Here is a 72,089-nt window from a genome sequence, read left to right as displayed (position 1 = left end):
ATTGTGACTGAAAATTCCAATGGACCAGAGACTGATGTCAATGATTAAAAATTCTCTGTAAAGTAATGCATAATATGGTGGTGTTAAATAAATAAGCAATACTGCTCAATTTAAATGCAAACATCTTTAAAAATGTGGCATTTTTAAAACTGTTAAAATTATTTATTAGGATTTTTAATATGTACATACACAACACAAGTGGCAATAATGTATCTGTGTCATAATGTAACAGTGAACAAGTATGCATCTATCTCTAAATACCTACATCTCTTGACACACACACCTGTGGTGCAATTTATCATTATTTAAGTATTGATATATTGAAGATTTTGAAAAAATTATCAACATTGCAGATTTTATGTGGCAGGTAGGCTATTTATTTGCTGTGTCTAATAAATGTGTATATCTTTATAGTATAAAGCTTTATTTATTTTTAAATTATTCTGTATAAGGTGACCTGTAATCGTAATATAAGGTGATTTTAAAACACGTTAATGTTATAAGCTGCAGAGATGTCACACATATTTGTGAATTATGTTTATATTCACTTGTTTAAAAACACATAACACATGGTGAATTATTAAGTGATAATGATGAAGCATGTATAAAAAATAAGTTCCTTTCATTAACGTGAGCTTATGTTCACATTTTGTATTTACTGAATGTCAAGTATTCTTTCAGAATTGTCATGAATAATATCCATGAATAACATCATTACTCTCATAGATAGTCTACACCTAAGTCTCTCTGGGATATATGACACAGAGGTGATATGACAGGTCAGACTATGTCTCCATAGAAATTCACATTGTGCTGAAAAACCTTGTGACCTTAATGAGCACCTGCACAGCAATACAATGGCTACTAGACTGAAGATGTCCGAGTCATTCCAGAACACAGTAGCTGTGGCATCAGGAATGTCTGCTATTAGTCAAGTACTGAAGTAGGTCATATGTGCATTCCTACCATGCATAAAAGAGTTTATACAACTGCCATTGGATGAGGACTCCATTATGTAGACAAAAGAGCACTTTTACCACACTGCTCATTTTCTGCATATCATAAATGTAGTGAATGCTAAACATATAACTGTTATAGCACCTGTGCAGCATTCAGGGAAGGCTGGGGGCCAGGGGAGCCATCTGCCACCCGGGCTGGTCTCATAGTGGGCTACCTTGGGCTGGGTCACTGGGCCGCCTGCATTTTTCCGTTAAAATAGGCTGCTCAGTCGAGTCTTGCTAGCTATATGGGCTGTGACTTTCCTCATCTGTAGACTGAAATATATATCCTGGGAGAACCCATGACTTAATGAGGAGATGAGGAATATGTCAAAAAGTATCCGAAGGGTATAAAGTGACCAAAAGTGGTTATTAGATTAGATATTTGTTCCTGTTGTATGTATGTACTGTATACAGAGCACCATTGGTACAATATTGATCCATGTATGTTATCAAATTTTCCTCCCTTATGACAATGGTGTTCTATTAGGATGGGTGGTGAAGTGGTACAAAATAACAACACACACAAACCTCTATGCCAGTATTCCCAGCAAACAGAAAGCATACAAGTTTTATATATATATATATGTGTGTGTGTATATATATATATATATATATATATATATATATATATATATATATATATTGTAACAAAGGGGGCATTTGGCTGGCAATATGCAGAGAAAATATGAAAGCAGAGTAAAACATTTGTGCAGTAATGCACCTAGATTGAAGATAAAACAGGTAAAGACTGATGTGTGACAAACAATAGTTTAAAGTTTGGTTAACTTTCATGGTTTGAAATGTCCTACCTCACAGCAAACAGACAAGGTGTGTCTGTGTCAGTGCAAACAGAACCATTAATGGGAGTTTCCACTTAAAGGGAAGGTGGGTGTGTCACATACCCATCAAGCTAGGGCTGTGGAAGGAGTGTCATGTATAAAACCTTGCTTGTTTGATTGTTCAGGGAGACCAACGCTGGGGAAGCTGGCTGGTCTTTAGTAGAGATGCTCACTGACCCTCGAGAAGTGGTTTTCGTTTTGGATCTGGATTAGCTTCGTGTTTTGGTAAAACCACCCTCGTGTGTTTTGGTTTTGATTTTGGATCTGTATTTTTTTGGACAAACTGCTAAAATCACATAATTTTGCTCTTTTTTTTTGATCCTACATTATTATTACCTCACTAACACTAATTTAAAGTCATTTGCAGTCAATTTTGACCACCTCACAGGTCACAATATTATTTCCATACACTTTAAAACAAAGATTGCAGCACTTCTTGCCAGTGAAAAGAAAAAGGCCATTGTCATGCATGGGCCTAAGACCAAAAATCCACCTCTTATGTGTGCAATTATTTTTACACAAATCCTGACAACAGTTGTCTAGCCATTTGTAAAGCCACATTCAGTAGGTGTAGTGACCTTAACCATCTAGGATCCTCATCCGTGTTACGGCATTTGAAATTCGAGTTCATGGAAAGCTATTGGGAAAATCAGAAACTCATGTTAAAAAAATAACAACAAAATAACAACAAGCAGTCCAGCATCATCTACCTTCCTTATACCTTATAAAAAAAGTATAAAAAAATTAGTACTGCAATATCTAACTACGTTCATTGTTCCTGCAGTAAAAAGGAATTTCTACTGCAATATCTAACTATGTTCACTGTTCCTGCAGTATAAAAAAAATACTACTGCAATATTAAACTACGTTCACTGTTCCTGCAGTAAAGAAAAATTAGTACTGCAATATTAAACTACGTTCACTGTTCCTGCAGTCAAGAAAAATTAGTACTGCAATATTTAACTATGTTCACTGTTCATGCAGTCCAAAAAAATTAGTACTGCAATATTAAACTACATTCACTGTTCCTGCAGTCCAGAAATATTAGTACTGCAATATTTAACTACGTTCATTGTTCCTGCAGGCCAGAAATATTAGTACTGCAATATTTAACTACGCTCACTGTTCCTGCAGTCAAGAAAAAATAGTACTGTAATATTAAACTACGTTCACTGTTCCTGCAGTCAAGAAAAATTAGTACTGCAATATTTAACAACGTTCACTGTTCCTGCAGTAAAGAAAAATTAGTACTGCAATATTTAACTACGTTCACTGTTCCTGCAGTCCAGAAATATTAGTACTGCAATATTTAACTACGTTCACTGTTCCTGCAGTCCAGAAATATTAGTACTGCAATATTTAACTACGTTCACTGTTCCTGCAGTCCAGAAATATTAGTACTGCAATATTTAACTACGTTCACTGTGCCTGCAGTCCAGAAATATTAGTACTGCAATATTTAACTACGTTCACTGTGCCTGCAGTCCAGAAATATTAGTACTGCAATATTTAACTACTTTCACTGTTCCTGCAGTCCAGAAAAATTAGTACTGCAATATTTAACTACGTTCACTGTTCCTGCAGTCCAGAAATATTAGTACTGCAATATTTAACTACGTTCACTGTTCCTGCAGTCCAGAAATATTAGTACTGCAATATTTAACTACGTTCACTGTTCCTGCAGTCCAGAAATATTAGTACTGCAATATTTAACTACGTTCACTGTTCCTGCAGTCCAGAAATATTAGTACTGCAATATTTAACTACGTTCACTGTTCCTGCAGTCCAGAAAAATTAGTACTGCAATTTTAAACTACGTTCACTGTTCCTGCAGTAAAGAAAAATTAGCACTGCAATATTAAACTACGTTCACTGTTCCTGCAGTATAAAGGAATTTGTACTGCTGTATAACTCCAGTCCAGTGGTACTGTCCTGTGCCGCATATAATTTTGTGGTGGTTTAGGGGTACGCTCTCTTATGCTGCATATAATGGAATACAAAAATTTGGAGGATAAAGTAGGGAAAGATCAAGAACCACTTCCTCCTAATGCTGAAGCTGTTGCCACTAGTCATGACATAGACGATGAAATGCCATCAACGTCGTCTGCCAAGGCCGGTGCCCAATCTCCTAGTAGAGGGCATGTAAAATCCAAAAAGCCAAAGTTCACTAAAATTAGCAAAAAAAGACAATTAAAATCATCTGAGGAGAAACGTAAACTTGCCAATATGCCATTTACGACACGGAGTGGCAAGGAACGGCTTAGGCCCTGGTCCGTGTTCAGGACTAGTGGTTCAGCTTCACCCAAGGATCTAAGCCCTCCTCCTCCCCCCCTCTAAAAAATTTAAGAGAGTTAAGCTGTCATCAACAACACAGCAAACAACTCTGCCTTCAAAAGAGATGGCATCACAAATCCTCAAGGTGAGTCCAAGGGTGTTGGTGGTTGCGAAGCCTGACCTTCCCATCACTGTACGGGAAGAGGTGGCTCCTTCCACCATTTGCAGCACGCCCTCTGCATATGCTGGAAGGATCACCCACAGTGCAGTTACAGATTTGGCTAATGAAGGTGTCAATGTTGTACACCAGGAGGAGGATATTGATGTAGCTGGCGCGGAGGAGGAACTTGACGAGGAGGTTGCTGATGTGGTTATCTTAAATGAGGCACCAGGGGGGGAAACAGTTGTTGTCCATGGGATAAAAAAGCCCATCGTCATGCCAGAAGACCAAGAAATCCACCTCTTCGGTCTGGAATTATTTCTATCCCAATCCGGACAACAAATGTATGGCCATATGTACCTTATGTAAAGCTCAAATAAGCAGGGGTAAGGATCTTGGCTACCTAGGGACATCCTACCTTATACGTCACCTGAATATCCTTCATAATTCAGTGTTTAGTTCAGGAACTGTGGCTAGGACCGTCAGCAGTCCAGGGACACCTAAATCCCTTGGTCCTGTTGTATCCACACCAGCAACACCCTCCTCGTCAATTTCCTCCGCGATCTCGATTGTAGATAGTCCTGCAGGCCATGTCACCGGCATGCCTGAGTCCTCTTCAATCCGGGATTCTTCCGGAGGATTCTGCAGCGATACGCCTACTACTGCTGCTGCTGCTGTTGCTGCTGGTAGTCGGTCATCTTCCCAGAGGGGAAGTCGTAAGACCGCTACGTCTTTCACTAAACAATTGACCGTACAACAGTCGTTTGCCATGAGCACCAAGTACGACAGTAGTCATCCTATGGCAAAGCGGATAACTGCGTCAATAACAGCTATGCTGGTGTTAGACGTGCATCCGGTGTCCGCCATCAGTGGAGTGGGATTTAGACGGTTGATGGAGGTATTGTGTCAACGGTGGCAAATCCCATCGAGATTCCACTTCACTAGGCAGGCGATACCCGGGATGTACAGAGAAGTACGAGAAAGTGTCCTCAGTGCTCTGAAAAATGCGGTTGTACCCACTGTCCACTTAACCACTGACATGTTGACAAGTGGTTCAGGGCAAACTAAGGACTATATGACTGTGACAGCCCACTGGGTAGATGCATCGATTTTCGAAGCAACAGCAGCAGCTGCATCAGTAGCAGCATCTCCCAAACGCCTGCTTGTTCCAAGGCAGGCAACGTTTTGTATCATTGGTTTCAGTAAGAGGCACAACGCTAACAACCTCTTAGAGAAACTGAGAGAAATCATTTTGCAGTGGCTTACCCCACTTACACTCTCCTGGGGATTTTTGGTGTCGGACAACACCAGTAACATTGTGCGGGCATTACATATGGGCAATTTCCAGCACGTGCCATGTTTTGCCCACACAATAAATTTGATGGTGCAGCATTACCTAAAGAGTGACAGGGGTGTGCAGGATATGCTTGCGGTGGCCCGCAAAATTGCTGGACACTTTCAGCATTCTGCCACTGCCTACCGCAGACTCGAGCAACATCAGAAAAGCCTGAACCTGCCCTGCCATCACCTCAAACAAGAGGTTGTGACGCGCTGGAACTCCACCCTCTATATGCTGCAGAGGATGGAGGAGCAGCAAAAGGCCATTCAAGCCTACACAGCCACCTACGACATAGGAAAAGGAGTGGGGATGTGCCAGAGTCAAGCGCAGTGGAGACTGATTTCCGTGTTGTGCAAGGTTCTCCAGCCGTTTGAACTTGCCACATGAGAAGTCAGTTCCGACACTGCCAGCTTGAGTCAGGTGATTCCCCTGATCAGGCTGTTGCAGAAGCAGCTGGAGAAAATGAGGGAGGAGCTGGTAAACCATTGCGATTCCACAAAGCATGTAGCTCTTGTGGATGAAGCCCTTCGTACGCTTTGCCAGGATCCGAGGGTGGTCACTCTTTTAAAGTCAGAGGAATACATTCTGGCTACCGTGCTTGATCCTCGGTTTAAAGCGTATGTTGTGTCTCTGTTTCCGGCGGACACAAGTCTACAACGGTGCAAAGACCTGCTGGTCAGGAGATTGTCCTCTGAAGAGGACCGTGATATGCCAACAGCTCCTCCTTCATTTTCTTCCACACCTGTGGCTGCGAGGAAACAGCTGAGATTTCCAAAACGACCCACTAGCGGGGATGCAGACAACATCTGGTCCGAACTGAAGGACCTGCCAACCATTGCTGACATGTCTACTGTCGCTGCATTGGATTATGTCACCATTGAAAAAATGGTGGAGGATTACTTTGCTGACACCATCCAAGTAGACATGTCAGACAGTCCTTACTTGTACTGGCAGGAAAAAAAGGCAGTTTGGAAGCCCCTGTACAAACTGGCTCTATTTTACCTGAGTTGTCCCCCCTCCGGTGTGTACTCCAAAAGAGTTTTTTTAGTGCAGCGGGGAACCTGGTCAGTGAGCAGCGAAGGAGGTTGCTTCCGCAAAATGTTGAGAAGATGATGTTCATAAAAATGAATTATCAATTCTTCAATCAAGACCAGCAATGGCCTCCAGAGACTACAGAGGGACCGGTGATTGTGGAGTCCAGCATTGACGAATTGATAATGTGTGAGGATGAGGAAGTACACACTGAAGGGGGCGAGGAATCAGAGGATGAGGATGACATCTTGCCTCAGTAGAGCCAGTTTAGTTTGTATAGGGAGATATGAATAGCTTTTTTTGTATGGGGGCCCAAAGAAACCAATCATTTCAGCCACAGTAGTTTAGTAGGCCCTGTCGCTGAAACGATTGGTTTGTTAAAGTGTGCATGTCTTTTTTCCAAAAACTAAAGGGTGGGTGGGAGGGCCCAAGGACAATTCCATCTTGCACCTATTTTTTTTCTTTGCCAGCTCGTTTTGTGGGGGTCCAAACAAACCAATCATTTCATCCACAGTTTTGTAGGACCTGTGGCTGAAATGATTGGTTTGCTAAAGTGCGCATGTCCTATTTCAACAACATAATTCCAAGGACAATTCCATCTTGCACCTCTTTTTTTGGCATTATGTGCTCTTTGGGGCCTAGTTTTTCAAACTGCCATCCTGTCTGCCACTGTAGTGCCACTACTAGATGGGCCACGTGTTTGTGCCGCCCACTTGTGTCGCTTAGCTTAGACATCCAGCTACCTCGGTGCAACCTTTTAGCCTAAAAACAATATTGTGAGGTGTGAGGTGTTCAGAATAGACTGGAAATTAGTGGAAATGATTGTTATTGAATGTTATTGAGGTTAATAATAGTGTAGGAGTGAAGAAAAAAAAAAAAAAAACCTGGATTTTAGCACTTTTTATGCTTTTTTAAAAAAAAATCAGAACCCAAAACCCTAAATCAGACCCAAAACCTTGAGTGGGGTGTTTTGGCAAAACCAATCAGAACACAAAACCTCAAGCTAATCAGAACCCAAAACACGAAAAGTGGCCGGTGCACACCCCTAGTATTATAGATTGCAGTTCCTATTTTTTGGGACTGCAGAAACAGTGAACGTAGTAATATAGATTGCAGTACCTATTTTTTGGGACTGCAGAAACAGTGAACGTAGTAATATAGATTGCAGTTCCTATTTTTTGGGACTGCAGAAACAGTGAACGTAGTAATATAGATTGCAGTTCCTATTTTTTGGGACTGCAGAAACAGTGAACGTAGTAATATAGATTGCAGTTCCTATTTTTTGGGACTGCAGATACAGTGAACGTATTAATATAGATAGCAGTTCCTATTTTTTGGGACTGCAGAAACAGTGAACATAGTAATATAGATTGCAGTTCCTATTTTTTGGGACTGCAGAAACAATGAACGTAGTAATATAGATTGCAGTGCCTATTTTTTGGGACTGCAAGAATATATTGCTCTAGAATATTTTTTATACTTTTTAAATTATTTTTGTATTATTTTGTTTTTTATTTTTTTTAAAAAAAATTAAGATTTTTTTATAATTATAAAATTACTATGGACTTAGCAGAAAAAAACACAGGACAGAAGCACCACTGGACTCAGCAAGACAGACACTGGCCAAAGCACCACTGGAATCAGCAGGACAGAGCACTGGACAAAGTACTACTGGACTCAGTAGGACAGAGCACTGGACAAAGCACCACTTGACTAAACTAATCAGCACGACAGAGCACAGGATCTCAACAACCTCCCTCTTCAGCGATCGCAGGGAGAATGAAGATGGCGGCGCGAGACTTGGATGTCATAGCCTCGTTTTGGTTTCCTTAGGCGGCCGGAAGTACCCGAACAGTGCTCGGATCCCGTCGGATCCGCACCGTTTGGGTGGGCTCGGATTAGCGAAATCCGAGCCCGCTCATCTTTACAGTACAAACACTAGCAGATCCATGGCTGCCAGGGCATGCTGACACTTGGGGAACTGCAAGTTCCACCATGCACTGACACCTGTAGTGAACCAAGACAAAATGTAAATAAAACACATACCCCTGTTTTAAAAACAACTTTATTTGAAATAAATAAAAACAACCTATGTAGTACACACCTACATCCAGCGTCTTCATTTGTAATACATCCAATTATTGAAGCTTGTCAGAGAAATTAAACCAATATACATCCAGGGACTTCCTGCTTTTCAAAACAAAAAAAAAAAAAAGTTCTAGTTAATTCTGGCTTTTCCAAGAAAGAAATAAAAAAATACCTTCCTGTACTTCAAAACAAAAAGTCCAAACAACCACAGGATCCTTGCTTGTCAAAAAACAAAACCATTTATAATTATGCTAAATTTGCTCTTCACATGAAGAGCTCCCGCTGCATAATGAGCTAATTATGCCGCTAGGGCTATTTATAATATGGGGATTTCCCACAACCTCAACACTGAGGGGAGGGAGGGCAGTGCACCTCACTCAGGGAACAGGAATAAAAAGTAAGTCATTTACAAAAAAAGAGGATGGGCCTAATGAATCATTAGTTATATGATCTAGTTTATATGATTAAAATTTATTTAAAAACTTATTTTCAGCGTTAGAATAATTTAGCCAGGGAAGCCATGTTTTATCTAATGTTTTATAGGAGTTTCAAGACCTAAAGATAACCAGCTTAGTACAACTCCAACAGATATGAGCAAAATTAGCCATTTAGGAACATTGTTGTCAACAATGATGAGATGGTGAAGGAGAAAAGACATGAATCCAGGAGGGAACAAGACACTATCTTTAATATAACTTATGTGAACACACTCTGATTTTAGTGCATATTGAAGTTTTAGGTAATTTCTTAAATATTAAAGACCAGTCATCACACGTAAGTGTGACCCCCATCTCCTGTTCCCATGTTGATGGGGCAGTCATTTTTTTGTATGTAGTTGAATTCAAACATTTAGAAGTTCAGTGAAACAACCACAATGGTTGAAATGAGGAGTCTTTTGAAAATTAAGATTAATGAAAAAAATGCTATTTTTGTATTTGCAATTTATAAGATATTTAACTGCACTGCACATGTGCATGATTATTCTATGCACTTGTATTTAAACAATGTACTGGTCAAAATTTAGAAATTATTGAGCACTCCCACAAAATGTGGAGAAATGTAATTACATACCCACAATTTCTCCATAACAAATTTGAAGACTGAGAGAAAAAATTATGGATTTGGATTTTGTCCATAACCACATAACACCTGGGGATAAATATCAAGCAGCGGATCCATCAAATCGCTGATATTCTGCGAATTGTGACGGCCACATTTAAATCAGCAATTTTAGTAAAGGCAAAACTCATCGGGTTTTGCCTTTAATAGAATTGCCATTTTAAATATGTCACAGTCCCCGAATATCGGCGATTTGATGGATCTGCTACCTAATACATTCATGCCCTGGAGAATATCTCGTACATATTCTCCCAGATAGCTACGTCAGTAGGTATCAAAGCAAATTCCTCTGCAATATGGAAAAAGTGATTATCTCCCTTATTCCATCATGTCTATGTAAAGTTAATAGCATATCCTGACAGAAATAGAGAATGTCTCCATAGATGATGAAGGGGGAAGGTGTATTCAGAAGGTTTCAAATAATATTAATTTTGTTCCAAACTGAAAGTGTGAACTGAATGGTGTGCGTTGTATAGGCCAAGACTGCCTTGTGAAACTTTAGTAACCATGGGGGTAAGCTTAAACTATCATCTTGTAGAAAATGCATCTTCAATACCAACCCATTTTTTGAGTCCTAATTTAGAATGTCAATATATAATGTAATTTAGTTGTACAACTTGTAAGTAGTTCTGAAATATAGATGCCTAGCTCCCCTGGGAAAATAGTTTTTTGCCAAGCCTGAGGATCATCTGTCTAGACTGGGTTGTGTCTTTGGAGCTAAGCTGGTGACTACATACACAAATCTGGGTGGCCTGATTATGTTCCTAAATTAAAGGATTTGTACAGATGGGGATTAGACTATCAGAGGAGACCAGACTGGAACCGGATTGCTGGACCAGACTGGAACCGGATTGCTGGATCGGACTGCAACCAGAATGCTGAACCAGACTTCAACCGGAATGCTGGACCAGACTTCAACCGGAATGCTGGACTGGAATGGAACCGGAATTCTGGACCGGACATGGACCGGAGTACTGGGACCAGACTAGAACCAGAGTACTGGTACCGGACTGGAACCAGAATACAGACTGCACTGTCTGAGCTGGAACAATAGAAAAGACTGTACACTGCTGGGAGCCAGGTTGGCATTTTAAGATTCAACGTTAACCTGGCAACAGGTTAGGACTCCAAGAAATCCTTTTCTACTAATTGTTGATAGCCGATTGGAGACTGCGTTCAGCTGGGCTGGAGCAGCACTCTGACTGGCTGAGATGGGTCAGGAGACTAGATCCAAAATGGCAGCGCCCAGGAACTGGTTTTGGAGGGAACCCTGGAGTGGAGACAGACTGTGGACCGCAGAGACATCTTAGAAAGACAACAATGGGTAAGTAACAGCACCTCAGAGTCTGCTGCGTGACAGTATGCCCCCTTTTGTGGGTGGACCGTGGACACCTCTTGGGCTTCAAATTAAATTTTGCATGGAAGATACGGACCGAGCATAGAGCATGACCATAACCCCTCCAATCAATAAGATACTGGAGATGACCATGACAAATTGATGACTCAACTATCCTTTCTACTTCATACTCAATTTTTCATTGAGTTTGGATCTTAGGAGTGTTCGGGAGTGCAGATTGAAACCAATTCAAGACCAAAGGCTTCAACAAGGATATGTGTAAGGAGGAGTTTGGAATTCGTAGGTATGAAGGAAGTTTGAGTTTGTAAGCCACTGGGATGATGACTCGCTCCATAGGAAATGGACCAATGTAGCGAGGGGCAAACTTGTACCTTAAGCTTCAGGTTGTGAGTAGAAAGCCAGACTCAATCCTCTGGTTTGACACTGGCTTTGAGACCTCCTTTCATATTTTAGTGAACTGACAAAGTAATCAGCAGCAGGTACATAGGCAGAAGGAAGAGGCTGGAACTCTAGGATGAAGACCATATACTGTAAAAAAGGGTCTAGACCCAGAGGAGGAGTGGTACTGTTTATTGTGGGAGAATACTGCCCGGGGTAAAAGTTCTTTCCATTTGTCTTGTGAAGATGAGACAAATACGCAAGAAGTCCTGATTCACCCTTTTGACCCCACGATTATTTCTGAAGGCAAGCAATGGAGTCTACAATCTCCTGAATAAACAATTGAGCCAATTTTGTAGTGGAGGGTAATCCAGTAGGGGAATAATATAAGTCATCTTGAAAAAGCTGTCAACTACAACCCAGATGGTGTTTAACCCATTTGAAACTGGTAGATCAGTAATGAAGTCCATAGACTGATAAGTCCAGTGTAGATGAGGAGTAGACAATGGTTGAAGTTGGCTGGCAGGTGTCTGACAAAATATTTTACACTGGGCACAACTGGAACAGGAAGCTATGAATTCCTGGATGTCCTTGTTGAGAGTAGGCCACCAGTAAGATCTTTGAAAAAATTTGAGAGTCTTTAGAACTCCAGAATGTCAGGAGAATCGGAAGACATTAGCCCATCAAAGTAATTTCTTGCAAAGTGCTGGAGCTGAGAAAATTTTCCCCAGAGGCGGGGTAGGAACAATATTGGTTGTAGAAAAGGACACAGGACCAATGATGGGCCTTTTTTTTAGTGAGGTAAAGATCCTTATCTTGATCTATAGAACGAGAAAGGGCATTGGACTTGCAATTCTGGGATCCTAGCAGTTAGGTTACCTTGATGTCAAACCTGGAAAAGAACAAGGCCCATCTAGCTTGTCTTGGATTGAGACAATGGACTGACTTTAGATACAGAAGGCTTTTAAGATTTATGACGTTATAGATGAGATATTTGACATCTTCCAACAAATGTCTCCATTCCTCTAAAGTCAACTTAATGGTTAATAATTCTTGATCTCCTATAGAGTAGTTTTTGTCTGCCAGCAGAAATTGTGTAAGAGAAATAGCCACGGCTGCTGTATAGTACAGTGCTGCCAAAATGGATGCGCAGCAGCTCTCTCACTTTTTTTTTTTTTTTGGGGTGGGGGGAGAAACCCCCCCCTTAAAAATCCTGCATGCGCCCCTGGGATGGTACTTCATAGGTGCATTTCTCCAGCTTGCAAAAGAGCCAGTCGGTAAGGAGTCAAGAAAGAACCTCCTTGACGTGGGCGTGATTCCAGATTGTTGGAGAAGATAAGAATGTCATCCAAGTAGAGGACAACTGGTTTAGAGGTGGTCACGGAAGAGGTCATTAACATAATGCTGGAATACCGCTGGGGTATTACTCAGTCTAAATGTCATGACAAGGTACTCGTAGTGCCCGTCCTGAGTGTTAAAAGCTGTCTTCCATTCGTCCCCTTCACATTCGATTTAAAATCTAGGTCCCTCTCAAATCTAGTTTGGTAAAGATTTTGGCACCTCAAACAGTTCTGTGATGAGGGGCAAGGGATAACAAAATTTAATGGAGATATAATCAATGCAGGGGCGGAGACCACCTTCTTTTTACAAGATGCACCCCAAGATGTAATCTGAGCTGTAGTCCAATTAATCTATGGATTATATAACCGGAGCCAAGGTAAACCTAGAACTAAGAAACGTGAAGCTTTGGAAATGATGATAAGCTTAAGCAATTCTGAGTACAGAGCCCCCTCTCTAATCTTGAGAGGGTGAGTCTGGTGGGTGATAATACTGTTGGAGATGCGACTTCCATCCACTGCCTTTATGTAGAAAGGTCGGGGTAAAGGCTTTGTGGGTTATAACTATCACCCCTTTGGGTACACCTTTGGCGGTATTTGACAAATGGAGTCGAAAAGATGTAAAAATGTTTTGTATAAAAAATCATATATGGGGTGCAACGCTTCGGTCCCGCAGGTAGTACCTGTCCCGTTACCCGCATTTCATTTATCTGGAAACTGCCATGTTCCAGCATCAGACAAACTTCATTCATTCATTCAGCTATACTCAGTTCAGCACAGGTGCAAGTCTATTGCACTTCTGGACCTCCCTCCTCTTGTCATTGGCTGAGCATTTCTGGAGCACTATTTAAACCTCCTGGACTTACCTGTCTGATGTCTGTTCTTCAAACTCACTTCCTGTAGCCTGTGGTTCTGGTCCTGTCCTCCTTGTGGATCTCTGCTACTCCAGCCTGCTCTCAGAGCCGCTATTACACCTGTGACTTTTCAGCTGTTATTCCGAGTTGCCTCCGCTATTCCAGCCTGCTCTCAGTTTGTGGCCTCTGTTGAACCATTGCTGCTCCAGTACTACTATTACCATCTCCAGTGTACTTCATCGTGACAGCTCCGGTTTTCTCATTGCTACCACTCAGAGCCGCTACTACTACTGTGTCTCATCAGTTGTTGCTACGAGTTACCTCTGCCACTTCAGTTTGCTCTCAGTCTCCTGCTGTATTGAACTATTGCTGCTCCAGTACCACTATACTATCTTTGATGTACTTTATTGTGACAGCTCCAGTTCTCTGCCCGCTACCGCTGTGAACCACAACTGCCTTGGTGACTCATTGCCTGTTCTCCACAGTTACCTCTGCTTCCCGTGTGCTCAGCATAACTCTAGTGCTGTACTCCAGCTGTTCCAGTATCTCCACCTATCACCATTGGATACACCATTGTGACAGCCTCGGTCATCACGCTGTAAGGTCCAAAATAAGAACTCCACATAACATAGATGTGTTACGAAACTCCCCTGAGGAATCCTGTTATCAGTTTTTTAGTGAGAGATATTCCAACTTCATACAATGTAAACATTGTAAACGAATCCTATTCTTCACATACACAAAGAGAGTATACACACTTGTCCATCCAGTGTTATTGTCCCTGGAGAAAATTACACTCAGACCTCTCCTCGTTCCATTAGGCTAGTTAATAATCCATCCAGATTAGAGAAAAAATAAATAAACATATTTGTTACCGGTTTAAAATCATTGTCTAACCTCCAGAGGGACTGACAGCCATTGCACACTAAGTCTGTACTTCTCAGTAATGTCTCTGACACGTGGATGTAATTGGTGGTACTCATATCCCCGATAATGGACAGCCCAACATGTGTTACCCCGACATTTTCATTGTGAAGCGTGGGATCCCCAACATATTGTGCATATCGACTATTTATAAAAATGACTTCTAATAATTCTGAGGCTTTAACATGCAGGTAGCAGGGAATGACATTACTTTAAATGCCAACACTAATGTTCCTGCACTTAAAGGAGCAATGGAAACAGGTGCCACCTCTACAATGTTTGGTAGGAAGGCTTCCGTTAGAGGCGGTGCCTGTATCCATTGCGCCTTTAAGTGCAGGAAGATTAGTGTCGGCGTTGAAAGTAACATCATCCCTGCTAGCTGCGTGTTATAGCCTCGGAATGATTATAAGTCATATGGACACTATGGGGTAAATGTATCAATCTGCGGGTTCTTGAACACCCGCGTGTTCAGCCTCTTCCGCGATTAAATTTCAAGTGGCGCTGCATTGTAAAGGGTTAACTTCCCTTTACAATGCAGCGCCGCTTGAAATTTAATCGCGGAAGAGGCTGAACACGGGGGTGTTCAAGAACCCGCAGATTGATACATTTACCCCTATGTTGGGTAGTTCCACTATGTCCCTCGCTTCGCACTGAAAATGTCGGAGTAACTCATGTCGGTCTGTCCGTCATCGGGTTTTAGTACCCAATCCAATGTAATGTTGTCTTATCGCTCGCAGTCGCATACAATGGGTGTCACCTCTTTAAGACTTTGGTGGAAACGAGGAAAGTGTGCAATAGTTTCATAGAAAGAAGGTGCTTGTAATGCTGAACGTGGAAGCGCACAACTCTGATAAACACCTGGCGCATTTCGTCTTGGCAGTCTTAGGACTTTCTCAAAGCTGATCTAGTTGAGGACACAGCCCCTATTTAAAGGACCTATGGGTGTGGTGTATTCAAGCTCTAATGCTAAATTAAAGAGACCATCCTCTTAAAAATAAAAATAGTTAAATATAGTCTGTAACAGACTCTGATACATAAATCAAAAATAAATACTGATTAAAAACAATTAATATAAAATCACATTACTAAAACCTTATCCAGAAATAAATTAATATCCTGTAAATACATACATATCTTTATATATGCATATTAATAAAAAAGAGTTATCATCACATGACAAACTAATACTAGCTAACTATATCTCCTTAATGATTTGGCGTGCTAATTAATTTAAACTCAGGAACAAAATATGTTCATTCATGCATATACTAATAACTACAACTCTCTCCAGTCATCTAGATTGTCTAATGATGACCCAAATAACAACCTAAACAATATACAATATGTTAAATATATCTACAAGATCTCAAATTTACATATTGCAAAAATAAAAAATATATAAATAAACGTGTATATGCAAACTTTCATATGCACACATAGATCCCTACTGGAATAATAAAATCTATGTTGGCTACCATTCCTTCATTATCACATTAATCTAAACGGTTAAACTCCAGGGCCTCATTCAGTCCTCTTGGGGACAAGGTTCCAAGCTGTAGAATCCAGGCAGATTCTTTAAACATAATTTTGTGAACCTAACCCCTCTCCTTATTGTGGTATTGATATGTTCTAGTCCCAGTAGAGTCAAACATTCCGGATTCCCTGCGTGTACATTAGAGAAATGTTTAGACACTGTGTGTTTCTAATCTATTTAAAATATTGTGCCTATGTTCAGGAAATCAGGTTTGCCCTAGTGGTCCTACCCACATATTGCAAATTACAGCTGCATTCTAATGCATAAACCACGTACATAGTATCACAATTAATAAAACGTTTTATTGTTCAAATGACGCTTGCAAGTAATATATACAGACTTATTACATCGGAAGCAGCCAGTAGGTCTCTTGGGGAGCCACGAATCACCTACAGATTTCCCATCAGATTTTAACACACTTGGAGACAGAATTCTTTTTAGATCTAGATTCTTCTTAAAAATAACTAAAGGTCTATCTTCCAAATAATCACCCAAAATATTATCCTGCTTCAGTATCCCAAAATTCTTCCTTATAATATTTTTAATCTGTCTCGACTTACTTAAAAATAGAGACAAATGCTGGAATATCTCTATTATTATGTTTCCTTTGCTTCTTGCCCACAGGATTCAACTTATTCCTGTCTAAAGTGGATGCATACTTTTCTACCTCCAATAGTAAGGTTTCTGGGTAATCTATCCCTTTAAATTTTTCTAACATATTCTGTGTTTGTATCAGAAAATCAGCATCATCTGAGCAATTACGTCTCAATCTGCCCACCTGACTCCTCGGAATATTGTTAATCTAGGGACGATGATGTCCACTGGTTTATTATAGTTGGAAGTTACTATTCTATTTTCATGGACAGAGAGGGCGATATCCAGAAAACTCAGTGTGATAGTCAAAGGTGTGGGTAAACTTAAGATAAGTGTTAACATTTAAAAAGGAACAAATTCAAGTGCCATGGCTCTGTGGGTAGCCGCAAATCTTGAACCACAGTGGCGGTAATGAAGTTTCCAGCTGCACCAGAATCAAGAAGAACTGAGAGGTTCTTGGTTCACTGAGCATGATCAAGAGTGATTGTTAGTACACAATCAGATTTTTGTGGAGAAGAATTGACTACTCCTAACCTACTTTCTCCATCACCACTTTGGAGCGGGAGTTTCCTGGATGCTTGGAGCAGGTATTAAGTAAGTGTCCCAGAGCTGCACAGAAAAGGCATAAGTTCACCAGTCAGAGTCTCTGATGTTCCTCATGGGTTAAGCGAGAGAGGTGCACCTGCATAGGTTTATTGCTTGGTGGTGAGGACTGTTGGGCCCGGAGGTGGTGATGCGGCTTAACCCCTTCACCCCTTTCATTCTCCAGGGCACGATCCCAAAAGTCAACTTTGATACACAGAGAAATAAGCTAATCAAGTGTAGAAGGCGGATCACGAGTGGATAATTCATCTATATATATGTATTCAGATGATTGACCGATACGCCAATAGGGACTGTAATGGCATTGTATTCAAATACATATCCTTTAATATGGAGTTGGTCCCCCTTTTGCAGCGATAACAGATTCCACTTTTCTTGGAAAGCTTTCCACAAGATGTTGGAGTGTTTCTGTGAGAAATTGTGCCCATTCATTCTGTAGAGCATTTATGAGGTTAGGCACTGATGCTGGACGAGAAGGCCTGGCACGCAATCTCTGTTCCAGTTCATCCCAAAGGTGTTCAATGGTGTTGAGGTCAGGGCTCTGTGCAGGCCAGTCAAGTTCTTCCATGCCGAACTCACCGAACCATTTCTTGCTTTGTGCATTGGGGTACACAGTCAGGTTGGAATAGAAAAGGTCCTTCTCCAAACTGTTGCCACAAAGTTGGGAGCATAGTATTGTCCAAAATGACTTGGTGTTTTGAAGCATTAAGATTGCCCTTCACTGGAGATAAGGGGTCTAGTCCAAATCTTGAAAAACAGACCCATGCCATTATCCCTCTTCCACCAAACTTCACAGTTGGCATAATGCAGTCAGGCAGATAACGTTCTCCTTGCATCCTCCAAACCCAGACTCGCCAATCTTACTGCCAAACAGAGAAACGTGATTCATCACTCCACAAAACATGTTTCAACTACTCCACAGTCCAATATCTGGGTCGCGGGTGTCAACCATGGCATTGGTGGGGGCGGGGATGCAGTGTGACCTGCTATCAAACCATGACATGTCACAGTGCTCCATTCTCCAGATAGTGGGTCTCTAAAGCATTGCTTTGCTGGAGGTGCGTTTAGAGGAGCTGTAAAGTAAGTTGCCAATTTACTATTGTTGCACCTGTTTGTACATATCCCCATTGTTTACAGTGCAGAAAAACAGGAGGCTTGTGTAAATTATGTTTCGCTACAGTCTGTCACACAGAGCTATGGAAAGACTCCTTCTCCAACTGTCAGTAAGATCACCTCCTGTGTAATGGAATAAGTGAATATGTCATTAAATTATCCTTTAGTGGCAGTTCAGTGTCATTTAAAAAGTACATATGTCCACAGGTATTATAATTATTGTGTGCATCAAAAACTGGAATAGAGTGTAATCCTTATCCAAGCTGTTGTGATATTTCTCCCTCTCGGATGGGGCCACATTATGGACATGGACTGTAATAAGGCATGGGCTGGGCTGTAATTATGGACATTATGCCATGTTTGTAATAAGGCATGACATTTGGAAACATTACAAGCAATTGTTAGAAGTCATGTATCCTGTTATATTTTAATGTTAAAACACTGGACTGGCCTGTAAATATGAATGTAACTGAATGTGAGCGATCTTTCAACATTATGAATGACATTCTGACAAATATAAAAAATTAATTATCCATGGAAACAACATCCAAGCTTATATTCATAAAAGCTTTAGGAGCCCCACTTGAGCTTTTTAAACCAGAAGCCTAAGTTTGCTTTTGGCTGGGAAAAGGACGACAAGATGCGGACTTCAATGGCTGTTGCTAACGACGGAGTAACAAGGCATCAGATGTCACAGCAGGCATGAAATTTGTGTGGGAGCTGCTAGGTTGATAAACATAGTGACTAAAATGGTGAAATTGAGGCAACTAGGAGGCTACGACCTTAAACCATAATCTTTATTGCATTAAAATGTAAATAATTTTACCTATCAAGTGTGAGAAAGTACAGGATTTACAGGAATCTGACATAGGCATGCTGAACCATTTAACTGTTTATTGGCAGTTGTCAGGATGGTAAAACAGTTCCAACACTGGCTCAGCAATCATATCAGAAACAGTACACAAAAATACTCACCACCTACATCTGGCTAGACATTACTTCCCTGTCTGCAAGCCGGCCACTTACTGGCATTGGTGATCCCACCCACACATACAGATAGTGTATTTATCCTCCACCCCAAGCACTACAACAAATCACAGCAAACCAATCACACCCATGTGGAACACGTGTGTGTGTGTGTGTGTGTGTGTGTGTGCTAAAAGAGGATCCCAGGGAACCTTTAACCCTGCTGCAGCCTGCTGCTGCAGACTAGCTGTCTTTTTATCAGTTCCCTTATAGGGGAACTGTGGCAAAGAGGTATATTTGCCACATACCCCTCTGCTTAGCGACACCAACCTTCGTGACACTGACACTGCAGAGAGTGCATCCCGACGGGAAAGGGCATCTGCATTTGTGTGCAGACTCCCTGGCCTATGCTCCACTGTGAAGTGGTAGGGCTGCAGCGCCAGGAACCACCTTGTTACCCGGGCATTCACCTCCTTGTTCCTGTGCATCCACTTCAGTGGAGCATGGTCAGTTACCAAGGTGAATTCCCTACCCAGGAAGTAGTACCTGAGAGCTTCAGTGGCCCATTTGATGGCTAGGCACTCCTGTTCCATCGTAGAGTATTTCTTCTCCCTGGGCAGAAGTTTTCGGCTCAGATAAAGGATGGGTCTCTCTGTCCCATCAAATCTCTGCGACAGCGCGGCACCCAAACTAACTCCAGAGGCATCCGTTTGGAGATAAAATCTCTTGCTGAAATCCGTTGCTTGGAGTATTGGTGCCGAACACAGAGCCCCCCAAAGACCCCACCCAGGCCACCTCCGCTGCTTCCGACCAGACCAACTTGTCTGGACGAGTTTTTTTTAGGAGCTCTGTAAGAGGAGCAGCCCTAATGGAAACATTAGCCATAAACCGGTGATAGTAGCCAGCTAGGCCCAGAAAGGTTCTTAGCTGGGTCTTCTGCACAGGCTTGGGCCAATCTTTGACAGCCTTTACTTTATCAAATTAGGGTTTGACCTGCCCTTCTCCCACAACATACACCAAGTATTTGGCGCATTTCTCCAGATTAGCGGTTATATCCGCCTCCCTAAGAGAGGATAATACTGCCTCCACTTTTGGTAGATGTGTCTCCCAGTCCTGGGATTGGATGACTATATCATCTAGGTATGCAGCTGCATACTCCTGGTGTGGTTTTCCTGCACAACTGCGTGTACCAATGCACCTTGTGGATCCTCCCTATCGTGCCAAGGTTTCAGCAAGTTGACATGATATGTCTGAATAGGTTTTCTCCTGCCTTCCTACCTGACTTTATAATTAACAGGCCCCATGGCCTCAATCACCTCATATGGCCCCTGCCAATGGGTGAAGAGCTTACTCTCTTTTGTGGGTACCAGGACCAGAACTTTGTCACCTGGTTGGAAAGCACTAACTAAAGCTGACTTATCATACTTTCTTTTTTGTCTCGCCTGTGCCTCATGCATATGTTGCACCAAAGTGGTGATCTTCCCCATCCTGTCATATAACTGGGACACAAACTGGATCACATTGGGTTCTTTTGGACTCTGTTGCTCCCAGCCCTCCCTGAGAACATCCAGAATGCCCCTTGGCTGCCTGCCTTACAACAATTTGAAGGGGCTGAACCCGGGAGATGCTTGAGGCACCTCCCTCACTGCAAACATTAAATAGGGTAATAGCACATCCCAATCCCATTTTTCCTGTGCCACTGCCTTCTTCACCATATTTTGAGTGTTCTATTAAAACGTTCCACTAACTGTTATGGCAACCAGGGCGGCATTAACTTATAGAACTTAGTAGAAGAGGTCTTCACCTTTAGCAGCCGCCTTTCCCATAGAGACTGGTTATGTTCACTGGTATTCAGATGCCCCCAGGACTTATGCTCAGTGTAGTACAAGTTTATGCTCACACGGCGACGCACAGGTACAAGAGGTAATACACTGAGTGGAGACAGACCAGAGATCTGCAGACTGGACAGAGCACCGGAGGAGATGTCAGGTACCAGCAGGGGCAGGGTCACAAGCAATGGTTAGTAGTCCGGGTACAGGTAGAAGGTCAGGGTCATAGGCAATGGTTCAGAATCCAAGAACAGGCAGAGGTCATACACGGAGAAAGCAATCCAAGGTTACAACACCAAGGAGCAGGCAGCAGTACTGGGACAGAATGCTATAAACGGCAGTGAGGCTCAGTCCTCAATGCCTTAAATAATGCAAAGGGCCAATCAGGGCAAAGCCCAGTAAGTGCTTGCATAATTAATTACTGGCATGCAGCCAGTAAAAGTGTAGAGAGACCAGGAGAGTTCTACTCTAATCAGTCACCAATGGCTGAGACTGAATAGTCCTACGCACTCGGCTGTTAGACAGCTGACTGGGCACAGCAGCAGTTAGGTGCAGGCGTCCAGGTTGTTGCCTAGGCATCCTGGACACAGAGACCGGAAGTGACGTCCCAGTCGTCATAGCAACAGCCGGGACGCCAGAGACCAGGGAGGGGAGTCGCGGCGGTGCCCGCGACCCCCGCGGCTCCTGACATTAACCAGTCAGTCTGCGGGTGATATACTGATGTGTGTAACGTTTCTACTCTTAGCAACCGGTACAGCTCTTTCATTAGACGGGACATAAAGGGAATACACTGATCAGTCAAGATCTATTTGGGAAACCCAACCTGGTACAATACAGAAGGAGTTCTTTTGCTATTGTACTGTACTTTATATTGCGCAAAGGTATAGCCTCGGGATACCTGGTGACATAGTCCACTATGACCAATGCATACTAACTTCTCTAATGGCCTACCAAATCCATACCAATACGCTCAAACGGGGTCTGCACCACAGGGATGAGAACTAGCGGGGCCCGATAGTGTGGCTTCGGACATGCTTTCTGACATACTGGACACGTCCAGCAAATCTTTTTTATTGCCTCGTACACTACTGGCCAATAGAACTTGAGGAAAATCCGCTCATGTGTTTTATCTTCCCTCAAGTGCCCTCCACACAGATGTGTATGTGCAGCTTTGAGAACAAGTGATGTATGGATCTGTGGCACTAACAATTGCTCTACAGTTCTACCCTGTACACTAGCATCTCTATACAACAGATCATTCTTTACAATATATTAGGCAATACCTTCTGCAGGCTTGTTAGCCTTCTCTACCCCATTACTCTCAACCACATTCTTATAGACATTAGCTAAGGCAACATCTCCAAGTTGGCCTTGGCCAAAGTCTCTTAGTGGAAACAAGTTAGACAATCCTTCCCAGTCTGAGTCCTCATTGGGAGGCATAGCCCCTTCACCCGAGGTCTCGCCAACAAATGATGCCAGGGTCTGGTTCTGCATTGATATTTGCGCAGCTCTCCTTTGTCTATGCTCCCCTCTCTTAGTAGGTGTATTGTCTGGTTCAGGTTTCATAGTAGACCATGGCAGTTTCCGTTTTCTGGTCCCTCAAGCTCCTCCATCAATGCTGGACTTTCGGCTGGTGCTTCAAATGCCGATGTGTTTCATTGGATTCGCTCCTGGAGGATCTGCTTGAAAAGCGGAATGTCTCTGCCCAGGATTAAAGGGTATGGCAGTTTTTGGGCCGCTACCATTGTAACTGTCTGTCCATTCACAGTAAATGGCAAAAGAGTCCTGTCATATTCCTCGGCAGTCCCATGGACACAGAGTACCTTCAATTTGGGCAGATTATGCGTCAGTTTCTCTGGTAATATGGAGCTGGAAACAAAGGACAGTTCACTACCCGAATCTACCATAGCCAGCACCAGATGGTGATTCACAAACACAGTCATGCGGAAAATGCAGAACTCATTGTACAGCAGCTCGGATAGCTTGGTTGTGTGTGCGTGAACAATCCATAGGCTGTACTAATGTTGGGCACTGAGCCCTCAAATGTCCAGGCTCTTTGCATTTGAAGCAGATTGGACTTAATGCAGGTTTGGCCACCTTTTTATCAAGCAATCGCTCCTCACCAACATCCAGTCCACTGTTCCATATGCCAGATTTTGACCAAGGCACAAACTTTGGAGCGGGCAATGGAGGTTTGGGCATATGCTGCAATGCGCTCTCTCTCTCAACTACAGCAGCCAATTCCTCATATGATTGAGGATCCGCCTGCAGTTTCCCACCTTTGGAGCCCTTGTTCCATACCCTGGACACAATGGTCAATGGCCAGAATTTTCGATCATTCTGCCCGCAGTGTTCTTTTCTGGCTGTAACCACTTCTTTAGTTGTTCAGCAAGCTGAGCCGAAACGGTAAATCTTTGGAGAGTCTCCTGCAGTCATATCATCATTGGGCCTCCCCTGCTCTGGTGACTCCAACCCTCGCTAAGATGGCAGTTTTCAGCCGCTGATAATCGCCAGCCTGGTCCTCATCTAGGTCTACATAGGTTCGCTGCGCTTCTCCTGAAAGATAGGGAGCCAAGTTTTCTGACCAAAACCCAGGTGGCCACTGGGCTCGAGGGCGGCACGCTCAAAGGCTAATATGCCTCCACATCATCATCAGAAGTTAATTTCTGTAGCGTGTTGGTAGCTGGAGCCTCTTTATCCCGTCTCCCCTGAGCGATCTCCTAACAGAGAAGTCGGGTTTTTTCCTTCTGCACTGCTGCCACATTTACTAGGGTTCTTAAAATGTCTTCCATTCCCAGAGGAGTTTGTGCTGAGAAATGAAACCTAGCTTCTCTCAGCATTCAGGTAAAAAGTTTATGGACTACACCCAATTCACAACTGAGTGACCCACAAGGTGTGGTACTACAATTACCAGAAAAATTAATTTGTTTTTGTTTGTTTTAAACCCCCTTTTTTCCAGCTGACATGTGCTTTAAAACCTTCACTGGTAAATAGCAAAAAAAAAAAAAACAGAAAAAAAAGATTATTATTTTTTTGACCACACCCAACTCACAGTTTGAACCTTTAATAAGTGTGGCACTACAATGACCAGCAGTCTTTAACTTCTGCTTTCTTTTGCAACCAAAACAGCTGCTAATCAGTTCCCAGTATAAAAGTTTGTCTCTCCACAGCAATACATTTGAAACAAAGCATTGCAACAGTTTGATGTATTATAGTGGTTTTTAACAGACTCCACTGACCACACTTGCGTCTGGAGGCTGGGAGGACGGCTGTGTTTTAGCAGTCCTACAGATCCCACTATGGTACCACATGTGAAAAAGTACAGCATTTACAGGAATCCGACACAGGTATGCTGAACCATTTAACTGTTTATTGGCAGTTGTCAGGATGGTAAAACAGTTCCAATGCTGGTTCAGCAATCATATCAGAAACAGTACACAAAAATCCTCACCACCTACATCTGGCTAGACATTACTTCCCTGTCTGCAAGCCGACCACTTACTGGCATAGGTGGTCCCACAGAAACTTGGGGTGTCTTTATCCTCCACCCCAAGCACTACAACAAATCACAGCAAACCAATCACACCCATGTGGAACACGTGTGTGTGTGTGTGTGTGTGTGTGTGCTAAAAGAGGATCCCAGGGATCCCTGCTGCTGCAGACTAGCGGTCTTTTTATCAGTTTCCTTATAGGGGAACTGTGGCAAAGAGGTATATTGCCACACAAGTCATAGTGTGAAATATAAAACAAGTGATTTGTGATCATATGACTTTCTTGAATTAAAAATTATTGTTGTTTTTCTATTATCTATATAAGGGTACATCCATAATAATTTTATCTTACTTAGAATGATACATCATGAAAGTAATATCTTTAAAATACGTATCCCATTATACAACTCATATCTGTAACTATTAACATAAACTATAACACGGGCATTGCAAAGTTTAATTAATAGCTAAGTTTAGTTAAAGATAGGAAGATACAGTTTGTGTAAATTGAAAGGTACAGACCATAAGCAGTAGTACAAGTTGAGGTATATATTCTGGTACGTCATACCGCAGCTTCTCATACTGCCTTCATTCTAAAACTATCATATGCCATTCACTTGTTTATATTCCCATTACATTTTCAATACCCCTACTTCTAAATTTCCACTTCGACCACTGATCACAAATGATTGCAAGTAGAGATTGCATGGCTAGGTGCTTGATTTTATACATCTCTGGCAACAGATTGAAACACTTTAATTCAATAATTAACAGGTGTGGCCAAATACTTTTGTACATATAGTGTGCGTGTAATATATATATGTATATAGAAATATATATATATATATATATATATATATATATATATATATATCTTTCAATAGAGTAGGAAGGCAATATTTTACCTTTTAACTGAGTTGCAGTGGAATGTCAGGGCAACACTGCACAATGTATATTCATGGTTCATATCTGAACATGTCAATTATGGGGTTTAGAAGTCATTTAAATGGATAAATCCCCCTCTAAAGCCTGCATAAATGGCCCTTTATAGACTTTGGTCATCTATAGGTCTTCATCAATCTCACCGTACAGAACTGTATTTTATACATTCTGTTGTTGGCTACACGATATATGAGTATTCTGAAGGTCATATTGTTTAGCACCAGAGCAAATGTTTCATCATAGTAACGATTATGTTTTTGCCACCACTCTGTAATTTATCACATTCGGGGCAAGTTCTGATTCTTGTTTAGCTTCAATTACATTAATTAAAGAAAGAAAGTAGCGCAAGAGTAATGCTTTAATGTCCTGTCTGATTCCTCTCAATTGCTAGAATTGTGTTTACATGCGTTTGCATTTCCTGATCCATTTGCCATGTCATTTTTATTTGCATAATTAGCACATAAAATACAGTTTAATATTAAAATTTGATATTTTGTGCAGTAGCTACTTCTTTCCTTATATAAATTTGTGGTTATCTTCTGCTATAAGTTGGTTACTGTTTTTTTTAGAACCACTTTAAATGATTGCTTTCTGGTCTATCCATGCTAATTACTGCCCACAAGTCCTCTTTACATAGAAGCATGTCAGCAATGAACTTTACCTAGTAATTACTCATGTTTAACTTTGCTATGCCTGATTTAAGCTACAGATTGCAGACCATTTTACCAGGTGATCAGCTTCCACCTCTCCATAGATTTACAGAATCTAATTGGATTCATGTCATGAACTGGAGCCATGTCCTGTTAGAATTCTGTTTTGTAATTTCAGGTTTATTGAGACGTAAAACGGGGAGCATATATAACACAGCAACAAAAAAGAGATAATACATTGAATTCATATTGCTAAGCAATCCTTCCTTACCTGCAATGTTACATTATATGTAACTGTTGACACTGTAGGTTTTGTGGAAACACGTCTCTCTAATGTAACTCTACCAACAGCTAACATGTTTTTTATTAGAATGGAGTGTTACCTGTCAATTCAGAATGTTGACAAGGCATGCTACAGATTCTCTTTTCTAATTACAGGTTATTCAAAGCTAGTTTGCACAGGAAAAAGCCGATGATCATATCCCAACCTGCCAGACAATTGCTCTATGCCAGTACCGCTCATGGGTCAAGCGTACTAACACATAGCAAGGTATGGCAGTATACGATTATCATGCTATTTGCCCAACAACCTAGACCAAAGTACAGTCCGCTACTCACAAATTTAATTACACAGTTGTGGCTGGATCACTTATAAATAACTATTATATAAAGTTATTTAAATTAATAGCGCAGGGCGCCAATTTATATAATTGCAAATGTACTGATTTTTTTAGATTTTGTGTATATCGGTATAGGAAATGTATTGATTTTTAATGTATTAATCCAGATCAACGGAAGTCTGTTTTGTTGATAGCGGGAAATGCTAAGTTAGTCTTTTCGTCGCAGAAGTGACAAAAACTGTATTAGCCTGAAGGCCCAGCAGGAGGTCATTACCTGTTGTCATGTCTTGTTAGAGAGACAAGAACTTGTCTGAACAATGTAGAGTCAGGATACAAGTGTTGTAGGATATCACAGATTGCTGTGAATTTAAAGTTAAACTTGAAGTTAAATTGCGTTAACTTCACATCTAGAGAAATATCACTGATGTTAAATCATCTGATGTGATATCAGACGCTTCGGTGCCTGGTTGGATTAGGGGGCTGGTTTACACAATGGCAGAAGGTGTTTCAAAATCTGTATAAAAGGGAGCTCTGTTTGACCATGTAGCATTATGCCATCTGTACTTCTGGAGATCACTTGTACCTTAAACTATAGTGCATATAACTGTCCTTATTAGGACACTTGAGCTAATAGAACATCACTGCTTCAAGATCCTGTTTTGCCTACTTCCCTGCAGCAATTCTTGTCACCTACAGGTTAGACCAATCTAATCCATTATTCCAGTACCAACGCTTTACCTGCTAACCTGCAACTCTGGCCAGTGTGATAAGCCAGAGAGAACCATCCACAGCAATGCTGATCTGAAGGCAACAGGTCAGGGGTACCAGGCCAGTTGTAGCAGCAAGGGGGTACACACAGTTATTGGTGCTGCTAAGAAGCCTAGTGGTGGCAGCAGCAAAAGCTCATTCTACTGCAGTTAGAGGGCGCATTTGGGATAAATAAAGGGGATGGTGGCAAGGCAAGCCCAGCTGGTCCCCAGAAACACAACAGACAGGGTGGCATAGGAGATCCATCCTGTCCCAATAGTCGTTTAGTTTTAAAATGTCCATTAAGTTCAAGCCTTAATATTCAAACTCTAAAGCGAGTTTTCCTAACTTTCATTGATCTTATCATAAATAACCCTTTTCATAATTGTATATTAAAGTCAATACTTCTGACCACATTGAGTGATCTTATTTCCTGTACAGACATGCTAGTGAAAAGGCTGTCTTTGAGGTTTTCATATGTGTCATGAATGTATACATCTACATTGGTCATACTTCCACCTTTAATCTATATTTCTATTGTAAATGAACAAGAAACCCAAAATTTCCCTAGTACCATAAAAATATTTAGATAAAGGGTTGATAACAAGTTGTTTATGTAATTCATACCACACACTGTCCCCTGAAAATAGTTGCCCCTACCTCTGAAAAAGTATTTTTTATTATTATTATTATTATTATTATTATTATTATTATTATTAATAGTGACCATATGGAGACTATTACTTAATTTGCTTTTCATGTGATTGTCAATACCTGTCCACCTCTATCATGCATGCAGCAAGATTTATTGAAGTTGTTCAGTGTTTAAAATTGAATAGTATTGCATTGTGGTCATGTTCAGGCTCAGTGTTGGAGATTCAGTGCCTTGTGTCCCCCTAGACTGACCTGTGCTGATGCACCTACTAAACATCAAAGTGCTTCAGTAAAGTTATTTAGCATTACGATGAACTTGTGATGGCAAGCAGCAAGCATAATGCATACACATTGAGTTGAATGCATAATGAAAATGCATTTAATGCATAATAAAAGTAATTTTACAACTGTAATAAAAGAAAACTTATGAGAATAGGTCAATCACATCTACAAATAACTTATATACATTTAAGTGTTTAAGAGTTGTTACAGTAAATGAAGAGCATTTTACTTTATTAATAGCTAGGAAAAAATAACTAGCATCCAGTCCCTAAAATATAGGACAAAATTTGTCTTGGCAGTAAAACATTAAGAACTAGTACATTATAGTTGTAGAAAAGTTTCGGCAGTAAGAAAAAGATATCGACTATTTATAATATTTTGGGTTAACAAATTGTATCGAAGGGATTTGCCTTTCATTTCTTTACATCAAATTGGTTATGTAAATCTTACATTATTTATGTCACCTTTAAAGATACTGACACAATATGTAGTGCAGATGGTGTGGATTTCACAACATAAAATCACTCTGAGTCTAGCCAGTGCTTGTCACATTTCATATGATGCAGTTCTGCACTTTGGCATACTGCATACTATATTACAAGGGACAGTGCACATTCGATTTGCTTCATCTGTATACACATGGCTTGCATTCTATTTAATTTTCAGATTTAAAGAGCAGACTTTTTATTGTAGCTAACTTTATGATCTCAGAAATGTTTTTGCATAATTAATAAAATAGAGATGTTTTTCTCACTGTGGTGCTTGATTACAGTAAAGCTCATGACCTTATTGATTGGAGACTCACATTAAAGAGACTTGCTAATTTAGTTGCACTAATTGTAATTGTAAATTGGACAGGAATCAATGCCCGAAAGAAGTGGACAACCAATTTTCTCACAATATTCTGCATCCCCATATAAAACAAAGCAGGCTGCTTTATTGAGCTACTGACTAGCTTGAAAATCTATGATAACATGGAGCACATTTTAACAAAAAAAAAAATGATACTATTATAATATGTGAAAGATGCCTATGTTGAATTCCAGTATTCCCAACATAGCTGCGCTAATGCCATGAACTAATATTTCTAGTGTAAAAGATAATATATATATATATATATATATATATATATATAAATGTATATATACAGTATATATAAATACTTTATACTCTCTCTCTCTATGTATATTTATATATAGACGCACACATTTTATGTATATATATATATATATATATATATATATATATATCTCAATATGTAGCTTTTGAACTAGAAATATTTCTTCATGGCATTGGCCACACACAGACACACACATACAGGGCATGTATATTGTATATAAATGTGTGTGTGTGTATATATATATATATATAGGGTTAAGGTTACCGCCTCTTGAGGTGCACTGACGGCTGCACTTCACACGCATCAACCAAATAAATCACACCAGACCAGTGTCTTGGTTCAAGTAGATTTAGCTAGTTTTATTCACCAGTAGAAAAACAAGCCTAACCTGTCCGGCTGCTAACTAGCACACAAGGAATACCATCTCTAAAATAACAGCGCTTACTGGTAACAAATTTCAGTGTCTCTCAGTAGGCATCTGACCTGTTCCCCAGATTGTGAGAGCTTTTAAACAACACCTCATTAGGTGCAACTCCTGATTACAAGCAGAGTGTCTGGTACGTTGGAAGCCCTGGAATGGGCCTGATGAACGGAGTCCACCCTTCTTTCTCCATTCATAACACCAGGGACACTTACACTGGCTTTCCTACAGCTGTAAACAATCTCTGGGAAGCTCATTCCCAAAAACAATCTCCCTGGGGTTTTAAAATACATATAACAGAAATTCAGGACATTCATATCTGCCATTTACCACTTTCCCAGTGCTTCTGCCACAATATATACACAGTACACACACACACACACACACACATAAATACATATATATATATATATATATATATATATATATATATATATATATATGTATATATATATATATATATATTTGTACATACACATGTATATTGTTAAGAGCAGAGTAGTGTGCGAAACTCAACTGCTAGAACCGCTTCATGAGATGTTCCTTGGAAAGGGGGCTACTAAAGCTGAACTTGTCACATTCCACAGTGCTCAGTCGCCTCCAGGACTTTAGCTCAGATAGTAGCAGTTGTTGATCTAGCCCTTGCACAGTGGAGAGGACAGAACACAGTAGAAGGTAGTGAGCACCCAGGATGTTATTAACAGAACTCTGAGTCAGAAAGGCATGGGTTAATGTGGAACAGTCTGGCACTTGCCCAATGGAGCAAGTTAGATAGACAGACAGACAGATAGACAACAAGCATACAACAAATGAGATGTTGAATTACAGTTGGTTGGAGTTGAAAGAAAATGGTAAATTGTTACCAGGGGACATAGTAGTGATGCCTCTTTACATATTAACAAAGGTTGTAAATAAGAACACTATGCCAAGTGATCAAAGTCATTCAAACACTGTATAAAGGCAAGGTGAAAGAATGGCTTCATGAATAATATATTAAGGCTTGAGTTGAGTAATTGAATGGAAAACTAGCTAAAACAGAGCAGTCTATTGGAATTCATGATATTGAGTCACTGTCTAGCTAAAAAACCTGCAAGAATATAGTAGGTATATATTTAATTTTTATGTTACCTCAGCCAGCTATTACATACAAAATTAAGTCTTGTTTACTGAAAATCCTACTTACATATTATTAAATTAAGCATATAAATACCCACTCTATATACAAACCCAAAACATACTAACTGTCCCCAACACACACAAGTAGAAAATGGTTTGACCTCTAATTCTAAAACATGAGTTGGTTTGCATAAAAGCACTGCTAAAATGAATATGTTATGGTATCTGTAGCAATAATTAGCAAAGGACATTATGGGAGTGACTGATCCAGGGAATTTATTTGATTATCATTGTTGGAGTCAGCAAGTAATTTTTATTTTGTGGCCTAAATTGGCAATGGTCACATTAAAGATTTATCTTTCCTTCCCTGCATTAATGCAATGACAATTTGATAAACTTGTGTCATTTTTTTACCTTACAATGTAAGGTTTCTTTAAACAACTACCCTCCCCCACTCTGAATTGTATTAATCAAAAGAGATATGAAAACTTGCCTATTCACAAGACAAAAATGTGTGGAAAAGTGTGCAACAACTCTTCTCTGCAATTTACAGTACAAGTGTTAAATGTTTTGATAATTCCCTCTCTATATGGCAGTGTACAGTGAACAGAGAATAGGTGCCCAATAACGCTATAATTCATGTAATTTTAAAAACTAACACTCACATGAAAATGCCTTACCTGGAACAATAAGTTTTCTAAAAGCATGTACTTGGCGTACTATAGTGGATTGGTTTCGTGACATTATCAGAATGAGAAGTGACATTTCAAGTTGCAGATTACATATATTACAAATACTTGTAGCAGCAATCTAAAGTAAATTATTTCTGGAATGGAAAGCTCATTAATTCAGTTGAAGGATACTTTAGTACATCAATGCACAAAGTCTATACCACAGTTTGCATAAAATGCATATTTTGTAATATCAGATCAATTTATGTGTAAACCACTAATAAATATATATATATATATATATATATATATATATATATATATATATATATATATACATAGTCCTGGAGGGCCAGATGGTTAAGAGGACTATTTGGGCAATATCCAGGATGGTGCAGCGGCCATGATAGTGCAGGGTGTTATGTGCGTATTGTCGCTAACCAATAACGATTGTCGAACCTCGATTTGTGTTTCCAAAGCACAAAGATTTATTCGCAATAAGTAGAATAATATGCTCAAGCGAAGTAATAGTAAATACAGCCGTTACTTATCGCAGGCGCTCTGGATCCAGTGCAGTCATTCAATCCTGAAGTCTGGGGACAAGATGTCTGCACACTGGATCACAAGCTGCTGCTTATATACACAATCAAATACAGTAATACAATGAAGATGGTATAGCTTGCATCTATTGGTCCAGGTCTCAGGAATGTCCAAGAGGTTGTCAATCATTGGCTGGTTCATCCTAAGGAATCCAAAGGAGGGGGTCATCTCTGCAGGGGGTATGCTCTGCTCTTCCCGCCAAGATTCCTTAGTCTTAAGTAGTTCATAATTCCCTATCATTCATAACTTATGTATGCACTCTGCGATTCACTCGCAGAGTGAACCAAACAGTAGGATATGTAACGAGGTTCATTATGATACCACTCATGATGTGATTCCTTCAACCTGTTCCGTGTATTTCACTAATATGCATGTAACTCTGATATAACATATAAATACTACTATATTGCGACATAACTGACTATGTGTTGCAACTACCATTAATGTGTACTATTTTATAAGTATGCGTGTTTGTGCGAATGTATGGTAAAAGACCAATTACTGTTGCTGCCACGTGTAGTGGATGCGTACGCCCTTTCACGCCACAGAGTGCCCTGGTACGTCGTAGCGTACCGTACGCATCTATTCAGACAAAGACAACCAAGTTCGCTAGACTTTAATTGAAATGACTTTATCCAATTTGTTGACTTCGACAAGGGGCTATGGTGGTTTCTGTGCCTAGTGGTGTAGAAGCCTGGATGGTAGCAAAGCAGTTATCACGGTGGCAATTTAATGAAGGTGGTAAAATAAGGCAATATTTTGGCACAGCAATGTTCTGGTAGAGCAGTACATTGGCAAAGGTAATGCAGTACAATAGTGAATAGTGGTAGAGTTAAGAGCAGTAAATATAAAGGCAATGGGAAAATAGTGTGGGAGGGTTCATTAGTGGCAGGAGAGTAGTGAAGAGACAGGGACAGCAGTGAACTAGTGAGAAAGGTGAGGTGAGAGTGTTTGTGGACAGCCAAAGTAGTAAGTCAAAGGGCAAGGTTCAGAGAGATAGAGCAGGAGTTGTGCAGCTGGATGGTGAGAGTGAAGCAGGGAAATAACATAGATAAAACAAAGATATAATTATCAAATTACAATGTGCAGAACAGTGAAAAAAAAGTGCAGTGGAAGGCTGCAGCAGATGAAGTTATTGGCGTTGCTTTGTGCCCCCAATTATGCCATTATGTTTTACAAACCACACTGTCCAGCACACTCCCTCTACTCTTCCCTACACTCCAGGTGCAGAACCCTATGCCACAATCCTACTCTGTACAACTGAAGAAGCATTAGGCACTTCAAGAGAAGCTCTGAATCTGTGGTCATGTGTTCTGACCTGTGACCCTTCCTACTCATCAGCTCAGCTATTTAAACCTTCTCTGTGCACAGGCCTGGAGTATCGGGCTCCAAACCTTTGCTCCAGTGTTCCAGTACTTCTTGTGGCTTATCCCTGTGAATTCTGACCTGGACCATTCCTGACCTATCCACATACATAAATACCAAACAGTAAAGCAAACATTTAAATACCTTACCTTGTGCCAGAAGAAGAAAGGAAAGCACCCACAGTGTCCCCCTAACTGCATGTGACAAAGTACATATAAAACAGTGGAGAAAAGATGCAGCACATATGTTACAAAAATGCACATTCAAAATGAGATCATAATTAATAAAATTAATTTTCAATAAACAATAATTTAATATTCCAGTTTATGTAAAAAGAACCAGGTAATCAAACTACCATGACCCTCATGAAAGCTACCCTTTAGTGCTAACTTTTCCAACGCATTATATATTTATGGTAGCCTAAAGAATTATTACTCATTATTATACAGTAAATTAAAATGTAACGGCTAGAAAAAAAATCTATTAATCATCCAAAATTCTGACGACATAATATGCATTATGATTTCAATCCATGAAATATATCAGTATTTCAGAAATATGTCTCTTAGCATATTTGTCTTCCCATTACTATTTTCTTCATAAATATGTACAACGGTTCTTTAAAATATTGCATAATGTAAAGGTTTACTTTAAAAAGACATTGCATCTACATTTATCACAAAATAGTCATCATAAGGTATTAAGGCCTTTAAAATATGTAACTCATGTTATGATATCATTTCACACAACATTACTCAATATCTGGAATAAGACTGTGCTAAAACTTGATGAAAGATATAAAGTTAAGTATAAATTTACATTATAGGCTTGGCTCTACTGCAGTTGAATATTCTTCACCTTTGAAAACTTGAGCAATGCCAATATCTATATCAAAGCCTCAAGTAATAAGGCTATGCTGGTGCATAACATGAATGAAACTTGCTAAAGCATAGCTTGCATGTGTAACATTTCTTAATGAACTAATAAAGAATAAATAAAAAGTGCAGTGCTGCATGTTAAAGAATTCACTGGAAAGCTATGTTCTCTGTTTAAATGTGGAATCTAACATGTACTGTGTTGCTAAATGAAAATAAAGTCACCAAAGGTGACCTGAATGCCACATGCTTTATTGTGCTATGAAAATTGACATGATAATGCAACACTTTTATATGGAACATCATTTGGTTTCAAAGACTCTGTGAATGGTTTATCATTTAGTTTAGGTACCCAATTGTGAATCAACAAAAACTCTCACCTTATAAGCATATGTTTGCACATCATACCACAGAGTAATGGAATAGCAGATGGGCTGTAAAAGGTTATGAATTCAATCTGGTTGGTTCTTTTCGGCTAACATGCATCTTGAAATACTAACTGGTCTGTAGTAATAGAAATAATGCTATAAAAATGTTCATTTGATTTATATCTTACTACTTTTACATGAAGTGACTCATAAAACACATATAAATACTATGGAAGAATATTATATATAAATAGAGCATTGACGGAAAATGACCAGCAAAGGATATGTAATCTACCTTAACAAAATTAACTATTACATGGGAAAATATTATCATCATCAAAAAAAGAATTTCCCAAAGTGCATTATTGCACCTCTGGCTTCAACAGTTTGAAAAAGAGAGATTACCCTAATATCATGAGATTTCCTTGTTCAAGAATTGGGTTTTGCTCTTAGTGGTGATGCTACCAGTTAGCCATCACCACCCATTATTCTTAATGAAAGCTAATCATTTTTAACTGCACATCATCTTCTAATACATATAAACCTTTTTATGTTAGCTACTTTGTTGTGTGCCTAGGTCCATCACAAAAAAATCTATCAAAGCCTTGCCTGCAATCAGCCCCCCTCCTGGATTGGATTTGAGAAGGTGCTGGAAAAAAACCATTATCAGGTTGTACTTTATCATAAAGCGATACACAGCAAACATGTATCAAACTACATCTGATCTATTTCATTTATAAGTGACAGCATTTCCTTTTTACTCAAAGCATATCCGTTTATATCGCTGGAAACAAAGCAACATTCAACGGTTTATCTACTCTGCCCTCGTGATATATTCGAATGTTAGAAATCCCATGGCACTCTACAGACTTCCAAGTAACAAAATCACATTATAAGGAATGACCTAGACCTACTAAGAGTCATTAAAGAACCACAACAAAGTGCATACCCGTACATCTCCTTTATGTTATTTCTGCATGTATCTCTTTCTTCTTCTCCACCACACTGCTTTTCTAAGTGCATGCCCAATTCACAGTGATATCCACCTGAAAATGCACATGGAGAAAGGGTGAAACATTTATGTTTTTCTCCTAAAATACCGCTCAGTTCAGCCTCACTTATGACTTAAATCAATCCTGAAAGTTGAGGGGACACCAGGGGGTAAATGAATTAATCTGCGCATTCGGCAAGTCGCCGATATTCAGCGACTTTGCTGGGCATATTTAAAACGGCAATGTCTTTACAGATAAAACTTGCCTGTAAAGACATTGCCGTTTTAAATCTGTTCTGCAAAGTCACCAAATATCAGTGACTTGCAGAAAGCGCAGATTGATACATTTACCCCCAGGACTCTGTTTATAACATTTTTAACGTTTGTGTGATTTTGAAAGATTTTATTACATTGGTAAAAGTTGAAAACTGAGGTTGAAAAATCCTTTTGCATGTAAAAAAGACTTTGCCCCGCCTGAAATGTAAGGACTGCATATGTAAATAACACTGCTTTATTCTTATTTAAATAATATTATCCCACATAATAAAATCTCATGTTTGCATGTACCTAATCCATATCCACTACAAAACAACTGCTCCCATTGGACAGTGCAAACATTTGCACCCACACAGACACCAGCATCTTGGCCTGTACCTTCCTATAAAACTGTGCAATTGTGCAATAGTAGATGTGTGACATCACAAATATATATTTGTACTGCAGGAATGCACTTTTGCATGTAAATGAGCCATACTCATAAGTATTATATAACGCTCTGTCTTCAGGACATTTACAATATAACAACTTAACATGCTGACTTAAAGCAAATGCATAAACTAAGGGACGTTTTATTTGATATATTAACTATATTTAGAAGGGTCCATGCTCATTATAGTTGCAGGTGTTAGTAAACATGCTGCAGGTGCTCCTAAACTCACATTTAAAGCTATTTTTATTTGGATAGGGATATTGTTTATTTACATCATTATTAAAATTATGTAAGACTTTGAATCACCATATATAGTTCTACAGAGAGTACTATTTGGACAGCAAAATTGCTCTTTAATTCGCTTTTGTTCTTCTTTACATCATACTTGCCAACTTATGGCAGGTATGATCCGGGAGCTGCTGGGGCAGGTGGGCGAGCAGGGGGCAGGGCTCCGAAAGTCTTGTCGTTTTGGCCTCTGCTCCATGACGTAAACGCAGCATTTTGGATTTAATTCTGCCCACTTTACTAGGAAGTGGGCAGATGCGGGAGACTTTCATACTCTCCCGGGAGTCCAGGAGACCCACCCAGAATTCGGGAGTCTCCCGGACATTCTGGAAGAGTTGGCAAGTATGCTTTACATTTGTTAACTCTGGCTAGGTGTGGCCCTTATCTAAAAAGAAATATGCTGTTGTGACACATGTCCTTTACATTGAATACCTAAATTAGTGAAATCTTTTTCCTGTGCTGATTTCTGGTATTTTAGTTCACTTCACTATGCAATCCATAGTCACTAAGCAAAAATGTGACCACTTTCCCCTCTTATGTCAGTGTATTTAGATTTATAATACAGAATGCCATCATATATTCAAACTTTTGTTACAGAATACAATAGTTTAATCATGTAAGATATTCAATATCTTAAGTTCAAATTAGCTCATAAATAAATTGACCCTGATATTGTATTTGTGGGAATTACAGGACATAAACTGTTCATTAACTGCAATTTCCAGCAAATTGAATAGAGTTACTACACATGATTGCACACAACAATATATTGCATAAAAAAACTAATATTATAAACACATAAAAAGAATGACAAACCATGCAAGACTTAAAGCTCATGCTTGGGAAGAAAGCAGTGGAAAGTGCAACTGTCCTTTTTACAAGGGAAAATGCTTTATTATCTTACCAAGAAGGCAAGACGTTTTTCAGCAAGTTGCCCTTCTTCTAGGTGCAAACAAGTACACTACAGCTGGGTCGATATATTGAAAAAAACATGGAATTTCAGTGCCATTAAAGATGACAAATTGTCATTGATGTTATGTCATCTTTTTAATTTAATCAACTGTATAATTACCTTCTTATTGTACCAGTGTTCAGTCTTTAACTAATGCAGTGTAAGTTTTGGTGATATATATTTCACTTGAAAATGAACAGCATTTTAATTGCAGGCACCGCATTATGTTTCTTATATTACAGTATATTTCATCTCTAGCTTCTCCAAGATTCATTGCTTCATTACTTCATATTATATTGCCCAAAGCTGGATATCTACATCTTTATGATGCCCTGGTTCCAGAGCTCATGAAATATGCAAGCTGACATTGTATTTTGAGGGACAGATACAAGACGTTGCTATAAAATTTGAATAGACTGCCTTGGAATTTATTGTCAGTTGAAGTAAAATAAAGTTTAGGAGAGTTTGTAATTCTGTAGAGCGAAAATATCATTATTAGTATTATTATTTGGCTGTTTGGCATTTTAGAACATTCCTGATTTTGATTGTGAACAAACCATGAAAATAACAAGGAACATGTTCTTAGTGCTAGCCCCAAGAGCTCTTATATTTATTTTATTTCTAAAGTTCTATAACATTGCTCAGTGGAATTCATGCCCATCAGTTTTTGTGTCCAATATTAACATCTAGCTACCATTATATAGATATGTTATAAATAAGCTGGTATTGAAGATTACAATGTTTATGTTGAAAAGTACAATATAAAGTAAATAATGCAATTACAACAATGAATGGCCTTTGCAAAACTGGTATTAGGATTTCCCCCCACAATCAACAATATTTTTAAAGCATGCTATATTTAAAAAGAAATAATGCCATTTTTGTGTCAAAGTAACTTGCATCCAAGCAGAGATCAAAATTATCCCAGAGCAAATATCCTTTGGATTAAATCGCATTCTCGTAAAATTACACATGACCCTAATCAGATTACAGAGGAGTTCTGACAATTTTACAGCAGACTCTATAACATCTGACATAAGATGTGCCTGTCCCCTTCTTCTGTGGAGTCATCTCAGGACTTCCTCTCTCAGTGTAACTTGCCCAGACTCTCTCCCAGTGCACTCAAGGTGCTAGGTGCAGACAGCACCACTCAAAAAATCTCCGATGTTAGCCTTATTCATTGTATCAACGCTAAACAGGCCCTGCTTCTTTCTCTGGATGCAGAGGAAACAATTTATCGTATCACTTGTCTATTTATGATAGAAACCCTCAAGAGATTTGGCTTTGGTGTCTACTTTCAGAGATTGAGACACTGTATTCAGTTCCCTCGACCATGGTCTCTGTAAATGGCATATTATCATCCTCACTCCCAATTCCTAACTGTCCTAATCAGGGATGTCCCGTCACCCCTGATTTTCGCTATTGTGATTGAGCCCTTGGTGGCGAGAATTCACCTTTTCTCCGATATTAAATGCATTGTGGTCAGGTCTGCGAAATATAAGCTGAGTTTATTTGCAGATGATATACTCCTCACTTTGACCTCCCCTCATACTTCCCTCCTGAACCTGTTTATGTCAGCTCTGCTTATGGAACCCTCTCGAGTTATACAATTAATTTTTCTAAAACAGATTCATGGTCAACAGATTCAACAGGTCATGAAGCCACAAAAGATTCTTAAAGAGAGACACACACACTTTGAGTAATTATGCAGAGATAAATCAAGTATTCTATTCATCTTGGCTGCATGAAAATATCAGAGCAAATCCAGGACACCAAAAGTTGTTGAAAAATAAAATGGAATATTTTTAATTTTTAATGCTGAATATAATAAATGTTTTTATTTTATTTACACTACAAATTACTGCTGGTTCCACCGCCTCCACTCCACTGAAACTGCCCTGGCCATAGTCACCAACGATCTCCTCTCTGCTAAAGCTAGGGGCCACTTCTCCCTTCTCATTCTCTTGGATCTCTCAGCGGCCTTCGACACCATTGACCACCTGCTCTTGCTCCACACCCTTCAATCCTTTGGCCTCTCCGGCTCCGCCCTGTCCTGGTTCACCTCTTACCTTGCTGACCGTACCTTCTCCGTCTCCACCTCTGGATCTATCTCCCCCTCCTCCCTTCCAGTTGGGGTCCCCCAAGGCTCTGTTCTTGGACCCCTACTGTTCTCTCTTTACACCTCTTCCCTGGGTGAACTCATCAGCTCCTTTGGTCTCAAGTACCACCTTTATGCAGATGACACCCAACTCTACCTTTCCTCTCCTGATCTCTCTCCCTCCCTCCTCTCCAGGGTGTATGCCTGCCTCTCCGCCATCTCCTCCTGGATGTCCTCTAGATTCCTCAAACTTAATTTCGCTAAAACCGAACTTATTGTCTTTCCCCCCGCTCACTCCCCCTCCCCTTCCGACCTTTCTATCACCGTTCTCAACTCCTCTATTTCCCCTGTTTCTCAACTTCGCTGCCTTGGCGTCACCCTGGACTCCTCTCTCTCCTTTGCCCCTCATATCCTCTCTCTCACTAAATCCTGCCGCTTCCAGCTGCGCAGCATCGCACGCATTCGGCCCTTCCTCTCCCAAGATGCCACTAAAGCTCTTGTCCACTCTCTTATTATCTCCCGCTTGGACTACTGTAACCTCCTCCTTACTGGCCTCCCCCACTCTCATCTCGCTCCCCTTCGCTCCGTACTCAATGCTGCCGCTCGGATCATTTTCCTTTCTGGCCGCTCCTCTTCTGTCTCCCCCCTCTACCAATCCCTCCACTGGCTCCCCATCATGACCTTTCTGTAGCTTAAAAATATAATAGAAGTTCCAATATTATTACTGCAACTATAATTTATGTTGTATTACTAATTTATTGAAATAATTTTTCAAGGATACTTTGTATTTAAGAATATAATAAATAACTCTGAAAAAATAATTCTGATTCGGGTTATGAGAGACCAGTGCATACGTTATAAAGGCTGGGACCTCAGATTCTCTAGCTGATTTTTCAAGTAAATGTGTTTAACCTAATAATGGACAAGTAGGGCCTTGAAGATGAAGCATTTTGAAGGTATTATTAGGCTGTCTCCACAAATGAGCAAAGATCAAGTAATATTGGAATTGTTTTCTTTAGCTTTGAACTTTGATGTATTAAAGCTATTACTTAATGATGGTGAGTATATGCATTCCAGTAACAGCAAGTGTAAAATTTGTAACTCTTGCCAAACGTGTGTACTAAAAATCCTGGCATCCAACAGACCTCATGACAAGGCATATGATAACCTTTATAAAGTCATCTGCACACTATCAGTTAAGTCCAATGTGAGAGGACATTTTCAGAGCTAAAGATCATACAGACAAGGCTGAGAAATTCACTGTCTGAGGAGAACTTGGAATCATACATATTACTATCCATTGAAAGGGAATTATTAGCTAAATTGGATGCACATGTGACTAATGTGTGTGTGTTTGTGTAGCCCTTGGCTGCTATTAAATAAAATAACTTCTTACCCCATTCATACTGCACCAAAATCCCGGGTTTTTCCCGGGGCGAGCTCAAACGACCCAGGTCTTGGTGCAGTATGAATGGTACAAGTCCAAAATCCCGGGTCTAAAAACCCGGGTCTTCAACCCGGGATTTATCGAGGGGTAATTCCCGGGTCGGACCCGGGTCGCCTGCACTATGAATGGTGCAACCCGGGTTTTTCAACCCGGGTTGCACAGAAAACATGCTGATTGGCTGTCTTCCTGTCTCTGGAGGATGATGTCATTGTTGGAAGCCCGTGGAACATTGTAGAAGCTTTTTAGGAGAGATGGTGGATGGTGTACTCAACATAAAGCTGAAGCAGAAAAGTTTTTTTAGGGAGAAAATTGCTTTTATTAGTTTACAAAAACAGTGTTTATTTACAGCAATTATGACACACTGGATGGAGGAAGAGGTACGTGAGCTGATGAATGTCAGAGGGGAGGAAGAAATTAGAAGGCAAGTGACTGGGACTGTGAAGGATGCCACAGTGTACTACAACATCGCCAAAATATTCACACAACGTGGCATAAAGAGGACACAGCAACAAGTCCTGAACAAATTGAAGTCCCTGAAGAAGCAGTACACTAAAGTCCATGACCACAACGGGCGCAAAAGTGGCGCTGAAAGAATGGACTGGCCCTTTTATGACCAGTGCAATATGATCTTTGGACATTCTCCTCTGACAAATCCAATTGCACTGTCATCTTCTAGTAATGTGGATGCGGCTATACCAACACCAACAGAGAGCACACAGACAAGCGAGACCGCAACGATAATAATAGAAGATTCTATTGAAGACACCCCAGAACTGGAGTGCTCTGCCACAACAGATGACACCAACATTTCTTGGGAGGAATTGAACGATTCACAGCCATTCCCTGCTGCGCAAGTCGTTACAGATACTTCGCATGAAACGCTGCCAGAACCAGTGCCGGTGTCAAAGTCTACGCCAGGTCCCAGTTTACGCTCCAACAGTAAGTATCTTTAATAATCTCACATAATAACCAACTATAAATACATACATATATATCTACATAATTGGAAAAAAAATGAACTGTATAAACAAAAGTCCCAAAAACAGAGAACTATATCAACTGAAATGCAAGCCAAATACCAATAAATATATCTACATAACTTTAAAAAAAAAAAAAATGTTTGAACATAACTGGCAAAAAAAGAGAAGTATATCAACATAAATGCAAACCAAATACCAATATATCTACATAACTTAAAAAAGAGAACTATATCAACAAAAAGCCCAAAGTGACAAATATAATACACTCCAAAGTATTAAAACATTAACACGCATATGTTGCAGTGCAAAACTACTGGGCAAGAGGGAGGAGGCCTTAAGCACATATCAGCTTACAACAATGCTTTTTTGTTCTGCCACATTATATATTCTAATGTATGTTTACTGTTTTTTTTTCTACGTACAGTTTACAACGTTCCTAAAAAAACGCAAAAGGCCCAACAAAATGGAGCAAGCAACTAAAACAATGACAACTGTCATGATGGATCAACTGTGGGAGATGGACAGCACCTTGAGGGAACACGAGAATACACAACTGCAGCGTTTTATGGACAATGAGCGGGAACTGCAGGACTCTTTCCTCATGCAAATCATGAACATGCAGGAATGCGTGTTACGCGAAAATCGTGAGTGTATTATGGGATTCATGGACAGACTCCTCTCACGGTTGCAGGCACCTCCTTCAAGTCCTTATTATTATTACGGACATTATCCTATGTACCAGCGGGGGCAACCCATGTTAGGCAACAATAACCCTCCAAACCCGGTACAGAACACACAACATGCTCAACCTATGGGTAACCCCAACATAGAATACCCACCGGGTTTTCCACTCCAAACCACTCCACAACCAGAAATGCCACAATATAGGCAATAGTAATAATCATGTTTTATGGTCAAATGTTTCATAGTTAATTGTTATCATGTATGTTACGTGTGATCTGGAATCACACCGTTAGCTTCACATATAACGTGAACAGCAAATTTGCACTTACTGTTTGGGCACATTTGTGTCTTCTGTTTACTACTTATGTATATATTTTATTTTTTTCTACATGTAAGTAAGCACTTTTATATTGTGTCATTTTATATTTTTTGTGAAGAGACATATGAGGAAATATGTACAAAAAAAAATGTACAAAAAAAAATACAATATGTGAAATAAACATTTTTTTATTATTTTTACATTTGTGTGGTACATTCAAACAAGTGAGGTCAAATTGGCAGTGAGGGTGGTCCTAATAAGTTCAGCAGAGGTATTGGTGCGCTCTCCTTCAAAAGTACTGGAGTCCACTGACAGCACTGGCATTTCAGATTCCTGCACATTCCACTCAGGTAGAAATTGCTCTTTTTGAATTTCGCAAATGTTATGTAAAATACAGCAAGCAGCAACCACGTGGGGCACAAACTTGGTGTCAATGTCAATGCGCTTCAATAGACAGCGCCAACGTCCTTTCAAGCGCCCAAAAGCATTTTCCACCACCATCCGAGCCGAGCTGAGGGTATGTGAAAACCGGATCTGTTCCTGAGACAGGTGATGTTGCTGAGTGAACCCCTTCATCAGCCAGCGCCTCAAAGGGTAAGCAGCATCCCCAATGATGTGTACCGGTATCTCCACACCATCAACAAACGTAGATTTCTGTAAATAAAAACATGCAGTTTCACGTCACCATGTTAAAAATATTGGTCACACAACGCAGTACACTTGGTACTATATGGTGAAAATGCATTTTGCAAGTGTTACATCTATATTTAAAAAGGGGCAGTAAATACATACAATATTGATAGCAAACAATAGTATATAAGCTTCAATTACAAAAACATCATACAACATTTCACTTATATTTACCTCTCTAGGGAACAGCCAGCCATCTTGTCTTTCCTCAGCAATTTGGTAAAGGTCTGAATTTGCTAGAACTCTGGCGTCATGGGAACGTCCAGGCCAGCCGATGAAAACATCTGTGAAACTGACATAAAAAAATACATATAGCAATGTTTTACAATACGCATTAAACATGGCACAGTCACATAAAAAAAACATAAAAAATGCTTACCAATAGTTGTGGTCAACCACAGCCTGCAGAATGATGGAATGCCAGCCTTTGCGGTTGTAGTAATCTGCATGGTTGTCTGTGGGGGCAATGATGGGGATGTGTGTCCCGTCTATGGCTCCAGCACACTGTGGAAACCCACGCTTCAGGAATCCTGCAATTGTATCATCCAGGCACTGACCTTGCGGTAAGGAGATGAAGCGATGATACAGGGCTTCCAGCAATGCCGTGGTGACTTCATGCACTAGAGTGCACACCGTGGATATCCCCACTCCAAACAAGCAGGAGATTGTCCGGTATTCTCCAGGGGTAGCATACCACCACAACACAATAGAAAGGCGCCTACATGGTGGAATAGGTTTCCCAAAGTTAGTGGCCTTCCTGGAAAATGCTGGGGTAATAAGGTCCAGCACATAGTTAAATGTCCCACGTGACATTCTGAAGTGTTGCATCCACTGCTGTTCCTCAAACGTTTCCACAGTAGACCAGAAAGCTTCTCCGTGGCTACGCTCTCTGGCACGCAGGGTTCGGTTACTGGCAGCACTGAATCTCAAAATTGAGGCAATGCTGGCCCTGAGAAAAGCTCTCCTCCTGCGCATATACAGACACCGAGTTTTCTTCTGTTGTGCCATAAACTTCGCCTTCCTCCTCCTGAACTGGGACTGTGCAAGAGTGCACAGTGTCAGCAGCTGCAGCAAACTCTCATTTGCTGCATAAAACAGCAAAAACAAACTAGTAAACATGAACTCTGGGCTACACAAAAGTGAGTCATCGGCCATGATGAAAGTAATGTGGTAAACAATCACCACCCACTTTGGCATCATCTTTATGCGTCAACAAATCAGTCACCTTTCAATGACATCACCTTTTTTCAGTCAATGAAAACTGCTCTGGTGATGACTCCAACAAATTGCCAGGGCACAGACTTGTGCAGTATGAATGGGGTCAACCCGGGAAATTCCCGGGTCCGAGGTGCAGTATGAATGGTGTTTCTGAGCTGAGACGCTCCGAGACCCTGCAAAAACCCGGCTTCAAAATATTGCAGGGGCGGCAGTATGAAAGTGGTATTAGAAGCATTTTCTCTTCAAGGATTATTTTGCAGAAAAGAACCTTTTTGAAATCCAGAATGTCGTCTAATTCTAATTAAAAAACAAATGTGATATGTGTGCAAGATGAAATGCATTTCCTAGGCATAGTCTGGTTATCAAAATAGATCTGTTTATTTAGAAAATCACTTTAGCATTCATTCTCTTCCAACCAGTAGCAGTGAGAAAAAGAAAGAGCAATGTTCTTGTGAACTTCAGTGGGAGAAGGAGATATCAATTCAAATTCTGTGCCAGCGTCTGTATTTTTACAATTTCAATATTTTTAAATTCCTGAAGTTGAACCCCAGTTTCACCTGCAATGGATAAATGGAGTGCATGATGTATGTTGGTCACAATAGTTACCTGCCAGCACACACAATGTGAACAGTGAATACAACAATTGGAACCTTCAAATAACAGGGGTATCAAAATTTGTTTGTCCCCAATTGTAAAGCGCTACGGAATGTGTTGGCGCTATATAAATAAATGATGATGATGAAATGAGTAAAAACATGATCATTATTCCTCAATTAAAATGTGGTGGAGAAATACAGTTAAAAATGAAGAAAACTCTAGCGACAGTGATAGTGTTTCCTGCATAAAAAGAGCTAATTTTATAGTAAAAGAGCATTAAAGCATATACGAACATGAGCTAGGATGTTGAGAATGCTCCAGGCCTATGGTATTGTATGTAAACACATACTTAACAAAAAAAATAAATATTATATGGTAAACAAAATGTTCAAAATAAATTATTACAGTAAATGAATAAACAAAAACAATCCATGTTTTACAGATACATTTGAATATGGCTCTTCAGTAAAAATATATTTACAGATACTGTCAACAGATGAACTATCATTTAAGACTGTAGTCCCCTGTCTGTCTGTGGTGTGGTGTAGGTACATATTTCCTTGCCTGGCACATACCACCCAGTGCTAGCTCAGTCCTTTTCTTCCCAGGATACAGTGGGTAGTTACATGAACAGGTGTCCCTACATAAGGTCTATAGCAAGAAAGTTATGTATGGATCTGGCACATGAAAGCACAGTTAACAAATCATGAAATAATCACCTTCATTACATCTTATGTTAGTCTTTGGTTGCATAAATCACAGTTGAGGCTTATCATATATTTTATAAACAGAGAAGACACACTCGTTGTTGGAACTGTCTCTGCACTTATCTGTCCATCCTAAGCGTGGTCACTTCACTTCCCCAGCTCTAACATACCTTCAGGGTATCTCTTCCCCTTGCATCCTAATTCGTGGCACACTAAGAAATCACAGGTGGAGAGTCTTTACAAATTTACTCCTCTTAATATGTCTCTCAGAGCAGACCTCCATGCTCTGAATACTTTTGTCTGTTTTGTTCTGTTCTTCCAGGCACTATAGCAGTTGCATGGACTACTATAGTTAGGTCATTGACCCCAAAATATAATGAAACATCAGTACACAGATCTCCCTACAAGAAACAATATCACATTGACAAAAAACTATTTTATCAACATGTAAAAAATAAACACCATCCAATGTCAGGATGATACATATTTATGTAAGCTTTCTAGGACTGGGAAAATACAAAGATTTACTAATGCCAAGAGGTGACACATTCAAGGTATGTTTTAGGATTTCACATCATTTTAGACAATGTGTATCCATGTATAAATGCACTGTATTTATATTTAATAACAACACATTTTCAACAACGTAAATTCTCAGTTTACTTGCTTTTGTATCTCACTATATTAATGTCAATGTTACTACCATAAAACTTACTTGAAAGCATACACAACTGCTAGCTGAGGCATGCCATAAACACAAGTGGCATGTAGCTATATATTAGTGCAGCATGGTTGAATGCATTGGTTTCGGTCACAATGATTTTACAAAGCATTGCATTTTCTCTTTCCTTTTTTATCCCAATATATGATGGAGTGATCTAAATATCTTTAACAACCACACTACAGGGTTTTTAAATGCTTTTTTTTTTTAATAATTAGTGTTAATTGGGAGGGAACATTAACTTCACTGATGTTAGTAGTCCTTTGCTTATATATCGTTAAATTTGACATATTGTCTATTAACTTTTTCCTGAGTATCCTTGTACCAGTGATCACCAATATTTTAAAAATAATCACTCTATATAATTATGAAAGCAAACTCTAAAACACACAAATAAATATAAAACATACAACAAATCTTGCTCCCATACAGTCATCTTTTTTAATTACTGTATGTTAAACATAGTATTAAGGAGGGTATAATTATATTTTACTTTCACTGTGCCTTAAACAATGAATTTGCAGATAATGGTGCATTATTATTATTCTCCATCAGGTGGAGATGGTATTGCACCCACGGCAATAGGCTCATTCATTAAATAATCTACTATATTACAGTTCAGTAAGAGGACTCCATTGAGTGTTATACACAGAATAAATAGAATAGACACATCAAGTTCCTAAAAATAATTCAAATGTATAATGTTTTCTGTCGTTGTCTTAATATATAAACTATATTTGCAGTAAATTTAATTTTAACGAATGGTTCACTCCCTATTCAGCTGAGCAGAGACAAGAAAAACCTCTGAGGGTATACAGTGTGAGTCTTCCTCCCTCTAGATGTATTTGAGTAACTTCCCAAACCACTTATTTAAAATAAATAGACAACAAGGTCCGGACTCCCTCAATGGACTCTTTGAAGGAACAAAATTGACTTCTCGGATACCTTGGCAGCCCTAATGTTCCCAAGAAATAACAATATAAGATGGGCTCAAGAAGTGACATCTTAAATGCAATGCAATCATTTTATTGATCTAAATACAGGAAACAGTATTAGCTGTGAAAGCAGAAGGTGACTTATTCCCCTGTTTATAATCCAATTGTGTGTTTGCAGAAAAGAGATCACCTTGGTAGTTCTTGTTTGGGTTCTCTCTTCCGATTGTTTCCTACCACCAGGATATTGTTCAGGTAGGGTCAAACCATTATACTATTGTTCCTGGTTTAATCACTATAACCCTGGCAAAATAGTCAGAGACATAGGCCGAATTGTAGGCATGTAAGTTGGACGTAACACAGAAAACAGAAGGTGAAAAAACGTTGATGTTGTGCTGCCATGAAATGTTTAGATAGGCATCCTGTAAGATGTCAGAAAGTACTCTTTCTGAATTGTTTTGATAATAGAACTTAATAATTTCATGTGAAATTGTATGTATGAACAGAGTGTTCGCATTTCCAGGACTGTCCTGAAACCTCTTCATTGCTTCTCTTCCAGAAATAATTTTGAGTAGAAACTGGTGCCTCTTTGATTGACAGGAACTAATAAAATCATCTGTTTTCCATCAATGTATGCAGACTGCTTCCATTTGCACTGAGGACTTTTGAATTTTGCAAAGATGTCTGCCCTGGGTATTTTTCTTTATTCTCTCCTGTAATCTGTGGGTACAATGCTTATAACTCAACGATCCTGGGTAGTTAAGTGTCCAAAATCCTTAGATAATTTGAAATATTGCCACACACAGTGGACTCTGGGGATTGCGTTGGCCATGAGTCATTGAGAATTTTTTGGTCTAGGGGTCAAACTGCCTAGAATACTGTTTGCCAGAGCAATACCTTCTTGCTTCTTTAAAGTGCTGACGAGAGGAAGGTGACTATAATCTATATAGTTTACCCTCTGTGACTTTCTGAAGCATCAAGCCCAGTTTGTCACCAAGACTAAATAACCAACAAATAGAAGTGTGGCTAAGCGATATTTAGACTGTGGACCTGCCATCCAAGGATGCAACCAAAGAGCTCTTCTAGCTTCTACTGTTAAAGCTCTACTCTTGGCAGAGAGGGTAATCGTATCCAGGGATGTCTCATAGAGGAAGGTAATCATTTCCTCATCGTCTCCATCTTTATCAGTAAATATTTTTTACTAACTTCCTACTACCAATGCATTCAGTCAAATCTTAAGTGCCCTGGAGGATGAAAATGTAGCCACTCCATATTTGATTGCAGTTCTTGCTGCAATAAGCAGTCTTTTAAAGCACTTTTCCATTTTTCTGTCAACTGGATCGCTTAATGTACCCCCATCTTTCAGAGAAATAGTAGCCTTATCTGAAAGATTGGCAAACAATGTCTTCACTCTTAAAATTGAATCTCATTTAGCTGCTTCACTATCTTAAGCTGGGTACACACTACACTGTTTCCGTCCAATAATCGTCTCAAACTCCCGACTACAACCCCTCGTTCAAAAGTCGGGTCAGTGTGTACAGTTACACGATGGTCGAAAGTCTGCCCAAGTGGACGATTCTCGCCTCATTTGGTTGGTCGTACCGTTTATTATTTTCGTTCCAATCTCGTTTCCGCTGTGTAGTGTGTATAAACTTCCGACCGATCCACAATAGTGAGTTCGAAATTACAGTCATTGCTCACGACAACAGAGCTGTAAAAAGTCGCTAACGGGACGTCCGCTCTTCCCTTTCTCGTCCTAAACAAGGCTAGTGTGTATGCAGTCTGTCAAAGTCGTATAATTGGATGAACGAAAGTATATTGGTTTAATATTGTTTAGCCGTGTAATTGCAATCCGTACGCCGCGATCGCACGGTAAAATACGCACGCACACACTCGCATTACAACATTTAGTTATCTATATAATTCGTATTCATATTGGTACCGTTACACTATAATTTATGAGCAGATAGTATTTGGTTTATTATTAGTTTATATAATATGATTATATGTACATTTTAGTGTTATTAAAGGTTTAGGTTATAGGAAAGGCCTGATATCATATTGATCCCCTATTCATCAGCAGCTGTCCGGTGCAGTCAGCGAAGAGATCGCACATTGCATACTTTAGTTATTGATATTAGGGAATAATCCTTTGTATGATGCTGGCTATGAAAGGAGCAGACCCCCTGGAGAGACGACCCCCACCTTTGGATTCCTTAGATTGAATCAGCCTATGACCTGTTTACCCTGGACCCACCCAACGTCTGGACCTATAGAAACAATCTACGTCATCTCTATTGTTCACTGTGTAACACTGTACTGTATATAATCATCGCAGCACTCCCCATGGCTCTCAGTCAACTCTGACACAGTATTCTAACAGATATACTGTCCACCGGGTCCCGTGGGTGCGCAGCAAGCGCATGCGTTAGCATCGGTATGTATTTATCTTTTGGTATTGGCTGTACTGTACTGTATCATAATATAATAATGTATTGAATTGTTGGCTTATCTGCTAAAATAAATCACTTTGTGCTTTGGAAACACATACAATCGATTGGGCAATGCTTATTTGAAAACGATAAAATTACTTTAATAATTTGGGGGCTCGTGAGTTTAGGAGTTACGTTACCGGCAGGTATGCAATGCTCACGGTATTCAATTCCTCAACAAAGGGTGGATTGACGGACGCGTCGCATAACAGGAAAGAACGCAATGTGTTTAAGACCTGTGGTTCACTTTGTGTTGCGAAACCGAATGTTCGTTGTTGCATAGACTGAAGGAACGCTAATTTAAATCTAGGGACAAGAAAGAAAAATGTTTCTTTTTATTGTCGTTTTGCGTTTTAAAGTGTATTGCATTGCTTAGAGTATGTGTATTTCCTGCTGTGCGTACGCGAACTTCCGGTAGATTTGCCACGTGGTTAAACAATCATTTTGATAGTTATTATATGTGCATAGTATAATTACTTGTGAAAACCTCTGAGACATTATTACTGTTGTTGGGAACTTTTAATTTTCTGCGCAGAAAAGGTATATAGTGTGTGATTTTGTAACATAGATACACTGTTTATTATTCATTGTGCTCAGTTGCTGTCTGACGAGGCGGGTTGCCCAACTGAAGGACGGTATACAGGGCAGGTATACCGAATGCGAAAACTGGATTTTCGCAAAGCGCTACCAATAGATCGCAAGGGTTGCTAATAACTAGTATTGATAGGCAGTGCGATCTAACCGCACGACAACCATCAGTGCGAATTGGTGAAGCAGCTAGGAGGAATTATGTTGGAAAGGCTGGTTGATTGTATCGACTTTGTTCTCCCAGTTATAATAAACTCAACAGATTTTTGTGGTTTAGCCAGGGCATCGAGGAGCTGATAGCCCTTGGGTCCCACAGTGATAGTTTCTGTGTTAGGGGTCCTCGTTCAGAACGAGAGGAAGCGAGTGGACGTGGCTTGAGCAAATACGTCCACGGCCAGTAAGAGATCTCTAGCGGTGATTGTAGCAATTGTTGAAATCAGTGTATCTGTGTTCCGCATAAAAAGTTGTGGTAGCCGGGCTATCTAAGAAACTGTTCAACATGGGTGCTAAGCATACGCTAGAGATGGCCAATATACTGCCTAAAGAAGGCCTTAGGGATTCAGCAAGGTTTCGTATGTGTAATAAATATGGTGCATACTCAATGGCTTATTGCAACACAGGGGTCGAGATGACCAAAGAGTGTGTTAGGCCTTTCCCAACAATAGGGAGTTTTAATGCAGAGGTACTAAATAACGTAAAAGATAAAGTACGGTTGATTAAGTCAACAAAAGGGAGAAATGCACATAATCATTGTTTAAAATCGTGGCAAATGGAAGGTAACACGTGGCAGAGCAGCGAATGCACAGCGGAAGTGAGTGTGGCGAAAAACGCGTGTTCAGCAAAATTAAGCGTACCGGAAACAAGCATTCCGGAAGTGTGCATTGCTAAGCGTGGCGAACTGAGCGCAAACACGCCCACGACAAATTCGGTCGGGGCGGATAGTACAGCCAATACCAAAAATGTAAAAACTGTAACTAGTAACTTGTATGTTGTTTTAAGTAATGTTAAAAGTAATGTTTCAGGACAAAGAAAAGGAACGATCCCACCAGCAGGGGCAGCGGCTGAAAGTGGTGAGAATAATGTAAAGGTTAACACAGGGGGAGACATCCATTGTACTGCAGCAGCAATTTCAGCAACTAGTTATAGTGATTTGGTAGACTTACATCCTGTCTGCACAACAGCAGTTCCCAATGGGAAAGTGGACAGAGATGGTGATGTTCCCTTAAAACATGTAGCAAAGCATGATCCATGCACTAGGTCTGAAACATTTTCGATTTTGTCTGATTTCCCTGATCTAGGAAAGATTTGACCAAATGTCAGCAGTTTATTAGATATTATGGTAATGTGTACGAGCCAACTAATAACGATTGGCGAATATTATTGAAGACCTGTCTTCCTCTTAATACAGATATACAAACGTTCATTAAGGACTGTATGTTGGAGGAGGATGAATCCTTAACCGAGGATGATGATCAGGACAATATTAGATATATAATCACACAGTTGGCCATATATTTTCCAGTGATAGTGGACTGGAGTAAAATCTTTACTATCAAGCAAAAAGATTCAAAATTCAACAGACTATTTTTGCAGGGCTCTGATAGAGAGGGCCAAATATACTGGGGTATCAGACATAAAAGATAATGTATATTACAGGGAGGTTGCTGTTTCAGTTCTAATGGATGGCCTCAGGGAAAACTTGAAAAGAAGGGTGCAAACTTCATTACCAAACTGGAGAGGAATCACTGTAAGTGCTTTCAGGGAGTCAGTTATAGGACATGATAAAAGTATAAATGAACAGAAAGAGACACTAAGTGATAGGGTAATGATGGTAAGTATCCCAGCACTAGAGGGACTGCACACACGACCACCAGCATACAACCCACATAACAGGAAACCCAGAATAGTGAGATGTTACAATTGCAGAGAAGAAGGACACATTAGGAGAGATTGTAAACAGGAAGAGAAACAACATGAGTTGAGGAAGTGTTTTCAATGCAATAAAATAGGACACCTAGCAAAACATTGTGCAGACATGACAGGGACGTGCTTCTACTGCCGTAAGAAGGGACACATGAGTAGGAACTGTGTAGAGAGAAGAATGGATACCTGGGTTGGAAATCACATAGACATCCACAAAGGAGGCATACACTTCTCTCAGAGGTTCCCCTACAATTGATTGCACACTCTGTAACAACTAATATTTTGGGGGAGAAATATAGCCGACTCTAGAGTTATTCTGTGGTAAGTATTAATGTGCAAAATGTAGAAAGAAACTTATTTAAAAGGTAATCTTTGTTGATTTTGTTTGTTTGCTTTATGTTGTCACATGTTTGTTTTCCTAAATCGCTGGCTGATGGTAAAGAATGGAAATGTTTGTTTTGTTTGCTGTTTTGAGATAACTATCTTGTTTCCCGCTTACAGATAAAGGGTACACAAAAGATATATAGACTTAGTGTTTAAAAGGGGTGAGATAGAGAAATAGAAGAATTACTCTTGAAAGACTAATTAACAATAGACAATTGGAACACTCTTTGTTTTAAGCTGCAGTGTCTCATGATAATTTGTTTGGCTGGGAATCATTATCCAACAATGAAGTATATACATACTTTGCTCCAAAATAATCGTTTTATGTATCTCAGATGGGTCATCAACAGTTATTTTTACATTTCTCTATCATAAGTTAGGAAAGTCCGTTGAAAAGGTATGTAGTCAATAAGATACCGAGTTCTTAATGAACAAATGACGGACGACACTGGATTGCACGGTTAAGACCCCCTAGTCAAGTATGAGGAGGGGTCATAGTTAGCAAATATCTAAGGGGAGCAGTGGAATGAATTCAGCCATTTCCCCATAGAGTCCAATCCAGCTGTCATTTTTGCTGTAAAATCTCCCTTTCTACATGTATGTTTGTAGTCAAATCTTTGTATTCCCATCATTCATTGCTTTCCTATTTCTCATTCTTTACACAAACGCTAGTACCTCTCTCTCTCCCTCTGTCACTCACCGGAGTGTGAGTGCCTCCACTCTGGTACGTGGTTCTCCATCTTTCCCGCTTACACCTGTGTTGAAACGCGGCCGTCCGCCATCCTGTCGCACTGCGCATGCGCAAGTCCCTTTAACAACTACACCTGAGCACTAATGTGATTGATCAATCACCTCACCCTACTTAAGGCACCTGCAGCCTTAGGTAGTGACCTGATCTTGGAGTCTCATTCCCAGTGATTTTCTATAGGTGTTCCTGTGAGCTACTCGTGTCTGCAGTTTCCAAGCTGCTTCTAGCTCTACTCGTGTCTGCAGTTTCCAAGCTGCTTCCAGCTCTACTCATCGGCGGTTCCCATACCCGCTACAGCATTACTACTCAGCTGATCGTCTGCAGTTTCCAAGCTGCTTCCTGCTCTACTCACCAGCGGTTCCCATACCCGCTACAGCATTACTACTCAGCTGATCGTCTGCAGTTTCCAAGCTGCTTCCTGCTCTACTCACCGGCGGTTCCCATACCCGCTACAGCGTGTCTACTCAGCTGATCGTCTACAGTTTCCAAGCTGTTTCCTGCTCTACTCACCAGCGGTTCCCATACCCGCTACAGCGTGTCTACTCAGCTGATCGCTTCTTCAGCTTCCCAGCTGATTCCTGCTCTACTTGGTATGCATAACCACTATTGACTATTATTGTTTACTTGCATACCTATTGAACTATACGTGACTACTGCACTAAGGTACAGTTACCTATGATAGACTGTCTATGCTACATTGCCTGTTTACCCGGACAAGCTTCTCATTCAGCTGCGGTATGCTCTCATCCTATTGACTTTGTTTTTACTTGCATATCTGCGCTGACCCGCTTCTCCACGCTGCAGAGCCAGCTACTATATTGACAGATTATTCATTGTACTTACCTACTTGTGTGGTACAAAACTCCTTTCTACTCGCGCTGTTTCCACACAGCTACAGTTTGCCGTTTCCACACCACTCTCCTGCACCTGGACAAGTCCTCATTCCTCCTCACAGCAGTGGTACAACTTGCTACATGCAGACCACTGACTTCCCTGCTACCTACCAGCACCTGGACAAGTCCTCCTATCACAGCATTGGTACAACTTGCTATACGCAGACCACTGACTTTCCTGCTACCTACCTACACCTGGACATTCCTCATCACAGCGGTGGTACAACTTGCTATACGCAGACCACCGACTACCCCACTACCTACCTGCACCAGTACAACTCTTCCCATCACAGCGGTGGTACAACTTGCTATACGCAGACCACCGACTACCCTACTACCTACCTGCACTAGGACAACCTCCTTATCACTACAGTGGTACAACTTGCTGTACGCAGACCACTGACTCCTCCACGAGCTACCTTCACCTACTCACGTCCTCTCATCTCGTCTGAAGCTATATCGCTTCTTCTCTACAGTTCCAAGTCGCTGACCTTCCACCATCAACAGCTGCAAGTCATTGACTTCATAAGACATTCTCTACTTTCCTGCTGTTATCATCATTCCAATCATTCACCTAACTGCCCTGAGGTCCGTGGTCAACACCGCCCCTCTGTCAGTTATAACATCAGGTGAAACTCGGGTATAAACTCCTAGTGCCCGTGACACCCTCCCTCTCTCTCTCCCTCTCTCTCTCTCTGCTCTGGTAGAGATAAAATCAGACACAGTCTCAACAATGGGGCGAAGACATATTTCTATTTTTTTTTATACAAGACAAATTCAGAGATACACACACTAGATTGACATGAGTTACAGAAACAGTCAGGGGTTTTGTTTTCATGTGTATAGAAACTGCTGATTTTATGCAGAAAGGTTCTGTTGTGGAAATACGATTCATGTTTTATAGATTGCATATCTGTTTTTATTTTTTTGTTTTATGATTCGTGCCTCCTGTACAAAAATGTGCCTTTATATGGATGCACAAAGGGTGGATAGGAGATTGCTGGAGGTTAGGCATACAGATATGCATCTCTGTATAGAACATTGGAGTAGGATTTTTACCACAAGATACGACATAATGTGAAATCCTAGAAAACGTAGAATTTTCATGTTTTATATTTTTTCACTGTTAGACAGACATGTACTGGATACTGTTATATTTGAAGAAAGTGTTATAGAAATAGACCCCTTTGCCTTTCCCACTTAATCAAGTAGCTGAATGTGAGGTACTGAGAATGACATGTGAGTTGGCAGAGGGAAAATCGATTGATATACATTGGTCTTCAGCATTTTTCTAGTCTAGGGGGCGATGTTGAGGTGACTGAGAAATCGTTTTATAGCAATACCAGCACATGATTAGGACACTACATAGAGGACTTTATACAGTGACACAGTTACCAACTGAAGTAGCTGCTAGTAAAGTCCACACTTACACACACGACCAGACATAGCTGTCACACCAGGGCGAACACAGCTTTCAAATAGACAGCAGGGTTTTATGTGACAGCTAACAAATCTATGTTTTGTTTTGTTTTTCGTTGTATTGTTTTAGTTTTAAAATGTGAACACACACACATACACATATTGGTTAATATATAAGGATTTGTGTTACCTGAGGAATAAACTGTCTGGAAGGTGAAGAGATGTGGTGAGGAGTCTGGTGGACTCTGGAAAGATGGACAAGGTAGACCAATAGAGCCATCCCATATCCCTCCTGCTGTTGGGTTTTCCTCCAGGTAAAACAAATCCACGTCATCCAATTACCACCATGCAGGATCCTCAAGTATACAGTGGTGTACTAATGAAATATGTCTGGGTAAAGGTGTATTGAAATGTGTCTAATGTATTACGGTGTCATACTCAAAGCTTTTGTTATTCAATGTGATAGTCCTAGAGTTATAATAGATGATAGGGGTTTTCATGTTATTGATAATAGAGGTATAATGTATGAGTAGTGGTAACAAATCACATACTTTCAATTAGCCATAAACCAGTGTAAACATAAAGTAGTGGTACTCGGTAGAACGAATTGAATAGAATAAGAGTTGGAACTTGATTGAAGTGACTGATAACTTCGGCCACTAGTCCTTTCCCGCTACCAAAAGATCACTCCTGGGCAGACTCCTAACCTGTCAGTTTTTGAAATGTTCTTGACCCCTCGTGAGACGAGATTGTAACTGGGAGGCTAGGTTAGACCTTGAGAGAAGGTAAATAGTGAGACAGCAACCGAGAACGTCCAAAACACTGTTTCCTGAAAAGTCACACTAACTGCCAGGATGTTGGATCGGGAGAGTAAGTTGTGGAGCAATAATTTCTTACACTCAGGTTATTTGACAGACAGGTACCAGGTGTAGGCTACCAGCATCACGGCTTCAAGGGTAGCAGAGACACACTGGTGCCCATTCCACCCACTGCAGAGGGGCCAACACTCAGAAAAGGGTCCAAGGGCACTCATGAGTCTGTTCTGGAAGGCCTCGAATGCAGTTAGTAGCACCTGAGCCAAAGGCTAAGACAGTTGTCCAGCATGAAGTTGTAGTTTTTCCTGTTTTGTGTTCTCTCATTTCATTCTCTTCTCAGGACGGTTACCATAATTCTTTTGATTATTAGCAGGTGACAGAGACTGGTTCAGGTAATGATAAGGAGGTATTGGGGAGGAAGGAGAAGTTAGTAGCATAATCGGTACAGCCAATTACTCTATTCAATTCAGGGGTAAAGGAAAATTTGGAAACCCTGGAGCTTGGAGAAAGTGCGAGGGACTATTGTCTGAGTAGCATTACGTCCGTAAGTACGGTGACACCATAATTAAAAAAGAGGTACACCCAGCGATGCCAGTCCAGTAATATTCGGACTTGAGCAGGCATCCTTGAGAATGATTATCATTCTTGGGAGGGTAAGGTTTTAGACCAAAGAAAGTGCTGGGCGTGCTCTCACATACCTCAGTGATTATATCAAGTAGGATTAGTTCTCTTCCCACTAAATATTCTTAAAGGGTACCCGAACTATGGGTGGGAGGTCACTAGGGGAAAAAGTACGACACCTAGGTCCCTTAGTCTGAAGTCTCCCAATGCTTTGCAAGCCGATCACTGTTAAATCTGAGTATTGGGAGACTGGGAAGAACGAACGGACAATAGCCCGCCCACAAGTGTTGATGAAAAGAACTGATGACATTATTAGAAGAGTGTATACTAATGCGAGCTGAAGGAGATTGTATATGACATTATTGATAGACATAGGATGATGCTATTAATGAACATGAAGTGTTTAAATGTATTCTGAGCTTAAAGACATGCGTTGGACAGATGAACCTGTTAAACTTGAAGAACTGTAGTAGAGTATTCTGTATAACTGATACATGTTCTGTTGTACTCTATACCTTTCCAAACAATGTATTACGTGTTTTATTGCACCCTTGAAGGGCATACAAAAGGTTATCTCCAAGCTCCAGAAATGTACGGTCTATAGTAAAAGAAGAAATCGTTTAGAGGATTAAGACTCTCTCTTATGATAACTTGTTTAGATCTACAAACAGCGTGGTCATACACCAAGGATTTGTATTACAGAACAATGAAACGTGGTACTGAGATCTTGCATATAACATCTTTAAGGTGATAGTTTATTGTACTATCAAAGGGTGGACTGTCGAAGTCGTATAATTGGATGAACGAAAGTATATTGGTTTAATATTGTTTTGCCGTGTAATTGCGATCCGTACACTACGTAACACGTGGCGTGGGGCGATCGCATGGTAAAATACGCACGCACACACTCGCATTACAACATTTAGTTATCTATATAATTCGTATTCATATTGGTACTGTTACACTGTAATTTATGAGCAGATAGTATTTGGTTTATTATTAGTTTATATAATATGATTATATGTACATTTTAGTGTTATTAAAGGTTTAGGTTATAGGAAAGGTGTCATGCCTGATATCATATTGATCCCCTATTCATCAGCAGCTGTCCGGTGCAGTCGGCGAAGAGATCCCACGTTGCATACTTTAGTTATTGATATTAGGGAATAATCCTTTGTATGATGCTGGCTATGAAAGGAGCAGACCCCCTGGAGAGACGACCCCCACCTTTAGAGTCCTTAGATTGAATCAGCCTATGACCTGTTTACCCTGGACCCACCCAACGTCTGGACCTATAGAAACAATCTACATCATCTCTATTGTTCACTGTGTAACACTGTACTGTATATAATCATCGCAGCACTCCCCATGGCTCTCAGTCAACTCTGACACAGTATTCTAACAGATATACTGTCCACCGGGTCCCGTGGGTGCGCAGCGAGCGCATGTGATAGCATCGGTATGTATTTATCTTTTGGTATTGGCTGTACTGTACTGTATCATAATATAATAATGTATTGAATTGTTGACTTATCTGCTAAAATAAATCACTCTGTGCTTTGGAAACACATACAATTGATTGGGCAATGCTTATTTGAAAACGATAAAATTACTTTAATAAGTCCATGGACCGAGCGATCGGACAATCGATCGCATGTAAAATTGCTCTGCATAAAAAGTTGGTCGAATTTCTGTAGTGTGTACCCAGCTTAAGTAAGGATACATTCTGTAAATTATTTTGGGATTGGATTGATGCTTTCTGGTTGCTCCCACTGTTTATTAATAAGATCATTAAAACCAGATGTACAAGAAAACTTTACATTTAAGCTGGTTATCCTCAAAGAAGGCATCTTTCAAGATTGTGTGTGTTTATATATCCTCTATCCTCACAGCTTTAATAATATGCTTTAAAAGCACCTCCACTATTAAATAATCTGGGCTCTTCTCTTACCTCCTCCCTCTGCGCAATCCAAAGAACAATTCTGCTCCTCAAAGGATTCCACTGATCTATATGCGGGGATCCCTAGTATGTAATCCATGTCTAATTCTTTGATATGACTCTTTTAGCACTTTGGCAAGCATACAAATCTTATTTAGTCGCAAAAGATCTCTTCATCCAGTTCATTAGTTTTTGTTAATTTATCTTCCCCCGTCATGACTTGGGGAGTACAGTCCACACATAAGGGTTCTGCATAATCAGGGCCATCTTAACAACATTATGGGCCCCAGGCAAAGCAGTGCACCGGGGCCCCTAGATATAGATATATAGATGAATACAGATACAGATATAGATATAGATATATAGAGATAAAGATAGATAGATGTACTTGCTCAGTGACCCTTGTTGGTTTTTTTTGCAGGATTATTTATACTCATTAAGAGCCGTGCCTATGGGGCCCCCTTGCCCGTGGGGCCCTCGGGCAGCTGCCCATCGTGCCCAGTGGAAAAGATGGCCCTGTGCATAATCAACTGCCAGTTCTCAGTCGTATGCTCCACAGACCCTGTGATGGTTTTGTTGCTCCTTCCCCTCCCCCCCCGCCCAGATCCTACAAGTGTACTGCACAAATAAGAAAAACTGTTCTAAAGTGGATAAAAACGCACCCGAACTAGCTGGCTTACATAGGTTTGGCTCTCTTCGGCCTCTTTGGGGTTGGGCTCTGGGTCCATCTCATCCACAATAATGCCTCCTTTTGAAGTTGTGCACTTCACTGCCGCTGCATGTGCAGGCATGACTATGGTAGTGACATCAAACACTGGGTTGCTAGCTTATGAAATGGAGGTCACATCTTCCATGCACTCCACTGTCTGTTTATAGACAGAAAATGTATGCCCCCAAGTTTACTGCTTCGAACAGCAAATTGTGGTCCCAGGGAGCCCCCTCGGCTAGCATTCCTATTTGTGGTGCGAGGAGAACTTTTGCATCCTGCTCCAGGAATCACTAGGTAAGTCACCACTAAAAAAAATAAAAAAGAAAATTCCTGGACACCTATATTAACTATAACTTTGTGCCAGCTTTTAATAAACACCAAATTTCGGCCAGTGGTCCTGATTTTGCATTCTAACCTGCTCTCCTTATCCAAAGTATGGGCTACAACTAATGATAATCTCTATGTAATCTAAACTTAATATTTCTATATATAAAGTTGGGCTTTTTCTTATTTAACACCAACCTATATCAGTGTATGGCCACCAGTCACTGGGGTCCATTACAAACTACTGTGTGATTCGTTACAAATACAATATTATAATTGTCATGAACATAGAGAGCTTGAGTTATTTATAAGGGATAAGTCATAACTGCAGTGTAAATAGGTTATACCAAATGAATCCATTGATAAGTTTAGTTAAAGTGTAAAATGTGAAGTCAGAGAGTCTGATGTAAATGTATTGGTTGGCTTTGCACATCCCAGTGTGAGAAGATAGAAGCGTCACCTGGGGGCAGCTTCAAAGAGCTCCTGTTATGACACCTGAATAGATGTTTAGGTACCGCTCAGCATGTGGCTTGGGTCAAAGTGGCCATGTGCTGACATAGGCTATATATAATATAGACAAAAAGAATTCAGTTTTAAAATATGCCACTTAAAATCAATAAAAGTAGTGATCAACCACATATTCCTCAATAGCATGATGAAGGGCAGCTCATATGTTGAATTAAGAATTGTGCCCCACAGAGAAATGAAGGAAATGAGTGTAAGCTCTGTGAATACACTGCATTTAGGCGTGTTTGACATCAAAAGATGGACAGAGTCATAGGGGATTTATTAATGATAAAAGTGGATCAATGTGACACTCTACATAAAAGTTATATCACATAGTAGAATTGATTAGCAAATCAGGCAACATGCAAATGGTGATTAAAAAAGTGGCATGGGCCACAACCCCCTATTTGCATTAAACACTGGCCCTGTGAAGACCATCCCATTTCATTTTGCATAAAAACCTGTGTTTTGAAGGGACAAACTGTTAGCTTCTTGGGGATCAATCTAATTGAAGGACTGTCCATCTTTTCTGCCTGCCCCAGGCATACAGACTATTATATGTCAGTGATGCTCTGTACTTTTATCCCATTTGTTTTTCTGACTGTTTACAATTTTTTACTTGTGTGTCAAATCTTTATCTAACTGTTTTTTTATTCTATGTTAGCATTGTACTTTTTGTATATTAAATCTAAAATTTAATAGTTCTGTCCTTATTGCTCTAAACGAATCCATTGCCTGTTTAGAAGAGACAGATTGCTTGGCTGGGTTAACTCTTTAGAAACCAGAGTGTGAAGGGTTAACTGTTTAGCTACCAGGGCACAGAGTGTGCACACTTGGGTGATTAAGTCATAGGTTTGCTACGGGCCTTATACGTAGCTGGTGGCAGTTGCTGAGAGGGGTGAAGCATGCATCTGTGTTGGGAAAAGGGACCAGCGAAATCTGTAGCCTTAGAGAGAGGTGATTGGGAGATTTGGGTTTGAATCCTGTGTGTTCCCTTACAGTAAGCTTCCAAGTCACAAGTGCGCAGTGAGCGGTTTGTGACAGATAAAGGGGTTCAGGAGCAGTTTCCTGACAAAATAGAGGTGATATATTGTATGACTGTTGGAATATATGATACGATATCTAATCAGGGAGTAGCTAGAGGGGCTTATCCCTGACAATAATGAAACAATTTGTATTTTAGGCTTAGTGACCCATTTACAGAAAGGTTTCAGTATATGCGTGTGAAAGACACAGATGTAGCAAGCATTGACAGATAACTCTACAATTTTATAACATTGTGCAGTTCATGTTTTACCATCTTGTATTAAGTTGCTATAATGTAACACCTTCCAATCCATAATATTGTTTGCTTGTATTACCAGTAATGTCCACTTGAAGTACTCTTACAGCATATCGGGAAATTCATTCATAAAATTGAATTTTATGCTGTTCTGTGATGTTAATTTATTCACCGCACCAAAGGATGTGCTGGGAAATATAAAAAGTGCTTAAAGTGCACTAATCACACAGAATACTAACAGGAAGAAGGGCATGCATGCATATAAAAATACATTTCCTGTTAACTTTGTATCAATTACGTAAGCATTTATTTTTAATTTCTTTAATTACAGATTATACAATATACTGTATGATCAGGATGTGATTTAAATTGACCAGAGCTTCCTACTGTATTGTAAAACCCACTCAAACAAATGGGAATTCTCTGTATTAAAAATAAAGTAAATATAAAACATTTTCTTCAAAAGAGCAACTTAGTTCCTCCCACACTCCCAGAAAGACCCTAACCAGCTCCAGTGTTTAACAGATTGAGCTTGTCACAAGCTGGGATTTCCCTGTCATGCAGCAATGCAATATGGCACCTGCCAGCTCAGTTCAGCATGGGGCTATAGTCTGTATGCCTCCCCATAGACGCTAGTACAGAAGCCCTACATTGTACATCAGTATGACTTCAGCCAGTCACATTCATTTCAATGCAGCCATTCATAATACTGATGTCTTTCTGGCTGTTTTCCCCACATCTCATGTACATGGAAATGACTTAAATGTGAGAATACTCCACTAGTTGTTTTTTTACTCTCTACCCATCCAACTCACTACCATCTACTTATTTGGCATGAACTATCCTTCTACCTTGGCCTTACTCCCTCTCCAGCTAGCCCCCTCCTGTGCTCATTCAACAGTAATCTCTTGATCCCTTTCAGTGTGCCCCACATTTCCCATATACAGGGAGCCCTGACGTGTACTTGAAATGTGAAACCATAAAATTAATTATTGGCGTTATTACCCTTACAGCACTTAAAATTCCATTCAAATGAATGGGAAAACTCTGTAATAAATTTTAAAACATATTTACTAACATATATTCTAGTTTATATACTTTTTACTATGTAACCTTTACTTCTAAAGCACACTTCAATGTCTGTAAATTGATTTGCATTGTCATTGTTGATTAACTAAAATAGTCAGTTTTTTACTTTCACTCATCATGTCTGAAGATATTTAACATTAATCGGTGGTTAATTATTGTACCATGCCCACTGTTAGCTTCTAGTTCCTTAGTGCATGTATGTTTCCAGTTCTTATGTTTTGCACTAATTACAGGCATCTCATCCTTGGTTGTGATTAGGCACAATTTTTGTGGCTTTTCAATGTAAGCATTAATTAAAGTTAGAGTTGTAAAAACTGAAATTTATTACATTTAAGTGCATAATGCACAGTAAGAGACTTGTACAATACTGCAAGTGAAATACAGTCATCACATTCCTGTCTCTAGACTGTCTCTTTGCTCGATTGCAGTTGGCAAAACACTATATTATGTGGTTTGTTAAATTATTGCAACTTTGTTTAATTAGGTGATTGTAGCAAAATGTTTTTCTCACTGCCAAAAGCTCTTCTTTGCTTTTAGGCTTTGCCACCTGCTGAATGTTTTTTTTTTTTTTAAATTAATGATTAGATTAATTCAATTAGGTTAAAATTCGGCATATAATAAAACTGATAAAAAAATGTAAACAATTATTTGGCATAATAGCATAAGCAAATCAAGTATAGTACAGTACATTACAGAGTACTACTGTAATGATATCCTCAATACCATGCTACTCAGGAGGCGTGTGAGTTAAATTGATCCTCAACAAGAAAGCTGAAAAAAGGTCTAGACAGTCTATGCTTTCAAGTGCTTACCTATGAGGTGGGAGACTTTTCAATGTGGAGTCCATGCCTTGGATATTTTTTTAATGCGGTATGTCTTGTTTTGATGTGGATGAATTTACTATTTGTCCTTCCTAATAGGGAAAGATTTTGTTTTGTATTGTTTTTGGAATGTTGAAGATTGTATCATCTATCCTTGTAGGTGTTAGGAACCCCTCCAGCCGACACAACACAACCCGGAGTCTACTCTGCCAATCAGGTAGTCACTGGAGCCCCTGATGGTGGGGACAGACTGGGCTGCAGACTGACAAAGGGTCGTGAAGTGTATACCGGCTGGGGAGAACCCAGGCAAGCGGAGTGAAGTCCAAGCAGAGGTCGAGGGCCGGCAGCAGGTAACAATTCCAATTAACAAGCCGGGGTCAAGGGTCACAAGGAAAAACGGTAAACAGGCCAGAGGTCAGGGTCACAAGATACACCAGCAAAGTCCAAATCCAAGCCAAGGGTCATACACTGGAGGTCAGCAGAAAGTTCAATAGACAGGAACAGGCACAGAGCAGGTCAGCAGACTGGGAAGCAGAAGCTATAACCGGCAATGAGGCAGCAGACCTCATTGCCCTAAATACTGAAGCAGACCAATGAGAGCCCAGCTCTCTAATTGCACACAAACTGTTCCAATTAGCCTGCAGGCGTGCCCCGCTGTTGGGCACGCGCCCGGCTGCCCCGTAAAGCCGGGACGCGGTGCTGGACAGGAAAGCGTCTTGCCGTTGCTACAGCAATGTTCGATGAGCCCCCGGAAGTGACGTCCCGGTCGCCATAGCAACGGCCAGGACGGAGGTAGGGGAATCGAGGCGGCTGGGCACCGCCGCGGCTCGTAACAGTAGGCAGTTCTTTCTTCTGGCGTGCTGTGGTCCAGGTGGTATTTTAAATCTCTTTTGCAGTGGTTTAATGTTTTTTTGTGACTTGTGTTTATAGTTCTTAGGGGAATGGATGGGTGGCTACTGTTCTAATTTGGATGGTAAGTGTCTATGACCCTGTAATCTTTATAGTTCTGGATTGCTATACAGCTCAGATTCTTAGGAGTTATAAATGCATGTCTGATGTTTATAACTCCTATGTATTGTGCACTGGGTCTATAGCTCTGTAAGTCCAGCAAGCTGTGGAAGTTTATAATACTTTAGATATTTATAGTTCTCAGTATTTATAGCACTATAGAGGTTTATATGTGGGGAGAGAGAGTTTTTTTTTTTTATAGTTATGTGATCTGAAGTTCTGTGTATCTAATGCAGTATGATGTTGGAAGCACTGTCAGCTGTAGCGCAGTTGGGTGGGTGGGTTCTGGAGTTTTAAAATATGTGTGTGTGGTGTGTGTGGGAAAGATTTACATTTAAATTATATCTATAATGGCACAGCATTTGCTCAACTCCAGAAGGCTTTATTTTCTTGAGGACAAAGCCCGTAATAAACCTCACTGGTTTGCCCAGTTACACTTCCAAGAACTTGTAACATATGATTTATACATGGTTTAAACTCAGAGTGAATTACGATGGCTCTAGGGATACGAGGGCACAGCCAGTCAACTTACAAGAAGCAATCAAATAATAATGGCTACAAATAAAACTAGAAAACTAAGAATACCTTAAATGGTATGTCCAGGAACCTCAGCGAGCTGGTTAATTGTAATAATAGGATTATACTATCAGTTAAAATTTTAATACTATTTAATAATAGTAGTCATCATATGCCTAAAGTACTGTAACTGGCTGGAGGCAGGCCCAGCTTGGCCACCAGTATGAAGGGGGCCCATTGTTGCATTCTGGATGTATTTAAATAATAGCAATTGCTGCAACATTTAGAGTGGCTATAAAAGTTTCATTCCCCTTTGACTTTTTCACATTTAGCTGTGTTACAACGTGGAACCATGATGGATTTATTTGAAATCTATTTACACTGATCAACACAAAGTACCCAATAGTGTGGCAAAAAAGTAATCCAACCATTTGTCCAAATTATTAATTTACAAAACCTGAAAAAGTGATTGCATTAGTATTTACCCCTTGCTGTATCCATACTAGATTTCCTCTGAAATAAACCACTTTCTTCACAAGTCACATTAATAGTTTATTAGAGTCCATCTGTGTGCAGTTAAGGTATGTCAAATAATTAAGGCATAAATATAGTTCCAAGCAAAGACTATACATTAAACCCGCGGTTCCCACAAGGGTGCCGTGGGCCAGCCATCCTCCTCTCTCACGCAGCAGCTTGTCACTGACAAGCTGCTGCATGAGAGAGGAGGATACTGGGTCCTGGCGCCGTGCGGATTGGTAAGTTTATGTGGTGTTTGTTTTTTCTATGGCTGGCACAGGGTAGAGTGAGAGGGAGCGTGAGAGAGGGCAGAGGAGGGGGACATCGTGACAGAGGAGGGGGGACAGCGTGACAGAGGAGGGGGGACATCGTGAGAGAGGGCAGAGGAGGGGGACAGCGTGAGAGAGGGCAGAGGAGGGGGACAGCTTGAGAGAGAGCAGAGGAGGGGACAGCGTTACAGAGGAGGGGGACAGCATGACAGAGGAGGGGGACAGCGTGACAGAGGAGGGGGACAGCGTGACAGAGGAGGGGGACAGCGTGAGAGAGGGCAGAGGAGGGGGGACATCGTGACAGAGGAGGACAGCGTGAGAGAGGGCAAAGGAGGGGGACATCGTGACAGAGGAGGGGGGACATTGTGAGAGAGGAGGGGGGACAGCGTGAGAGAGGGCAGAGTAGGGGCACAGCGTGAGAGAGGGCAGAGTAGGGGCACAGCGTGAGAGAGGGCAGAGGAGGGGGACAGCGTGAGAAAGGGCAGAGGAGGGGGACAGCATGAGAAAGGGCAGAGGAGGGGGACAGCGTGAAAAAGGGCAGAGGAGGGGGATAGCGTGAGAGAGGGCAGAGGAGGGGGACAGCCTGAGAGAGGGCAGAGAGAGGGGGCAGCGTGGCAGAGGGGATAGCGTGAGAGAGGGCAGCGTGGCAGAGAGGGCAGCATGGCAGAGGGGACAGCGTGAGAGAGGGCAGATGGGGCAGCATGTCTTGATGCAGAGGGGGCATTTTTGCATACAACTAAATAAGTATTTCTGTCCTGACCTAAATACTTATTACATTTTTTTGACCCAACTACTTCTAAAACAGGACTGCTCAGTAATTATTTTGGAGGGGTGTCTTGAAAAAATTATGGAGACTCTAAGGGTGCCGCGAACTGCAAAAGTTTGGGAACCACTGCATTAAACACAAAAGAACATTCTAAGCAGACAAGGGGGTATATTTACTAAACGGCGGGTTTGAAAAAGTGGAGATGTTGCCTATAGCAACCAATCAGATTCTAGCTGTCATTTATTTAGAGCATTCTACAAAATGAAAGCTAGAATCTGATTGGTTGCTATAGGCAACATCTCCACTTCGTCAAACCCGCAGTTTAGTAAATCTAGCCCTTGGTCTTTGAGACGTACCAATCAGAAAAATGGTACAATAACATTTCCAAGGTATTGAATATACCCCGAAGCAGTTACATTCATGATACAAAAATTTAGAAGATATGATCTGTGAAACTGCCTAGAGCAGGCTAACTTTCAAAACTTGGGGTCTAAATGAGAAGGGAGGCCAACAAGAGGCCAAAACTTTAACTTTAAAGGAGCCAGTCTTTCATGACAGAGAAGGGAGTAAATGTGCATGGGACAACAATAACATGCACACTTAATAAACCTTGGTTGTATGGGAGGGTGGCAATAAGAAAGCCATCACTCACATCAAAGACTGGCTACAGTTTGTCCAAAGACATGTGGTACACATGACCATGAGGAGGAAGATTCTATGGTCTTTTCATCCTCAATACTAAGTGCTACACCTAACTCTGTACATCACATTGAAAATACCACCCCTACAGTGAAGCATGATGGTGCCAGCATCATGTTTTTTTAAAAAATAATTTAATAATTTGGACAAATGTTTGGATTAAAAAATTATTATTTTTTTGTCACATTAATATGTACTTTGTGTTGATTAGTGGGAATACGGTTCAAATAAATCCATCATGGTTCCATGTTGTAAAACAGCAAAATGTGAAAAAGTCCAAGTTGAGATACATTTTATAGCCACTGTGCATGTTAGGTAGAATATATATATATATATATATATATATATATATATATATATATATATATATATATTATATTTAATAATTAATTTTCTGTACTTATTTTATTCAGTAAATAATTTATTTTGTTGACAGTATATTCTAACTCCTTATTTCATACATTATAACATTGTATTAATTGACATTCATAAGTTACTGAAGATATATCATTAGGTGGATATTTAAGCAACTGTAAATTCTTTAAATACTCTTTATTTATATTACTTAAATATTAATTATATTTCAAAGGACCTGCAGGCTACACGCTGTACCCAAAGAGGAATGGGTTAAGCATCTGGTGTCCATACTGCAAGGACGTGCAGTGGAGGCCTACCGTGGGGTGCCCACAGAGGACTGTGCGGACTATGTTGTAGTGAAAAGGGCACTCCTTAAACGGTACACTATTACCCCAGAGACCTATCATCTGAAGTTCCGGGACTTTACAAAGGACTTCCCACGCCACTCATGAGGAGTTTGCCAACCTGCTGCGAGAGTTTGCCAGGAAGTGGGTGCGCGGGCCAGGTGCCCAGACCGTGGATGAGGTAATAGACTTGATGTGCCAAGAACAGTTTCACCGACGGTGCGCACCGGAGGTGAAAGTATGAGTGCTGGACCGGAAGCCAGGCACCCTGGAAACAGCCGCACAGCTAGCGGATCAATATGTGGCAGTGAGGCCACACTGGCAGAAGCGCCAGGCTAATAGCCAACCCCAAAGGACTGTACAATCAGGGGGACACCCCTATTCTACTCACCCCCAAAAGCAAGTACCTAACCCTTCGGGTACCACTCGCCAGCCACTACCCCGTCCTGTCCCTGGGAGTTATCAGAGACCACCGGAGCCCAGGCTGGAGAGAAAGTGCTACAGCTGCGGGAAAATCGGTCATTTAAGGATGGACTCCCACAGCCCCAGCACCCCAGACTCGTGCCCCTAATCCGAGTCCTGGGGTCCGACTAACTTGCTTAACCGGTGAAGGTGAGCCACTAGAGACTGTTTCCACCCCTGCCAGCCCAGTGAAGTGTGGCGTGTCTGAAGGTGACTCAGCGGAGTCACCTGTGTGTTTAAAAGACCCCCTAAAAACATGTGGAGAAACCTGCAGTCGGTCCAAGTGGGACCCCTGCAGGGTGAGAGAGACTCAGGGGCCTCAATTACTGTTGTGAGTCCCCATCTTATTGATTCTGCTGCAGTATGGCAGAATCACACTGTCAAAGTTACTGTGGCAGATGGACTTGAAAAAGAAGTGCCTGTAGCAAGAGTGTATCTGGACAGGGGAGATGGCCGAGAGTTGCTAGATGTTGTCGTTATGGATGGCCTCCCAACTGATGTGATTTTGGGCAACGATGTTGGGGGTGGAATTGTGACCACATTTCTGAACTCTCTTACCCGGAACGAAGCTGCTAAGCTACAGTCTTCAGGATCTACACAACCCAGCCCAGAGGAAAAGACCACAGCTGCTATTTCTTCAGGAAACAGCCAGCCCTTTGCCTCTGGAAAGACTACGTCCCCTAGCAACGCAGAGGATGTTGTCTCTTGCCAACCTGATCTTGTGGGGGTTGCCTGGTGATGCTCCTGTCCCTAGCAGTATGTCAGCTCCAGCTGTGAGTACAGCTGACCACAGTGACCCCCCTTTGACTGACCCTAGTCACTCCAGCATAGACCCCTCCTGCAGCGTATCCTGACTTAGACAACAGTGAGGGCCGCAGGAAAGAGTTCAGGGCAGTGCAGCTCTCTGATTCCTCACTGGAAGGCATGAGATGCCAGGCTGGCGGCAGCCTTCCAGGGAGGGAGGTAGGGAGTGTGACCTGGCGTATAGGGTTGTTGTACCGTATAGCTAGGAAGGTAGGTGGGGATAGACCAGTCTGGGAACAAGTTCAACTGGTGGTACCATGGGGCTTTTGTGCGCAACTAATGGCAGTTGCTTATGAAATCCCTATGGAAGGACACCAGGGCAGAGACCAAACACTGAAGCGCCTGACACAGAACTTTTTCTGGCCTGGAATGTCGGATGACGTCCGGGCCTACTTAAAGTCCTGTGATGTGTGTCAGCGTCTCGGGTGCCCCAGTGTTCATGCTCCCCTCAGGTCCTTGCCAATGATTGAGGAACCTTTTCAGCGAGTGGCTGTGGACATAGTAGGCCCCCTGACTGTGCCCATGTCTGACACCTACCCCTTGTCCTGTACTAATGCTTCTGTAGATGAGTTAGGTAGAGTTCGGGGTTACCTAGAGGACACTTCCAATTTCAGTAAGATTTGGGAAATAGAGCAAATAGGGCTGATGTTAGCGAAGATGGGGTGGGCACGTTTGACTGTTAGGGCAGAGAAGTGCTAGATGGGGATGTCAGAGGTACAGTACCTGGGTGATTATGTGGGGGGGAGGAAGGGTTAGGTCAGAACCAGCTAAGGTAGAGACAATCCGAGCCTGCCCCATCCCAAGACCCAGTTACATGTACATTCTTAACGACTGCAGGGGACTACAGACGTTCTGTCCCAGACTTTCATACTGTAGCGAAGCCCCTGACAGATCTCACTAAGAATATACTCCCCAAAATGGTTGATTGGAAACGCGCTTGTGAGCAGGCTATTTCAGTCATTAAAGGAAGTTTGTGCTCCAGTACATTTGGCACCTAATTATGACAAGGACTTTATTATGCAAACTGACACGTCACGGTATGGACTGGGAGCAGTATTTAGCCGGGTGGGGCCTGATGGGCAGGAGCACCCTGTGGCCTATTTGAGCAGAAAACTGCTAAACTGGGAGATGGGTATGCCACAATTGAGAAGGAATGTTTGGCCATTTTGTGGGCAGTGAAATAAACTACAACCTTATTTGT

The 72,089-nt window shown here is 40.7% G+C and overlaps 1 protein-coding gene across 1 annotated transcript; it reads right to left on the bottom strand.

Moving 5' to 3' along the window:
• Positions 1 to 30,787: 30,787 nt before the first annotated feature.
• Positions 30,788 to 61,206, bottom strand: LOC142150776 (uncharacterized). Its single transcript, XM_075205967.1, has 6 exons — positions 61,078 to 61,206; positions 47,218 to 47,341; positions 44,798 to 45,503; positions 44,593 to 44,710; positions 44,227 to 44,382; positions 30,788 to 30,976 (listed from the first exon to the last, which is right to left on the bottom strand). The coding sequence occupies exons 1-6, from the start codon at positions 61,204 to 61,206 to the stop codon at positions 30,788 to 30,790; spliced, it is 1,422 nt and encodes a 473-aa protein (XP_075062068.1).
• Positions 61,207 to 72,089: the final 10,883 nt, after the last annotated feature.

This window comes from Mixophyes fleayi, chromosome 4 (assembly GCF_038048845.1).
Source record: "Mixophyes fleayi isolate aMixFle1 chromosome 4, aMixFle1.hap1, whole genome shotgun sequence".
Taxonomy (NCBI): domain Eukaryota; kingdom Metazoa; phylum Chordata; class Amphibia; order Anura; family Limnodynastidae; genus Mixophyes; species Mixophyes fleayi.
Note: the sequence above shows the minus strand (reverse complement) of the source record. Positions and strands in the feature narration are given on the sequence as shown.

Excerpts from the sequence above, each read along its gene's own strand:
- LOC142150776 (XM_075205967.1), bottom strand. The coding sequence starts at position 61,206 with ATGCCTGCACATGCAGCGGCAGTGAAGTGCACAACTTCAAAAGGAGGC. Across the intron at positions 47,342-61,077 it reads ATGTAAGCCAGCTAGTTCGG|GGAGATCTGTGTACTGATGT; the intron begins GTGCGTTTTTAT and ends TGTTTCTTGTAG. Across the intron at positions 44,383-44,592 it reads GCTGGCTGTTCCCTAGAGAG|AAATCTACGTTTGTTGATGG; the intron begins GTAAATATAAGT and ends TTTTATTTACAG.